Source organism: Brassica oleracea, chromosome C3 (genome assembly GCF_000695525.1).
Source record: "Brassica oleracea var. oleracea cultivar TO1000 chromosome C3, BOL, whole genome shotgun sequence".
Lineage (NCBI taxonomy): Eukaryota > Viridiplantae > Streptophyta > Magnoliopsida > Brassicales > Brassicaceae > Brassica > Brassica oleracea.
Genome location: NC_027750.1, coordinates 17,135,076 through 17,205,587, shown reverse-complemented (window position 1 = coordinate 17,205,587; position 70,512 = coordinate 17,135,076). Strand labels below are relative to the sequence as shown.

Genomic DNA, 70,512 nt, shown 5'->3' with positions numbered 1-70,512 from the left:
TCGGTACCGGAAAGATATATGGACTTGTTGGTGTTGCTAATAGGGACCAAGCTTGTAAAGCTGGCGGGCATTAGGAAATGAGTTATAAAGATGATTTTTTGTATTCAAATACTGTATTATCCCTAGTGAATAGAATTAGTTCGGTTACAATTATTTTGTTTTTTTTTTGTCTGGTTAATTATACTATTACAAATTATGAAAAACACAGCCGACAATTATATATCTCTTATAAGGATTCAAAGTCTGATTGCATCACTTTGAACAACCATATGAGATCCAACGGTGGAAGTTCTTTTGTAAGCTAAGTATTTTATTCATATTTTTTTTTTAAATGAATTTTCTTTGTGTATATGAAAAAATACACGAAGAAGAAAAACCCGGACGAGCTAACAATGGGCCTGAATTTAGAAGGCCCATTAATAATTTGGGAAGAGGAAGGTAAGATCCGTTGAAGTGATATCTGCCGTTCGTGGTGGCTCCGGCGAGCGAGGAAGTCGCTTTGACACACATTTTGATGAGATTAGGTTCGTCGGGATCAGTAACAGAAGATGGAAAAAAGCCATCGCTCTTCCAAATTCTCGTCTTCCATGGCTCAGAATCAACTTATCGATTCCCTCACATCTCACATCGCCCTCTACCACTCCAATTCTTCTTCCTCCTCCTCGATACCTAATAATCCTAGGTCAGCGATCCTCCGATGGTTCTCTTCTCTGAGCGTCCACCAGCGCCTCTCTCACCTCACCTTCGTGGATCCCAAGTTCGTCAAAATTCTGCTCCAGATGCTCGGCTATATCCGCACCAAGGGCCATGGCTCTTTCATCATCCTCCCAGACCTCCCTTCCCTCGATCTTCCCAGTCTCTGCTTCAAGAAGTCTCGTGGATTGATCTCCCGCGTTGCCCTATCCAACGCCTCCGAGCGTTCCCTTTTCGACTCCACCCGTCTCTTCGGTTCGAAACAAGGGGAAGATTGCTCTTGCTCCCTCGACTCCGTCGTCATGGCCGAGGAGCTTCTTACGAACGTGGATCACTTCGTGGAGACTATGGACGCTCTATCCAATGGCTCCTTCTTGAGAGGGGAAGATACTGATCTCGGCTCCTCGGATTGGGTTGAGCTGGAGTGGCTCAAAGCCAAAGGCTATTATACCATGGAAGCCTTCATCGCTAATAGGTTAGAGGTAAGCTTGAGATTAGCTTGGTTGAACACCTCCAATGGGAAGAAAAGAGGAATGAAACTCAAAGAGAAATTGAACGCTGCTGCTGCGGCTGCTAATGCATACTGGAGGACCAAAGCATGTGCTGACTGGTGGCAGAATCTGGAGGCCGCCACACACAAGAAAATCTGGACCTGCTTGCTCGGCAAGTCGGCAAAATCTGTGGTATCCTTCTATGTTCTATATTTGCTCTGTGTGTGTGTTGTTGGTTTTATCTAAATTTCTCTCTTCACTGCGAAACTCAGATGTATGAGATTCTTAGAGAAGCAAATCAAGCATCCCAGGAAGAAATGTGGCTCTTCAGTTTTGGTGCAAGGGAATGCCCTTCTGACATACTTTTGGAACATACCTCTCTATCAAGGAGACCTAATGCCATTGCCACTAATCTAAGTGCCTTATACGTGCTTCAAGAATTTGCTTCATTACTCGTCTTATGTCAAAATGGCTTACTTTCAGTACAAAGTGTATTCTTCAGCTCATTGGCTTCTCTCCCAACCTTGGTTGATTGTATATTAAGAAAACTGCGGGGTTTTCTTATGGTAATCTCGGTTGATTCTGTTAAACGTGAGCTTCTTGAAGAATATACTCCAAAGTGTTCCAAAAGTTCGTCTTCCAAGCAGAGTTCTGGTTCAACCAAACGTAAACACAAAGGAAAGTCCGGGAATATGAAAAAGCCAACCCCTGAGGCTAAATCGGATAGAAACATAAATTTGTCCGCCAAGGTACATATTTTCTGTTCCATCCACAGATTATTTTATTTTCATAGCAGTCGTGTGGGAACTTGAATTTGATCTTTGAAGTTATCGCCAGAAAGATCAAGCTAAGTTGGAATCTCACAAAAACAAAGATGCGGTAGAATGCAAGAAAGCTCCTACATCATCAACAATGATCAATTGTTCTAAGGCCTCTGCAGCAAATATGGTGAATTGTTTTTATTTCCTCATATTTTGGCTAACTAGATCTCGGTTTTGAAACTGATTATATATATTATCAGGAAGCTGTCCCAGGATTGGTTGCCGACAAAGGAAGAGCTAAAAAGAAAAGGAGAGACAAGAATAAGAATAAGAATAAAAAGTGTACAAGTTTGGAAAACACCAGGGAAGTGAATGAGTCCGTATTGAATAGTTCAGCCATCGAAAAAGCTCCCGAATGTGAATCAAATTGTACTTCTGCCAATCAGCTTCCTCAGGAGCATATAGATGCTAAGAGTATTGGAGTTAGCTGTGATAGGAATGGTTCAAGGGAAGGTGCATCTGGGAATGATGCAGTTAAATGTGAGAATTCTGGAGAGGAAGAATTGAACGGAAAAGCTGGAACGTGTGTGATTTCATCAGTTTTGACTTCTACAGATTCTGCCGGTACTTCAAGCTGTGATAACGTGAACTCTCAAAAGTCTTGCTGTGCAGGTGAACGTAAAGACATATTGTCATCGTCTAATGGACGATCCAGAACTCTGGAGGAAGGGGAATCCCAGCGGATCCACCATCAGAGAAGAGAAGCAGCAGGCTATGGTATTGCCTCCAGCAGTTCAGAATTTGTTTCTTATGAGTGGCCTGCTATAGCACCCATGTACTTTCCACATCTTAATTCTCACCTTCCAACTGCCACTGATAGACTGCACCTTGATGTTGGTCACAATTTGCATGCATATGTACGCCAACCTTTCGTGTCAACTGTTCATCATGCTAGGAATCTTTCTATTGAAGGTACCCACAAACAAGTTCTTCCTCGACCCATGCCCATGAGTCTAGATTGGCCTCCCATGGTTCATAGCAATTGCGGCTTGACAACAGCATTCGCTTGCAATTATGATTCTGGAATTCTTGTGGACATTCCTGAACAGAAAAATAAGCCCGAGCCAGGGAATGAATGCGAGAATAATTGGATGTTGGAGGAAGATTTTGAGATGCACACTGTTTCTGGAGTAGACTATAATCAATATTTCGGTGGTGGAGTGATGTATTGGAATCCTTCTGAACATCTAGGGACTGGCTTTTCTCGCCCTCCGTCCCTTAGTTCTGATGATAGCTCTTGGGCTTGGCATGAAGCTGAGATGAAGAGGTCGGTTGATGACATGGTTGCGTTTTCGTCTTCTTACAGCGCAAATGGACTAGCTTCTCCAAATTCGGCATCCTTCTGTTCCCCTTTTGATCCCTTAGGCCCGGCAAACCAGCCTCTTGGTTATGTTGTGCCAGGTAATGAGATATCTACTAAAGTACTGCAAGCTCCCCCAACAACAAGTGAAGCTCCTGCAGGTGAAGAGGAGGTCTCTGGAACTTTGACTAGTTTATCTGGGGATGTTGAAGGAAATTCTGGAGACTCTTTTCCTTATCCGATTTTGCGGCCTATCATCATCCCAAATATGTCGAAATCTGAATACAAGCGTAGTTATGATACCAAAAGCCCAAATGTTCCACCTACAAGGCGCGAGCATCCTCGTATAAAGCGACCACCATCACCTGTAGTACTATGTGTTCCACGTGCTCCTCGTCCACCACCACCTTCACCTGTGAGCAACTCCAGAGCACGGCGAGGTTTCCCAACTGTGAGGTCTGGAAGTTCAAGCCCAAGACATTGGGGAATGAGAGGCTGGTTTCATGACGGTGTAAACTGGGAAGAACCTTGTGGAGCGGAGGTTGTTTTACCCTGGAGGAACAAAAGCCTTGCAGTCAGGCCAATCATTCAACCTCTACCTGGGGCCCTCCTTCAAGATCACTTAATTGCAATGTCGCAACTAGGCCGAGACCAAGAGCATGTAAGTAACATCGTCGACCTCTATGTGTACTCTTTCTAAGATGCGTCCATCCTCTAAAATGCTATTTTACAGCCTGATGTGGCCTTCCCTTTGCAACCACCCGAGTTATTGAACTGTCCAACGCAAGGGGAATCTCAATCATTGATACACGGTCTTCTGAATGACGAGATAGATTCTTTCTGCAAGCAGGTAATCACAATACCTTTTCCCCCTCATATACTTCAGTCTTTGAAGTTTATATTTATATTACCTGGGTTGGCAATTATTCGAATCCGTTGAGTCATATACGGCTCATAAAGGTTGCTGCAGAGAATATGTCCCGCAAACCTTATATCAATTGGGCAATCAAGCGGGTTACCAGATCTCTCCAAGTTCTGTGGCCCAGGTCTAGGACGAACATATTTGGCTCATCTGCAACTGGTTTGGCCCTCCCTTCGAGTGATGTGGACCTTGTGGTTTGTCTTCCTCCAGTGAGAAACTTAGTGAGCAAACTTAATATTATTCATCTTATGCATTACTTATTGAACTGGAAGTATCTTATACATAATACCCGTCTCAGGAACCTATCAAAGAGGCAGGAATTTTGGAGGGTCGCAATGGTATAAAGGAGACATGCCTTCAGGTATGCTTACTGTGGAAGTCATGTTGCAACAGTTAACAATCATGATTATGTTTTTAAATTTAACTTTTAAATTTGCTTTATTTTTGTGATCACATTTGTGCTTTTACGTTTGTTTTAGGGGCTAGTCTAATTATTTTCATATATGGACCCATCTTTCTTAAGTATGCTCGTTGCTCATGTCGTGTTGCATATTAGGGAACTGGGATTGCTTTAGTACAGCGGAAGCCTTGTAAAATACTTGATTTGTGAATCATGCTTGAGCCTACTCTCTTCTGTATATTTAATTTTTTTATTTGAAGTTGCTCTGTTTGTTAAATTGAAGTTACTCTGTTTGTTAAATAAGAGTACCTATATCTGACAGTTCACTGGTTACATTTTTCTGTTCAATTATCTTTGATATCATGTTTTGCTATTCAGCATGCAGCCAGAGCCAGGTATCTCGCTAATCAAGAGTGGGTAAAAACTGACTCCCTGAAGGCGGTTGAAAATACAGCTGTAATGTCTCATTTATTAGTGTTTTTATTTTTCACAGTCGTTAGGTACTCTCATCATGCTTTCTCTTATATAATTCGTTAATGCATGCGCAGATACCAATTATCATGCTTGTTGTGGAAGTCCCTTGTGATCTGGTATGCAGTATACAGTCACCAAAAGATGGCCCAGACTGTATCACCGTTGACCAAGACAGCAATAGTAACACTGATATGGTTGGATTTGAAGACTCTGCAGCAGCAAACTCTTTACCGACAAAGGCTGGAAACTTGGCAAATGTAAAATGTGTCCGTCTTGACATCAGTTTCAAAACGCCATCGCATACGGGTCTTCAAACCACACAATTGGTGTTTGTTTTATTCTTCTTTCACAGCAAGATATTTGTTTTTCTTACATTATACCTCTTCTTGTGTATGTATCTCTGTAACCTTTTTTTCTTTCTTTGGGCTTATGTTTCCTAAAATGTTCATTTCTGCAGGTGAAAGATCTGACAGAGCAATTTCCAGCTGCCACACCACTTGCTTTGGTGTTAAAGCAGTTTTTGGCTGATCGTACCCTGGATCAATCATACTCCGGTGGATTAAGCTCTTATTGCCTGGTGAGCCGTATTTCTTTACATTAAGTAAAACTCTTCTTTCTTTTGGGTTTCATTCTGACAGAGCAATTTCCAGCTGCCACACCACTTGCTTTGGTGTTAAAGCAGTTTTTGGCTGATCGTACCCTGGATCAATCATACTCCGGTGGATTGAGCTCTTATTGCCTGGTGAGCCGTGTTCCTTTACATTAAGTAAAACTCTCCTTTCTTTTAGTTTTCAGGTGGTCAGTCTCTGTATATGTAATGCGGATCCTGGTAGTTGGTGTTTGTCAAATTTGATTAGTACCAACCAATGCACCAGCCACCTTATTAATCCATGCTCTAAACATGTTTTCAGATATCTGTTTATGAATCGTAGACTATATGATTACTGCAGGTCTTACTGATTACACGTTTTCTTCAGCATGAGCATCATCTGGGGCGCTCTATCAACCAAGTACTTGGTTTTATTGTTTGCCTATTCTGTAACACTAGTATCTATATTTGTTCAGGTTTCCTTGTTACACTCATGCAATTATTACTAACTGAAAATAAGTATTTTTGCAGAACATTGGGCGGCTTCTAATGGATTTTCTTTACTTTTTTGGGTCAGTCAAAATTACTGCTTCTCCTTATAAATCTGTTAATTACAATTATAGATATAGCTCAAGAAGGAATGTGACGATAACGGGTCTAGTGTTTCTTTTGTAAAAATTTGTTTTGCAGTAATGTTTTTGATCCTCGGCAGATGCGTGTCTCAGTGCAAGGAAGTGGTATCTATAGGAATCGGGAGAGGGGTCATAGGTAAACATCGCGGCTCTGTGAAATACCAACTTGTACACGTTCTGTTATTCACACGTTGGTTGGTTATCTGCTCATAGTATTGATCCGATACACATCGATGACCCTCTTTTTCCAACAAATAATGTCGGGAGAAATTGCTTCCGTATACATCAATGTATTAAGGTAAATTGGATCATATTTACATTTTATCAATGCTTTTTTTTTTAATCTAAAACATATACGACTATGGAAAAATTTTGTGATGATTTATTTTGCAGGCATTTTCTGAAGCGTACTCTGTTTTGGAGAATGAGCTCACATGCATTACTAGTTCTAGTGATTCGTGCGAAAAACAGCTATATAAGTTACTTCCAAAAATCATCCCAAGTATCATTTCAGCATAGGAATCGACACGGTGTTTTATGTACGTTTTGCTTCACAGAACTTATCTTGTCGCATTTCATCTAAGTAGTTCGCTACTCTGCTGATTGAACCTCAGTTTCTTTTTGTTCAAAATAAAGGTGGTGTACAATGTCTGGAAGTTGCAAAATGCTGATTGATAATGGCGATGATTGCAACTGCCTTGGTTAATTGCGGATTCGAGGCTGGGAAGCTTACTTACACGAGTCCAAATTGTTATTGAAGATAGGCCTCCTCCAGATTTGCTTACATTGTGTTGTTGATGTAAGAAAACTACGTGGTAAGTGGATAGTAGTCGAATTCTCTCATGGTGTTTGTAATCTTTATTGTACGAGTGTAGTTTGATGGCTCAACTTGTCTGTGGTTGGTCGTTTGAAGCATAGGCTTGGTCAGCAGCCTAACCAACCAAGTAAGAAAATGCACTGGTTGAAGCGAAAGAGCCGTATAAATGTTTCAAGACTGGGACAGACTGACAACACGCCTGAGCGGGAGGGGGGAAGCTTTGGGAGAATGGTTGAATCACGGTTCTGATCTGAGGGATGATGTCGCAATTTTAGAAAACTAGTGATATCGAGGTATGGTCAAGCCTATGAAATTGTTAATTGTTGCGACCGTTTCTTCATTTGATACCCACTGATACTATTGGGGTGAATCGAAGCCTGTCTATATGTATGATGGCCACGTTCCTTTTGTTCCTTCTTTTGCCAAAAAAATAAGGAGATAATTGAATACACTTTGTTGTGCTTCTCATTTGAGAGAAATCGTCGCAATCATGACAAACGGGAACTCCACTGGGAACCGGAAGGAGGTCTTGGGTTTAGGGCTGTGGAAGCCTCTGCTCTTTGATTGTCTTCTTCTGATTTACATTATGCAGAATGAGCAAGAGATGGGAGGAGCCAATCAACCTAGCCTAGAGCCACTGTTCAAACTGAATCTGTATCTAGTCATGCAGCATTACAGCAACCAAACAATACTTAGATTTGAAGCCCAAGATAATCGGCACCATGTTATATTACGCAGCTTATCTGATGTGGGCCTTATATAGAACTGATAATTAGGCAGCCTATTTCGGCCCGTCAAGAAGATTCCCCCTAACGTAAGGTAGGGCAATGAGCTGCTACTCTGACCAATTCTGTTTCAATAGTGCTCTCTCTCATCAGTTGTCGGAGTGAAAGGAATCGTCTTTTGAATTTATCTTCCTGTGATTCATTGTTTTATAGCTATCACACATGTGACATATCTAATCTTCTCGAATCAGGACGTCTAAATTTATTTATTTGTTTGTGGCAAAGATTCAAATCGACGACATTGCATACTGATTAAAAAAATATACAATACACTGGTTATTAAAACGTTATAGTTGTCTAGATTTTAATAACAGGTGATAATGGATCAAGTATATAGTAAATGTTTTATCTCACCCATTACATATTTCATATTAACCATTTCAGATTTATTTGTAAATGGATTCAAATGCCTGTTACCCTTCACTCCTTTTGATTAACATCGCGTCGCAAGTCACAACCACCGTTTAGTTGGGGCGATTCGTATATTTTGGGAGTATATAATAACATACATAACTATCAAACCAACTGGTGTCGACCTTTGATTTGATTTAACTCTTTTTGGAATAAATAAAATAAAATTTCAGAGCAGCTGTTCAGTAGTAAAATGACAGGTGGGATCTAGGGTTTGTGGTCATTACGATCGATTGATTACTACCCATGTTAAAAACGCGGCCGAGTATCCGGCGAAAATATGTGAGGCTGAGGACCACCGTCCCGATGTGGTTTTACTCGGCCATAAAATCGGGATTTCTAATAAAACTTCATTTTTGTTTCAGTTTATGTTAAAAACTGGTTTGTTTTAGTCGGATTTGTAAAAAATAACTAATAAAATCCAGTATAAATTTGTTGAAAAAGTGAAATAGCCTAAGAGGAAGGAGGCAGCTGGTTTGGAAAACCAGAAGACTCGTTAGGTTAAACGAGAGAAATGATATAAGAATTACAATTTTGTGTTTTATTAAAGGAAAACAAGAAGAAAAATGAAAATATCACTGATGGGACTTTGAACTTAGACTATTATATAGTTACATCAGTTATAAACTGCTTGAGCCAGCAAATTTGTTGTCTATTCTTAACAAATTATATATATATATATACAGAAAAGTTTTAAAATTAATCCCCTTCGATTAATCTCCGAGTTATTATCAATTCGTTAGGTTCATACCGACCGTCCGACTCACGCCTAGCGCAATTTCGAACATCGATTACTGCTACTTAACTTGACATTATTTGGAGTCACTTTTCCTTATTAATAATTAGTTTTTGTTTACAAACGTGTGGTGATAGTCTAGGACAAGTTGACCTGTTGACACCCAAACATTTACAACACCTTTTACAAATATAAATATTCGCACACTGCTACAAACATTATCATCAAATTATTGTGGAATTTTGCAGACAAAGCATATGCCCTTTGTTTCCTTCGATTTGGCATTTATGGTGTCATAATTAATTCGTAAAACCGAAGGATTTTACAAACTGTAAGTAGGGCCGGGAACTGATCGAATAGTACCATATTTTCTAATATTCGTGATTTGTTTTGTATTTCAAAAATATCTGATTTTTCAATTTGTTTTGCTTCATAAAATTACAGATATCTAGTTTTCCAGATATGCATAATTTTTTTTGATATTTACGAATATTCACGGATGCTTCATCCATTTTGTTCAATAAAAGTCTAAAAAGATATATCAAATTGTTTTTTTTAGAAATATCTTTTACATGATAAAATATTAAGTAAAAAATTAATGAAACTATATGTTTTATTAAATTTTTAAATTAATAATTTTTTCTTATAAATTTTTTTTAGAAAATGCAGTTTTGTATAAAGATTTATATTTTTTAATTTAATATTTTATAAGTAATTTTTAAAATAAAATTTAATAAATTATATGTTAAATAATTATATAAGATTATACATTTAAAACTCTATATTTAATCGTAGATATAAATCTATTTGTACAAAAGTCGGAACGGATCGGATATCCATTTCTAAATTTTTAGTATTTGTGATTTGCTTCCCTTTTAACGGATATTGATTTTTAATATTTGGTTTGCTTCAGAGAATTACGGATATCCGAATTTTTTGGATCAAATCGAAACAAATAATGAATGAGATCAAATTTAACGGATAAAATGCTCGGTCCTAACGGTAAGGATACTGAAACCGCCACTTATCAAAATTAAAGTAGCGGTTCGTTTCTGGGTCTAGAGTGGGTTACAAATTCACCCAAACATAATAATTACTTTCTCAGACGATATTCAGATACAACCAGACCTTTTTAGGGGTTTTAAAAGGTAAACTAGATTTTGATCCGTCCTTTAAAGAGTGGGTATATTTTTTGTTTCAATTTTTCTCTATTATTTCAAGAAATTTAATTTTAGATACAACCGGAAAACTATAATCATAATTTAAAATAAGTTTGTGGCTACAAAGTTTTGTACAAAAACCTATTAACGGTAATCCAAAATGGTTAAAATACTGGAGATATTTGAAATATTTATTGGGGTTTTAACCAAAGATTTAAACATAAGTAATTTTATATTAAATTTAAGTATTTGTTCATGTATTGTAAAATTTATATGTCATTTGTTGTTTTTATTTTTGAATCCGGTTTGTGTTTCAAAAAATATCCATCAATTAAAAACTTCATAACCCGCAAAAACTTCATAACCCGCAAAAACTGCTAAAACTAGAGTCTGCATGTTGAACTTATGGGTGATCGATATATAATCCAATTTTGTTTAAATTATTGTTTTTAAAATTTAAAATTTAATTTCAACGTTTGAATTAGATATTTAAATAATTATTAATTTTGATATTATTGTACAGTTTATTATATGTCGTAACACTAACTTGTTATAAAAATTGTTTAAATTATATTTTTATGTGAAATGAAAAATAAATAATTTGAATTTTAAAATTTTACTACGTTTTTAAACATGGGGTTTTCTTTTATTTTTAATATTGATATATTTATAATTATATGTTAAAATAAATTAAAAACTGACATAGTTATCCACAATCAGGGTATGACTGGTTTCCCAGTTACCACCCGCAAATGCAGCTTTTGCAGTTGGTAGCAGTTGTTAGCGTTTTGCAACAATCACTCAAACCGCTTTAAACCGCTTCGAACCGTTCCAATCCTCATAAATTCAAAAGGTGGTTCCAGCTAGCGTTTGCGGTTGCGGGAGGATAATTTTTTTTCTTTTTTCTTAAAACAATATAAATACAAAAATAAAATTATTCAATAAAAAATTTAAATCGGAATTATAAAAATACTAAAATATATTTATTATATTTTAATTAATATTATAAAATTTTAAGATAAAAATATTTTCTATTATTTAAAAAAAATTAAACTATAACTTTCTAAATATAATTTTTATATTTATTATAATATTATGATTTTTGATATTTTTATAATTGTATAAAATATAAATATTGTTAATTTATTAGTTAACGATTGTTGCATTTGGTAGTTAACCAGTCATAAGTATCCCGTAAACGCACCAATTTCTAACCGCAGAACCAGCCGTACAAATCTCTTAAACCCGCTAGTAACTGCAACCACCCGCATCCGCAAACTCCCGCAACCGCAACCGCAACCGTTGCGTTTGAACCAGTCAGGCCCTCAATCTAATAACTCAGTGACCGGAAGATAATTAGATTCAACATCTAGACCGTGTTTAAAACATTAATTAAACCTTAGTTCATTTCCATTAATTTGTGTGGTGAAAATAATATTTATTAAAGTATAGTATCAATATTACTGTTTCCAAATGACATAATATTTATTTATTGGACTTCATAAGGTAGTCGACAGTTTGTAATATTGAAAGTAGTGGATCACTGATATTTTGGAATTCAAAATGGTGAACTTTACAAAATATGCATATATCTTAGAAGTAGTTACAAAATTATTTTATCAGTAACATATGTATATGACAGAATTGGATCCGAAAATTTTGGATTTTATCAAGGTGGTTATATGATATATTTAGATAATCAATTAGATGCAATTATATTTTAAGTTAGACTCAACTATTATCAACTGGATATGTTCCTAATTTAATAGTATTGATCATAGTCATGTGTAGCCTATACATACAAATTAAAATACAATGGAATATGCATTTATTGTCAATATGTACAACACATATGTAGACGTAAGGTCGAAATAATATATCATTTTGGATTTGAAGGAGGAAGCTGTTGCTGCATTTGCTGATATAACGCAGCCATCCTACTATATGCTTCCATCGTCGTTGGCTGCATGTCAATGCTTCATTAGATTTAAACAAAAATGAAGGATAAAAGTTTTATATAAAACAAAAGTTGTATAACCTGCAAGGAGCATGCAAGAAAGGCTGACATAGGATCGGGGATAAGAGGAGACTGAAATCGAGGGTCGGTGGAAGAGGAGGCATCCCATGAGGTAGAAGTCATGGGCACAAATGGGTTCTGTATCATGTTGGCATGGATATTAGGAGCCGTTGCAGTAGCAGCTCGGTTCATAGAACTAAGGTCGACAAGACCTAGACCGGGCATCCCCATGCGAAGCCCTAAGCCCATGGAACTGGACATGAGATTTAGTTGAAGTTGTTGTTGTTGCTGCTGCATGGCCATGGGAAGCATCATGGAGGGCATGTTCATTCTGCTCATCATGCACACATGTGCTTGGAGTTGCTTCAAGTACTCTATCACTTCATCCAACATGGACGCTTTATCCGTCTAGTTCCAAATTGTAACTTATCAAACCATTCACTCTTTTTGATGTATTATTTAACCAAACCAACTCAAGGAATGATCGATGAACACATGTCTACAATAATAATAGTACACTATACATATGTAATTTAGATCGTGTTAATTGATTGTATTGGTTGAATTTCGATTGACAGCCAAAAGGTGGCATATAGTAATTAAGGGCATATGAATGAACCAATTGGCAGGAGAAAGTCGTAAAGAGATGTAAAATCAGTTTTTCGGGGCCAAACAAATAAGAGAGATCGAGCATAAGTGTGTGGAGTAAAATCATCGTATGAGGTCAATTTCTTCATATACATTCATTTTCCTTTGGTCCACCACCCTTCTTATCCCCTCTAGCTATTTTCGTACCTACTTTATTTATAGTACTTTATTATTATTATATATTATTACGCACGTATACTCATATAAATTTGATTTAGCAGTTGACCTAAAGAAGAGAAAATAATAATTTAACGACAGTTTATGATGCATGTAAAATGAGGTACCTTGCTGGAATTGGGAACCAGTTTCTGCAACGTCTTCATCCTTTGATTGATCTTATCTCTCCTCTTCTGCAATAAAACCAATCAAGAGACAATCACCAATGTTTAATTAATGAATATTAACTCTGAAATTTCATTCCTATACAAAGAAAACATTAACTATGAAACACTAGTCGACGAATAACAATATAATTTTTCCTCTCAAAATGAATAAATAAGAGTAATAAAGGGTTGAAGGAGTGAATGAATTACACGTTCGGATTGGTTGTGAATAGCAGCGGCTCTGCTTCTCTTGGTTGAAGCTGATGATTTTCCTCCCGTTTGCTTCTCTTCTTCTTCTTCCTCCACCTATATATAGCGTTGTAATTCAATTTTTTTTTTTAAAAGTGATATATAACAAATTAATTAGAAGGAATAAGTTATAATAATAAAAGAGAAACTAATTGCCTGTGGGCGGCTGTGGCAGACGGAGTCATGATCGTCAATGTTGGTGGTTTTGGTGAAAGGCTTCCCGTCGGAGCTGGAGTTAACATCCAGCGATGTTGAGGTGAAGCCGTAGGTGTCAATGGTCAGGCGCTGGCTCCCGCTCGCGCTCCACTCGGGCGCCACTCTAGCTCGTTTCCCACCATCCATGGGATGACCATCGCTACACGAGCCCACGCCGGTCGCGGGCTGGCTCTGCTGCTCGGGGACAAGCGCGTCCATGCCGACTGGAATAGCGGTGATGGAACGATGGGACGAGCTCATCGGCGGGCTTAGGGTTAGGGAAGCGAGTAGCTTGGTCCACTATTGACTCCAACATTCCACCGGCGCCAGTGGAGTATTTTGACGGAGCAGGCACCCGCGGTGGACATAAGCCGTGCAACCCTAGTTGCCCGTTCTCCCACGTCAGCTCGGCTACCTCATAGTCTAGCCTGCACAAGCCATAGATAGACTATATTAATTATTACATATTGAGGCCAATAATATACTGATAAAATGGTGCATACATGGGGATATCTGCAGCTTTAGTGGAGCGGACGGTGGCCGCCGGAGTATCATCGATGTGGTAGTTTGGACCACGCTGGCTCATCCTGAAGCTGACTTGTGTATATATTGCTATTATCAAATTTAGGGGCTATTATGTTGTTCAGATGTTCTCTTTCTTATAATGTTTCTTTTTTGTTATGTAACTTTTTGTAGCAACGGAGGAGTGGGGAGATATACTTGACTAGTTAACCATATAGATATACTTTTTGAATTTTTTTTTGGGTTTACTCCATGAGGTGAAGGTTACAAACCAATAGTATTTTATTTTTTCAATTCCATATTTTTAAAAAAAGAACCAAAATAATAAGAATGTGCCAAATTATATTATTTTTTAAAATAAGAAAGTAAAAATAAATAAAAAATAGTAATAGTTGCCAAATTACTTTTTTAATATTTTTAACATCATCAACAAAACACTAAACTCTAAACCTTAAATACTAAACCCTAAACCCTTGAATAAATCCTAAACTTTGGGTATACTATAAGCCAAAAGTTCACCTAGGAGATGAACCAAAAAAAAACTCTGTATATAGCTTAGGCCCCTTCAGTTAAAGCGCTGCTTAGTAGCTGTTGAGTGTTCTCTTGACAACTTTATTAAACGTGAGAACTGATAACACATGTGCATACAAAGTTTGTTTTGATAGTTTTTTTATGGGAGGAGTTTGAACTAGGTCGTCCTAATCTCTCTCTCTAGGTGCGGAATCAACCATTGGTAATATAATATCTCATGACACGACGTAGAGGAATTTTAAGCATACTGTATGGGATCAATCCATTATATATTAATTATAGTTTAGTTTCACAATTTTTAATAAAAATTGATCTGGTCAATCAGAAAAAAATTATATAATAACAACAAAAAATATTGTATATGTATAAATAAAACGATCAAATATATAAAAAATTATCAGTAATATATACAAATAAACTCGCCATGCGCAAGACACAGATCTTATCTTAGTTTTGGATTATTTTGGAAAATTCTTCTAAAATAGTTGCTATTTTTTGTTGTTATTATATAATTTCTTTCCGATGGACCGGATCAATTTTTATTAAAAATTGTGGAACTAAACTATAATTAATATATCATGGATTGATCGGATTGGACATTAAGAAATTATGACAAAAAAACTTATTTTTCCACCGAACACATTCTTAAAAAAAGTGAACAGTACTGTTTCCACAATTGAATTATTTTAAATTTTATCTTCCATATGGTTTTGAAATGTTTCAGATCAACCATCGAATTGATACATGTCATTTTAATGCTTTTCGTCGTATGCTTAAGGAAAATTTACATTTTTGTAATTTAAAGCCGTTTAAAAAAAATTCAAAATATAACATATAAGAAAAATATAACATATGAGGTTTTCTCATATTTACAATTTAAAGTCGTTTTAAAAAATTTATAACATATAAGGTTTCCTCATTTTTGTAATTAAAGTCATTTTAAAAAATTCAAAATATAACATATAAGAAAAAATCTAATTTTTTATTATATGGTTACTGTGATTGTTTAATTCTTTTAATAATATAAAATTAAACAAAAATGAAGAAAGATACAAAAATTGTTATCAAATCTTTATTATTCATAGATATTAATTGCCATATATATGTTAATCATATTAGGTAATTCCGTAGTTTTTATTTAAGGAAATAATACATGTTTCTTATATTTTGGGTTAATATAATGTTCCCTAGTAATTGAATTTGGACCAACATTTTTTTCAATTGATTCTTAAGCTGCCACATAAGATAAATTGACATCCTAATTGAGTGACATCTAAGCAAGGTCTCTTTTTAATTAGTACAAAATTTAGGTTACAACTTTTTAAATGATCCTCAATTAATATATAGGGGATATGAAATAAAATTAAAATATATACCACATATTCAAATTGAAAAGTAACATAAATGTGTAATGAAATTATAACTATCTTTTTATGACCAAAAAAAATTAAACATATTTTGACAATTATACCCTTAAAAATCTACACGAAACAATGAATCTTGTGAGAAGATTTCTTGAGGAAATGTCTGAGAAGAAATATATTTATGACCTTAATTTTATAGTCAAATTATAAAAGTTCGAAAATTATTTAGTGGAAAATAAATTAAATATTGCCAATAAAAAAATATAAATCATGTAATAAAAAGTTAATATTGTATTTTCAGGATTAGATTTGGTTTATTAAATATCTTTTGAAATGTTAATTTAATGTATAAGTGTTTAATTGTGTATACATTAAACACTTTAAAAGGTGATTTTATGTTGTCGTGAAGGGTTTACTGATACTTAGTTCTATTATTTGATTTTAGAGTTTAGGTTTAGGTGACTTTCCGAAGAAGCCTGTGAAATAGTCACATTAAGTTGAATTTATAATTTTGCTCAAATCTAACACACACAAAAATACTCATGTAAAATCTATATATCTAGGATGAGGATATGAAAACCGCATAATTAAAAACTTGTAAAAACAAGATAAATTGTAAGAAAAACATGAGACAAAAATATCATAAGCAATTGATACAAGGTTTGGTGTCTTCAAATTCAAATATATTAGAGATTTTTAAAGAAAATAATATTAGATTGTTGTTGCAGCCATTTTAGAGAGAGAAAATGCGTAAATTTGTTTATATAAAATTATAAATCTTAATTATGTTAAAAAATTTTGGTGTAGAAGACTTCATGGATCATGAAGTCTACTTACTCATGGAAATATACACAAGTAGACTTCACATGAAGTAATCTACACCATGAATTTTAAGTAAATTATTGTTTGGTTATAGTTTATTGATTATTTTCGGTTATATTTAAATTGAAGATAAAATTTACGGCTACGTAAATACTTTTTGACTAGGTGATTTTCCCGTGCTCATGCACGGGGATAAATATTATAAAATAAATCTATTATAATAATTTAGTAATATTTTAGTTTTAATTATTCTATTGTTATATTATAATTAATATGGGTAGTTTTAAATAACATTATGTTATTTTAGTTAGACGTATAATTTTGAATATATAATACTGTTTGGTTATTATTTGGATATATTAGATAAAATTTACTTTTCGATTCAACTATAATATTTTTGTTGTACAGCTTAATTTTGTTATTTTGATGTAGTTTGATTCTTATCTTAGATTTGTAAACTTATTTTAGTAAGAATATATATAATTCAATATAAGTTGTTTTGAGAATCAAATAGTAAAAGTAAACTAAAGTGTTGACGATTCAAAGTTACATAAATAAATATAACAATAATAGTCCTTTGAAACCTTATGCATATATATACATACACGTTTTATATATATATATATAAGTTATACAAAATACTTAATTGTAATAGTTGGTTAATGTATATATTTATAATATTATTTGAAAATTTCATATTTATTTGTAATATGTTGAGTCGTTCTATAATTTATACGTATAAAAATATTACTATAAATAAAATATATTATTTTAATTTAATGATCGACTTTGTATAAGAAAATTTAAAATTGGTCTAGTTACTCATTTTGTGGGTATATTATGTTACATATATTCCGTCAAATTAAAGTATAACTATTTCTATTCATTGTATTAGTTGGGTTGTTCATCTTAGATGTGTAAATATATTTTGATTTTTTTAGTAATTTAGTATATTTTAATTTAGAAAAAGAAAATTATAAAAATAAAATGATGATAGGTACAAAGTTACATAAAAACATAACCCATAAATTTTAAAAGGGAAGATTATTTCTTTACGTTGATAAAGATTATTTTTTAAAACTTTCCTTTTTATGAAATCACATTATATATGTAAAAATATATTCTTCCTAAATTTTATTAATATTTTATTGGGGAATTTACCAAATATGACTCAAAACTTGATTTTCATTGCAAAAGTATACCCAAACTTGAATCAAATGCAAAAGTAACCTAAAAGCCTTATGAAATTACAGTCAGCCCCTTGTGACCAAACAAAAAAACAGAACTCATTTTTACGAATATAGCCCCGCTAAGTCTTCTGAGATTCTGTTAAGTCTTCTGGACGACATCCACAGAAGTCGTCTGGTATTGTTGATCTTAAAAATAATTTATAAATTTTATAAAAAATATTTTGATAAGCGAAAAATCAAAATCATGTAAGTATAAATAATTTTAAGTGATATAAATTAAGATATAATAAAATTGAATTGTTTTCAACATAGATGAGTGAAAATAGTGAATCATGATATTCTTTGGTCTAGGGTTTGGCAACATATGTTGTAGTATTGTATGTATTCTTAGGTTAGATTTTGGAAAGCTTTCATGTTTTTTTGAAAAATTAAATGTTTACCTACATGTGATTATTTCTGTGTAAAGTAACACTTTTTAAGTTTAATTTGATTTTATAAAGTGTTTAGTTAGTTAATTTAGTTTAGGGGTTATGTTTAGGGTCTAGACGACTAACATGTAAGTCGTCTGGCGATTAGAAGACTTCTCTGAAATTCTTCTAATTTCCGCTAAAAATATTTTAGTTTCCCGCTAAAAATATTGAAGTCTTCTGGGCGACTTACAAGTAAGTCGTCTAACAAGTCTTCTGATCGAAAATATTTAACCTTATTGGAATTGAAAAATTTACACATTATCTCTTCTCCTCTCAAATGGCTGTAACAAAAATGGTATGTTCCTCATTCTAAAACTTTTCAACCTCTCTCTAATCTTTTGAACTTATAAACACCAAACTTTATTGTTTTTGTTTCTTGTCTTTCTCACTAGTTTATCTTGTTTTGCATGTTTTTCATCACATGGTTCTCATTTTCCACTCATTTAAAATTAGATTATTAATTTTAGATATGTATTTTTGTGTGTTCTACAAAGGTAGATTTATCTAATTTCTCACTCATTTTCTCTGTTTTTAAGCCATTTGATCGTTTTTGGAGATGCATGTTTTTCAGATCTGGATTTGGATATATATGTTTTTCAGATCTGGAAGACTTCTGGGCTAGAATACTTCCATACGACTTCTAGGAAGTCTTCTAACAGAGTCTTTTCTCCCATGTCTCCCTTTCATAATAGATCTGAGTGTTTTGGTAAGTTCTTATGTCTGATTTTTCTTCATTTAGTAACCTCCTGTTGCATAAAGTTCATACATTTTTTCCAAACTAAAACTCTCCAAACCCACTCTAATCCCTTTGGCTTGAAAACACTAAACTTTATATGAATTTTTCATTTTTGTTTCATGTCTTTCTCACTAATCTATCTTTTTGTTGCAGGTTTTTAATCAGAAGGTTCTCATCTTCCACTTGGATATGTACTTTGTGTGTTCTATAAAAGTATGTCTATCTAATTTTCCATTTATTTTCTATGTTTTTAAGCCATTTGAGCGTTTTTTGATATGATATGCAGGTTTTTCAGATATGGGTTTGATATACATGTTTTTAGATCTGGATCAGACTTTGGAACACCTATGGGAAGTCTTCTCGGAAGTCTTCTAAAATATAATGCGCTAGAAGACTTCCTGGAAGTCTTCTGACGGGGTCTTCTTCCATATCAAGTGGAGTCTAAGCTTGTCTTTATAGATAGAGGAATGATCTATAATAGTTTTGTTTGTGGTATGTTTTGTGATTTGCATGTGTACTTCTTTAGCTGTGACTTTTTTGTAAACTTGAAAAGATATTAATGAAAAAGTCTGGTAAATATGTTCATTTTCCACAATATTATCTTGCAAAAATTACTTGACATAATTGAAGTTATTGATACAACTTCCATAGCATAACACAATAACACAAAAAATTAATCAAATTTGTTACAACTAAGGGAGAAGAATTCTCAAGAAAACTTAGTCAAATTCACAAAAGATAAAACATTACATAAGTTCAAAGCTAGAACACTTTCATTAGATACATAAGTAAAAAGTATATTTTATGATCTGAGAAGACACATTAAACCATGTTACTTGATATTGTTGAAGTTACTTAACACTTTTGAAAATTAAATAAAGATATCTTAAAGTTACTTAAAAAATTTACAAAAACTAATGTTGAAGACTTCCACAGAAGTCTTCTCAATTAGCTAGAAACTTTACTAAGCATGAATGTTGGTAACCTCATAAATATCACCAATTAAGTTATAAATTTCATTCAGTAGTCCCAATATTGACTAATATACATGAATTAACAAAAAAAATTAAAAAGTCTTTATAGTTTTACAGAAAATAAAAGTTTATTAAACATTGACGCAGATGACTTCCACGGAGGTCGTCTGGTAGACTTCTAGGAAGTCATCCATTTAGGTTAGTTTTGCAATTGATTTTTAACCTAGACGATTTACACGGAAGTCGTCCGTCCGACGACTTACATGGAAGTCGTCCAAGATAAGCAAGGTTTGACCAGAATCTCGGAATAAAATCATGGACAACTTCAATGTAAGTCGTCTAGAAAAAAATAATTTTTTTTTGCTTTATTTTTCAATTGCAAAACTAACCTGAGACGACTTCCATGTAAGTTGTCTAGGTATAAAAAAATATTGATTTTTTAATTTTCTACTCGACGACTTACGTGTAAGTCGTCCAAGAAAAGTCAAATTTCTGACATAATCCGGTCAAAGCAAAACTAACCCGTTTACCCTAAACGACTTACATGGAAGTCGTCTCGATTTTTTTTTAAACAAACAAAGATGGACGACTTCCATGTAAGTCGTCTATAAAAACACATTTAAAAGTCAATTGCAAAACTAACTTCTGCATTGACCAAAAGACTTCCATGTAAGTCGTCTACAACCAGACGACTTACAGGTAAGTCGTATGGACGAACAGATCTGGGAAAAAAGCTGATTTCATAGTTTCAACCGGTGAAATAACTTATTTAGCACACATAAGTCTTCTCCAAGCACCCATAATCTCGAAAAAAGTGATCCACCAAGAATCGTAAGCTTCAATGGCTTTATGAACCATAAAAAAATTTAGAATCAAAATCTTGGGTTTTTTGGATGAATATGGAGAGAAAGTGAAAGATATGTTGTTTTAATTCATACGAATTGAGAAAAGAAAGAGTGTAAATTGATTTTTAGGTGCATTAAGAGCTTCAAATTGGTTGTTCATGGTGGTTGGTGTATTGATGGCAATAGCAATATTGTGAATAGTGAATACTTGAGGAAGATGAATGTGATAGAGTAAAATATGCATTTAAAAAAAAAAAAGTGATGGCATTTTCGTGAATAATCTAAACTTTGGGGATGAAAGAGGCAAGTCAAAGTTTCAAAAAAAACATAGGTTAGTTTTGTGTTTGACTTCAAGTTTTGAGTCATATTTGCAAAAACCCCTATTTTATTTATCATATATGTTAATTTGAAAAATATAAAAGGGAAACTAAATAAAAAAGAAAGATTAAATTAAATTTTATTCATTAAATATATCTTAATTTATGTTGTTAAATTATTTTGTAATAATTTGAGAAATATATTGATTTAAATAAAATGCTTAATACTTTTAAAATATATATTATGTTTTTAAAGATTATCTTTTAAAAGGGAAGATTATTTTTTACTTTAAGATCAAGATTATTTTGTGAACTTTCGTTATTATGAATTACTTTATATATATAAAAGATATTTTCGTTTTAAAATTTATAAAAAAAATTATTATATTGGGTTTTTGAAAAAATAAAGAAAAAGAAAACTTAAATAAAAATGAAAAATAGAATAAATATTTAATAATGATAAATAGATATATTTGATTCATTAAGAATATCATCGTAATCAACCACCGTAAGTGTTAACGTGAGCGCGCCACGTAGAAAACTGACTTCTCAAATAATATTATAGAGATTTGGCAGATTTTCTTCACGAAATCCACTAACCCTAAACTTACTATATTTCCATTCATTCACAACAAGATATCATAAATGTTTAGAATCCATATTATATAAGGAGACATTGATTTTACTAATTTGAACCTGTTGGAAGATTTCTTTAACAAATTTTCTATCTCCATACTTTAAAATTAAATATTTGAACTATCTAGATAACAATAACATGTACACTAAACAAAAAATCAACCTTTAAAGTGCTTACTGTAAACACAATTTACACTTATATGTCAAAGTAATCTTTTTTTCGAAATTATGTCAAAGTAATATATTTAAAATTTTAGAACCAACCCTAAAATACAAACATTACTTGAACATGTGTTAACTAACTCTAAAAAATAGACAAATATGATATACCATCTATATTTTTCTACCTACTTCATTTCATCTACTTCAAATATTCAATTTATTAAATAATTTAAATGATTTACAATTATTTATACTACATACTTTTAACTATTATCAAAATAAATTTTTACAATTTTATAAATTAGTTATAAGATTAAATTCATAAGCATACTTTTTCAGGAGACTTCATTGTTTCACGTAGACTTCTCAATGTTATAATGATAAATGTACTTTCAAATATATATTTTGGTCAAAACAATTAAAGTCACTCATAATAAATTGATTTGTTAAATAATATTACAAAGATATACTAGATTTTGACCCACGCTTTTGAAGCGCGGGTTTTTTTCCAAGTAATAATAATGTTTGATATGAATTATTATTTTAGTTTTGATGTTTCGAAGTATATTATTAAGTTACAAAATTATATAATTTATAAAATATTTTATTTTAGAATTTCTACGTACATTCTTATGTTACAACGTCATCATTGTATTTTGTGTGTTTTTTGTAAGAGTTATATTTGTTGAGTTGATGAGACAAAAATTTTACTTGGCAGATTTTGAGCTAATCTAATAGTATATAATTGTAGAATTTTTAATAGTTTTAGCAGTGTTTTCATACGTGACCCAAACCTACAGTCTCAGAAGTAAATCATGTGATTCATATATAATCTGGTATGAATTTTGTTAAAACCTTATATATAAAAATCTGATAAAACTCGGTGAAAACTTAAAAATCTATCATTGACCCACTATCCAATATTGGTTGATCCGATAAAATCCCATATAAATTGACTCGTATTATGAGTCTCTTTGTTTAACCTATTTTAGCTAACTGTTAACAATTTATTTTTATCAAACAAAATACATTAATTTTATTTATAAATATTCTGACTTACAATATTTTTAAACTATAAATCAAAATTTATTATTTCATCTTTAATATTTTGAAATTTTATATTTTAAAAGTAAAGTATATTATAAATATATGAATATGTGTTATGATGTATGTATAATTATTTTAAAATAGATTACAAAATATATATATATATATATATATCATGTACAACCGTTTACACACGTTGAAAACCAGAATATAGAACTTACATTAATTCTTACAAAACTGTAATAAATTATATTCATATTTTAGATTATAAGATATTGTATAACAATATAAGTATGTGTTGTCAAGAAAAAAACTTATATAATCAGCGATATGGGCAACAGTTCAACCATGTATATAATTTTAAGGGAATATATATATATAATTTTAGCAAATTTAATTACGTAAGAAATGAATGTATGAGTACCAATAAGGTGATACAATTCAGAATATTTTTCTTTGCTAAAATTTCTTCAAAATCTATTCTAATATATAGCATTTATGGTCGATATAAATTTGAATATTTATATTCTTAATGTTGGTAGGATATATTTATTAACAGTAAATAGGTATATTTGTTAAGTTGCTAGTCAGAAGAATAAATGTGTACATTTCGTCTAAATTTTAAAATGTTTTACGTGAACCATATCAACATGATACAAAATCAATTTGGTAGATTAATTGTATAAAAGCTAATAGTCACGAAAATATATGTATTTATATTTTTTTTTTAAATTAAAATTCATTTGGAAGAATTTAATAATTTGTGAGAACCATTAATTATATCATATAATATTTCATGAATCTGACAATATATAGATTTATTAAGTTTAAAAAATTATAGTTTTGAGATTACATATAATCTATATAGGGTTTAGGTGTTTTTGGTATTGGGTTTAGTTTTTATTTAAAACTTAAGAAGATGTTGAAATAAAAATAATAATGAAAACAGTGTTCAGTTATCTATTCATGTAGCCTACAAAAATACTAAGTGGACCAAAATATTGATTTAATTCTTATAGTCCAAAATGAATCTTGAGTTAGTTGTGGACCTTGTGGCATGTATCAAAAGTAATAATAGTCTATGTGCTCTATAACACTAGTGGTTTTTATGTGAATAAGTCAAATTTGAATAAGAGTATTGACATCATACATGTTGCATTCTCCATTGTCTATAGTTAAAGAGAAGCATTAAAAACACGTTAGGCAAACATTTGACATTGCAGGAGCATTTTCATATTTTCGTGTATTATAAGGTCTACCAAATAAAATATAGATGTGGTTAGGATCTGATATCAACGTGTATTAAAAATGTGAGCTTAATAAATAATAAGTTGTGATTAAATTATTGTTAGAAAAATATATGGTAACATATTATTAGCATAAATTTAAGGTAAGACAAAAATATTAGTAATCTAATGAAAGAGTCCAAACAACTTGTATAAGTAGATTTTTTCAAAGTGATTTTCTTTTAATAGAATAGATTCGAAAGCAAAGGAGACTGTTTTATTTAATCACATATATCGGGTCCATAGCCAGTAGCCACATTTAGAGGCTCCTCATGAGAAATCCCTCGAATGTAATTCCCGGTCCGAAGGCTAAACCCAGACCCCACTCTTCTCCACCTCTGCCTTTCTTCTCAAGCTCACCTCTTACTTTGTCCATTATGTAGAAGATGGTGTTGCTGCTTGCGTTCCCATAATCCACCAACGCCTGTCTGCTGCATTCCAACTTCTCTGGTTTCAGCTTCAGTTTCGTCTCTAGCCCGTTCAGGATGGCCGGTCCACCGGGATGAACGGCCCAGAACAGGTCATTCAACTCCAATGAACCAGAGCCAGCCTTTGCCACCAGCTTCTTGCAGAACTCCTCTATGTTGTCTTCGATCTTCTGAGGTAGTTCTCTTCCTAGCTTGAAGCTTATGCCCTCCTCTGACAACCGCCCATCAATCACCCCCTGCGTTCCTGGTAGGAACTGCTGCAGCGCATAGTGAAGTTCCATGAAGGGATTTTCTGACTCTGTAGGGTCTGCTCCGATGATCAGGGCAGCTGCTCCGTCTCCAAAGAGAGCAGCCCCGACTAAGTCGTAAGGGCGAGCTTTGTTGGGGGGACGGAACCCCAGAACCATAGTCTCGGAGGTGGTGAGCAGCACCCGGCTCCCTGGGTTGTTCTCAGCAATGTCCTTGGCTACGCGCATCCCACTCACACCTCCGTAGCATCCCAGAAAATAAAACATCACCCTCTGCACCTCGTTGCTAAGTCCCAGTTGTGCCGAGAGGTAAAGGTCACCCCCGGGCAAACGGAACTCACTGGAGGAAACATAGACAAGATGAGTGATATCTTCCACTCCTCTTCCCCATTCCTTGATGCAAGCCAAGCTCGCTTCATATGCCATCTGCACAACCGCCTCGTTTGCGATCTCAAGCCTCTGTTTGATGGTTGGGGAACCTTCGGTTGCTAGCTCAGGGTATTTTTGCATCGTCTCGCTAGACATGACGGTGTAGCGTGTCTTCACAGTTGTGGTTTTACCTAACACCACCAAGCCATATCACATAGTATGCTTATTATATATACATACAAGGGCGGACGTAAAAGGTTGTAAAAGAAAGTAGAGGGAAATTAAAAATGATGAATGTTACACAAGTGTTGCAGCTTCTCTTTGATAGAGGGGTCATCGCATTTTATTTCACGGAGATACTCCTCCACGAGATTCTCTTGAGAGACTACATTGCTGGGGAAGGCCTTACCGAGAGCAAGCACAGTTGCCTTTCCTTGATTGGCAACACGTCTTGTACTCTGCGCTATTTCCTTTTGTTTTGCTACCCTTCCGGTGGCCAACATGATTTTTGTCAGGTTTCACAACACAAAGAATTAGTGAACTTTTAATTTATGGACTGTGGAAAGTTAAATAGAAGAAGAAAAACGGGTTAGTAGAAAATGTGGATGGTGTGTTTGTAACAAACACAGACAAAAACCCTAAATAAAATCAAGAATACACTTTGAATGATCCTTCAAATTTCACAAACGAAACTCCTCTAGGACGCACTTTTTGTAGAGCTGAGATTGAGTGACTTCGTGCTAGTCATGTCCTGATTGAGGCAACTGAAACCCGCTCGGTAAAGCTTGCTGGAAGGAACATCCATCGACAAACACTTATATCGATCGACGTTCTGAACGGTATATGGATCGACTATCCATTGATAGCATCGATCTACACTTTTTCCAGATTGACAAACTGTTCATCTGAGATCCAGACAATAGATAATCTAAATAAACAAAAGTTGATAGTTTATTACTTTGTTTGAGTTCTAGAATATCCAATAAATACTTTAACTTCTATATTATTATTATTATAATCTTGATTAGCTGAATATAAACCTTAAGTCTAATGCTTTCTCATAATTATTTACAAAACATCAATTCAATCAACCGAACAACTGCCTTGTTCACCACTGCAATTTACTATTTCTATAATTAACATAGCTTAATTATAAACTGTTTAAGATCTTTTATGTACCCCAGCTTCTTGTGGATTCGATCCCTAAGTACTACGACTTGACCTCTTATTCGAGAGAGTACAAATCACTTTGGATAATTTGATTCATGTCATGTGGAGACATGTGTGTCCCTAACCCCGTGCTTGGAAACCCTGGTTGGAAATGGGTGACGCGGGTGTTACAGTTTTTATGATCTTAAACTCTTGAGTTGAACACAATTGAGAGAACAATTAATTTTGACTTAAAAGGTTTAATTTGTTGTTACTAGGCAAGAAGAGCGTTGAGGGCGTTAAAAGGGATAGTGAGGCTACAAGCTTTAGTGAGAGGGAGGCAAGTGAGGAAACATGCATCAGTAACACTAAGGTGCATGCAAGCTCTCGCTCGAGTGCAGGCTCGTGTGAGAGCTCGTCGTGTTAGGATGACTGACAAGCTGTGCAAAAGCTTTTAGATGAACACAGAAGCAAATCTGATCTCTTGAAAGAATTGAAAGAAGTCGAGGTTATTGTCTCTGCACACCGGTTTGATTTATATCATAAAAATGTTGACTTCTTGTTGTTTAATAATACTCTCAGGAAGGTTGGTGCGATAGGAAAGGCACTGTAGATGATATCAAGACCAAGTTGCAGCAAAGACAAGAAGGTGCTTTCAAGAGGGAACGCATGCATTGGCTTATGCTTTAGCTCAAAAGGTTTAGCTGTGGCCACCTTTTAAGCGTTTTGCTTAACTCCTTTTGCTGAATCCAAGTTTCGTTTTTTCTGCAGCAATGGAGGTCAATTCCTAGCTCAAAACAATTCAATCTCATATCTCAAAAGCCAAGAGTTTGATAAGAATAGTTGGGGGTGGAGGTGGTTGGAGCGTTGGATGGTTGCTCGGCCATGGGAGACTAGACTTATGGACGCTACAGATTCCGACACACCTCCTCCTCATACGCTATCTTCAAGTCCCGGTTCATCATCTATTTGCACTTCAAACACGGCTGCTTCTGGAACCACTGGCCTTGTTTCAGACAACTCTAGCAGTCAAGCAAACAAGTACAAGCCAAGTCACATAAGCATGACCGAATCAACAAAGGCTAAGCGTAGAACTAACCGTGCTCTTAGGCAATCCATGGATGAGTTTCAGTTCAGGAGGAGTAGTCCTGTCTTGGATCCTTCCTACATTAGCTCCTACGAAGCAGAGAGGATGAAGTGACAGACATTCTGAGATTCATATCAATTGCCTTAGAAAAGTTTCAACGGCTTGTTGTTGTCTGTGTATGTTATATATATTTTTTTTTTCCTCTGAAACTACATTAGAGTTTTTGATGAATTTTAAATATAAAAATTCGGTTTTCACATTTATTTCATCATGCTGCTCTCAGTTTTATAGAATTAGAATCTTTTGATGGCTCTGAGCTTAACACCATTCTTGAAGCTGAGGATTACACCATAATCAAGCTGCAGTGGTTTCTCTATATCTGGAGAATGTCTAAAAATGTAATTACGGTAGAGATGCAACAAGGTGAGTTTGATCTCTTGCAGGGCAAATCTTTGTCCAACACAGGCTCGTGGACCAATGCCAAACGGGATGAAAGCATATGGATGTCTAAGTTTCTCCTCTTCTCCGTTAGGATAAAATCTCTCCGGCTTGAACTTTTCTGGATCTGGAAAGTTTTTGGGGTCCTTTGCTAGAACTCCTAGTGCCAACCAAACCCATGTCCCCTAAAACAACAATAACAATTCAAAGTTTTTGTGAATGGAGGAAACTAAAAAAAAAAAAAAGGGGGTTTTGAGTTGATACCTTGGGAAGTAGGTAACCTCCTATCTCCACTTCTTTTGCTGTTTCCCTTGCAACCAATGGGGAAACCATGTAGAATCTCATAGCCTCTTTGATGACCTACAAAGAAGGAAAAGAAAAAGAAAAAAAAACATCCATTCAAAATTTCTAATAAAATAAACTTTCCAGGGTTTTGTAGAAAAAAACACCTGATCAAGGTATGGAAACTTGTATGTTAAATCATGGGAAGTTGGGATCAGATCACGTCCTCCAAACTCGTCAATCTCTTGAAGCAGACGTTTCTCAACTTCAAGATGACCAGATACTAAGTAGAGAACAGAGGATAACGTGAAAGCAGTGGTAGCAGAGCCAGCAAGAAGATGCTCATAAGTCACAGCGCTAATATAATCAGGGGTAAAGATGCGCTTGGCAAAAGAGTCCAACTCTCTAGCTTTCAAAATCAATGACAAGAAATCTTTTGAGTCAGTATCTCTCTCCTTGGCTCGCTTTGACACAATCTCATTGAGTTGTCCACTAAGTCTCGTGTTAGCCTTCTCGACTCTCCAGTCCATAGTTCCTGGTATTCTCTTCAAAATCTGCCTGAACGGCTCTTGTAAGAAGGGAATCAGTAAGCCTAAGATGATGGAGACTGAGCCAGACAAATCCATCTTGAGCTGTGTTGTGGAGTACACATGCTGGTTTATGAAATCAGTAACCTCTACATTGCTGCTATCTGCTGAATCTTCTTTAATTGTTTTTTTACCCGAGAGGCCGAAATCCACTCCAAAAGCAGCTTGTCCGATGATATCTGTGGTTAGCTTGAGGAAGAGATTGGAGATTACGACATCTTCTGGTTCAGAGTCAAGGTTATGAGTAGCACGAGTGATGAAATTTTGCATTGTTGGGATAAGACTTGTCAAATGTGAAGGCTGGTAGAGAGATAAGATGGTGTTTCTCATCTTAGACCATCTCTTGTCCCTGCCAAAGAATCATTAATAAGGTTGAAGAAGAGAGAGATATGTCTATAAGAGTTGGTTCTAATCAAGAAGCGTATACCTGGTGAAGAAGAGACCTTTCTGGTGAAGAGGAGAGGCTGAGATTGGAGAAGGAATACTTCTGTTCGGAATATCTTTGAACTTTTTTATCCCTACTTCTCTGCAAAGCTCTGCTTCTGCAACTACTATCAATGGTTGCCTCCCCATCTGAAATCTGTATTTTTGATAAATTTATTTTTTTAATAGATACCCTTTCATTAGACTTTTATTATCAGTTTCTGTCGTCTTTTCTTATAATCAATTGCGTTCATCCTTTCTTTTCCCCAAAACACTTTGTGTTCACTAATCAGGAAATGCCTAACAACAGCCATAGGAGATTGTAATACAAACCAAACCGAATTGACTCTAAACAAAAATGTTTAAACTGAACTCAAACTGAATTATATTTGTAATTTGTTTCGTTTTACAATTTTACAGCATAGAGATACTGAAAAAGGCGATTCTATTGCAGCTGAACCAAACTGAACTGAAGAAGCTAAAATTTACTAGAACTGTATATTGTTTGACTATACATGTTGTAAAATAAATGTTATCATATTAATACATATAACAGTAATTGTTTAATTATTTAAAATGATTAAGTTGTTTTTATTGTAAATCAAACTGAACCAAAATCCAAATATCCCAAAATTACATTAAATCACACAAAAGAATTACAAACCACTATGGTCTCAGTTTAGGGGGAAAACACCCATAACAACTATGAATCAAGAGAGAGGGAGAGAGAGAAGTGGACCTGAAGAGAGGGCCATAGTGCTTGGCAAGAACGGAGAAGAGGTCAGGGCCGTACTTAGCCAGCATGGGCAAGTGGCCAACAAGAGGCATAGCGGTTGGACCGGGGACATTGAGTACGGACCAGGAAGGTCGGTACAAGTAGAGGACAATAACCACAACCGCTATAAAACTCAAGAATGGAACAAGAGCTTTGTTTTGTAACAAGAATAGATCAAGAACTTCCCACCATAAATGTTGCGTCTTCATCTCTCTAACTTCTAAAGTTCTCTCTATATTTTTCTTTTTAATGTGTGCTGGTTCTGGTGGGTGGTTCATTAATTTATACTTTTATAGTATTTGATGTGCTTTTTGAAAAGTTGGTTCTACATTCATTCCACTATCCTTTTTTTTTTTGAACAACCCATTCATTCCACTATCCCACCATTAAAATTAGGCCTGAGACTTTTATCCGAGATCCGGATTCGATTCAAGATCCGATCCAAAAATCTGAATATCTGGAGAGGCCGAATCCGGATTCGGATAGTAAAATGTTAGATCCGTCAAAGCCGAATCCGGATCCGGATATTTTGATTTTTTAGTCCGGATATCCGGATCCGTAAATTTTATTAATAATTATTTCAAAAATAATAATATCTATATATAAAAACTAATTTTATTAAATAAATTTTCATTTTTATAATACTATATATAAATTTTATGTAAATTTTGTAATATTATACATAGAAATAATTAAAAACATTATATATATTTTTTATTTTTAAATTATTGTTAATATTTTATATATATTAATATTATTTTTATTTATTTTAACGATCCAAATCCGGATCCGGATATCCGCCGGATATTATAATTTTTAGAAGGATATCCGACACCCGGATATCCGCGAACCCCGAATCCGGATATGGATAGTAAAATTACGGATCCGCCGGATAAGGATCCGGATATCTTAAAATTGTCCGGCTACCCGATCCGTCTCAGGCCTAATTAGAATAGGTGGAAACTATTTTGCAAAAGATAAAATGTTTTGAAATTATTTGTCAAATTATCATCTCTACAACTGAGTGTTTGTAACGAAGGTATTTAATCCGGTAAAACCGAATCTAGCTGAAATAACAAATGTTATTTGGATTTGGTAATACCAATAAAACCGAATGATCGTTATTTAAAAAAAAATGCAGTATGTATGTGGATAATTTTTCTATATAAATTGAATAAACTGAAAAATTAATTATTTAAAATATAGAAGTATAGTTATATGTAAATTATATAATACAATTGATCATATATATACATATAAATTATTTTATTGGGATGATCTTCATATTTAAAATGGTAATTTTCATAATTTGTTATTATTAAGGTAAACTTTGTTTTAGTTTTTTCATCAAATTAAATAAAATTTATTTTTGTTGGCATATATGTTTGCTAAACTTTAGTTGTGTAATAATATTATTCCCTCCAAACCATCCAAATCTCACAAGTGAATAGAAAGTACGGATCTCTCTATATTGGATCGCCCATCTATCTTCCTACTAAATTTTTCTAATTTTTATTTTATGAAACTATCTTAATTATTAACTTTTTATTCACCAATTAGTTTTCTTCATTAATAAATAAAAAGAAATGTATTTTTTATGGTTGGATTGTAGCCCTAGTCTTTTAGCTTATTTAATGCTGGGTCTTTAAAATCTAGAGTACTGAAAATATTTTTAAGTTTTAATAAATCCAATTTCTAATCATATTTGTGAATGTGTTTAAGAAATCAATATAGCTATGATTTTGGTATAAAACTGAATAAACCAAAAGTATATAAAAGAACCAAATCAACATAAATGTGGTTTTAATATAGTAGCTAATTCTTTTAAATTGAAATACCAAAATACCGAAAAAGCGAATCAAAATCGAACCAAAACTTGAATTGAACATATTTCATATTGAATTTTAAAGTTCTCTTTGTCAATATCTTTATTTATCACTTTATAATATGAAAATAAGTCGAATGATTACGTCGCTACATGCGCCATAACGGAAGTTCTCAAATGCTCTCGGAAGAGAATTACGATGTTAAACATTGATTCTGGAAAAAAAATATTAGTTCTTTCTTTGTGGAACTATGATGTCATTCATTAAAATGTTGAGTTGGTTTCCAGATAATGATACATTGTCACAAATAGCTGTCGCATTCTCGGCTAAAAAGTATATGAAAATCAAGAGAAAGAAAAGTTTATATTTTTTAAAAAAAAGTTTACTTGAAATTTGTTGGAAATAAAATCTCACATTGAAAATATTAAAGGGATTTAAGTTATATATAAAAAAATTGAACCATTTCAGTTACCGTCAATTGATTTTAAGTTCATAGCTCAGGAAGTATAAAACGGAACTACCGAAACACTTAGATAATAGAAAGAAAACTTCTCTTTATCAATTGTTTTGACAATATTTATCAGTTGGTCATCTAAATTTCTATCCTATCGCTATCGGTAAAAATATTATACTTGAGTATGTCTTAGATTGGTTTATATGGGTTGCAAAACCACAAAAGAAAAATAAATGCCGAGTTTATAGAAAAGAATAACAATTGGTCAAAAACTTATTTAGAAATTGTAATTTTAATTAATTTATCAAATATTAAGTTAGAGGCTATACAGTAGTAGGTTCATTCAATCATTGCATCTAAACATTTTGAATGTTTAAAGTTGTATAAACTTTAACTTCATAAAAATCTTTTTAAAGTATCGGTCATTGTTTAGCATCTCCACCCATCGCTGTACAGCATGTACTCATTGTTGCACTTGCAAGTGCTTGTAGATGTCAAGGGGAGTTTACCGTCCATTGGAGTCAGCTAAGCTTCTATTATTTCTAGTTTTAGTTTGCTTTTTATTCCACTTTTCCCTCTTTCTTTTTGGGTCTCTCCTTTTTCAGTTGAAATAATAATTGATGATTATTTGAATATTTGTTAGTATTTTAATAGGGAAAAAGAAATGGCTATCTACGGAGGAAATGATCTCAAGTTTGGACTTTGGAATTTTAACTGTAAAGGTGTTATGAAATTGTGGGTCTTAAAGTTATTTGAGAGTGTATATTTATGTAAATTAGAAAAAAATAGGATACAAACTCCAAAGAACAACAACGATATATGTCATGACTGGTTGAAAATGCACGTATGCGAGTGCGATTGCAGAAGTTTATAGACGTGGATGGTTGCGGTTTCTAGTGTTATTAAGCAATTTTTACGACTATAGTACATCGGTTAGAAATTGTTGTGTTTGCAGAATATTTATGACTGGTTAATTATGAAATAATGTTGTTGTTTAATAATAAATTACCAATATTAACACATTATAAAAATATGAAAACATATTATTATGATAAAATAAAATAGTTATTAATATAATATAATTAAAAATAATATTACATTTATTTATTTAGTTCATATGAAAGTTATAATTTCAATAAAATTAGATTTATATTAGAACCTTTTAGAGACTATTTTGTTTCATTTATATATGTATATATTTTTATATATATGTATTATAACGAATATTCTGGGTTAAAAGTTTTTATAAAATAAAGCATGATACTGTTAGTGAATAAATTATAAAAAATTGATATATTTTTTTACTTATATTATTTCAATTTTAAAATTTTAACATTGCAGAGATATAAAATATTTTTTAGAATTTTAATTATAACATTTTAAAATTATAAAAAAATTATGTTTATTTATCTATCTGCAACTGATGTCTAAAATTGCAGAGTTTCTTTTATAGTAAATTTAAGCATATCAATCGACCTCTAAAATTGCAGAGTTGCTCTTATGGTAAATTTGAGCTTATCAACAAACATTTCAGACATATAACTAACCATACAAAGTTCCATACAATGCTTTTGCAGGCCAGAGGACAGAGATTTAGGATTTGTATTTGGCTCCAAGCTGATCAGCTACTCCAACACTTCATTTTGTGTTAAACTCTTTTGTTATGTTTCTGATCAGTGTTATTCTGAGATATGGGATACAGGTCTACGCGGTTGCACCGGTTCTAAATAAGTTAGCTATTGAAAAAAAAGTTCAAATAGAGGAGAGAAAAGAGAACACTCATGTTCTATCTCAGGTTCTTTTCTTACTTTAGATGACTCTGTTTTCAGCTCTTGGATAACATGTTCCTGCATGTTATGAGGAATGTCATGGGGTTGGCCTCTTCTTGTTTTTCTCAAACTTGAATCCCTGGTTCACTATCTTATTCAAATTATCATAAAATTGTTGGTTAATGATTTCTTCATGAATTCTTATGGAGTAATTGTGAAGTAATGCGAACTCCTTTGATCAGCACGACTATAGCAAGGCTTGTCTTCTTCTTTGGCTGGTCTAGATTGTCCTCTGCTCCCCCTAATAGGCATGTCCAGCAGCCTTTTTGGTCGTGACTTTTCCTGTAAAAATCAGATTTGTTAAAATTTGATTTTTATATTCTTAACAAGTTTTGTCTTTTTTTTTGTAGCAAGCTCTTTGTGGAATAACTGAATTGGTCACGCTGTGCTTTACTCTTAAGACGTATGATAACACTAGCTGCAGCCTTGCTCTCCTATTAGGCCTATCCAGTGGTCTTTCAGATCGTTTCCTTTCTTACACACAACCAACCTCATCAAAAGCAATATATAAATCTCTTTTTAATATATTTTTTCTTTTTCCAAGACTGATGTTTCGTTTGGTGATATCAGCCATTATAACTTCTAACTGCAAATGATTAATGTTAATAGGTGGAATCCCATCCTTGTCACAGTGTTCTCCAGCCATGGTTTCATGTGACAACTCAACAAGTAGAGTTAGAAATAGTCGAAGAATCACTTTCTCTATTTCTCGATTTAAATAGGAGCATTTGTGTGTATAGCAAAGAACACGGAGAAAAATAAATCAATCCCTCGTATTTTTTTTCCTCTTTGATAATTTTTTCTTTGAATTTGAGAGCATACAAAACTAGTTTCACTATCTTCTGATAGAATAACACTGATCAGAAATTTTTTTTAAGTTGTATCATAGACCTCATTAAACCGTCACACTACGAAACATATTTTGAATTAAAAAAAAATTTGAGTTAAAAAAAAAAAAATCTTAACTCTACAGTTGTAACATCTTTTTCTTAATCTTTTAGCATAATTTTATCAATTTTACTCTTTACAATATTCAGTTCTTCGTAGTTTATATAATATATTTGTATCATTCTCCATATATATAAAGTAAAAGGTAGCTACATATGCACACGCGAACACACCCACCAGGCATGAATCACCCGACTCCTTTCCCAAAAGGAGTGTAAACAAACAGGTCTTGGCTCTTTTACACCAGCTAGATTTTCAAACTGCAGCTCCAGGTTGAAAACATGTATGCTTCTAAGATCTGGAGACTGAAACATATCAAATGAGAGGTCTTTTATTAAACAGAACAGGAAACACACAATGTACAACGAAACCACGACACTGCACGCATTAACTAATACAAAACAAAAGAAACAATTCAACAAGTAAATAGAGGTGGTAGCAATTACCACAACTTAAACCGCGCAAGACAGCTCTGAGACCACAGTGAGATGTGCTCGAGCTGTATAATCAAGGTTCTGATCCAAGAAAACCCATTTGATCGACAATGTCGTGTAGGTCCTCACTGCCCCAATCCAACGGTGAAGCTACAAAATCTTCCACTTTGACATCTATCTCTGGCTCTAAAGAACCATCTTCCATCATCACATTCATAGCTTCCAAACATTGTTCATCCTTACTAGCGGCCACCAAATTACTCGCCTCATCATCTATGGCTGCAGCAAGTAACGTCTCCATATCATCCTTCATTCTATCGAACTCCTGATCATGCAACACTCTCTCCTCGATAGTCCCCAAGCTTGGACTAGAAGTAAGCCTCCGCTTCCTACCAACATCGGAACCGAACAAACCCTTCTTCTCTTTGCTCATTAGCGCGAACTGTTGAACAAAGTTTGGATTGTTCAAGGCCTTGGCGAGGAACGTCATCATTTGCTGCTGTCTTTTCTCTGTAACTAGCAAACGTTGCTCCATTTCTGCAACTTGACTCTTGGATTTATGTTGCTGCTGTCTCAGCCTAACTACCTCAGCTACGAGTAGGCTATGGTCCCTTTTCAGTCTCTCTACCTCCCCTTCGAAACCGTATTGCCCGACTTCCACACAAGACATACCTGATCCTGATCCTTGCTGATTCACTACAGTCTGCAAACCCATGTTTCTCCTTCGTTTTATGCTCTTCAGGAGATGCTTCTGCCCCGCCAAAAACCCTTCGTTCGCGAACTCCCATCTGTCCGGATCGATCTTTCTGAATCCCTGCAATACAAGGACAAGTTTCTTCAGAACGGGGACAGAAGAATCCTTCCTTACCGTCTAAGATTCTATTTCTAAGTTTCAAAACAGCAGAACCGGAACTAGATCAAAAGACAAGGCGGCAAAACTAAAAAAGAAACATGCACTTAACTGATTCGTTTACATGCCATATTCTATAGATTCTTGTCACATTTAAAGCAGAAGATAGGTCTGATGTAACCAAGGAGCAAACTTTGAGAAACCCATTTGATATTTTAGTTGTCAGAAAGCACAAAGAGCTAACCTTTTAAGCTGAGGACTAACCACCGATCTAAAGAAATCCAAAGTCGAGATTAGAAAACAACAAAAGAACAAGAAGCAGAGGAGGTAGTGAAGAGGGAAGACTTACATAAGTGTTGAGCTGACGAATGAAGCTGGAGAAATTGCTATGCTTGAAGTAGCGAGGAAGGAGAGTGGTGGAGAATTTGTGAGAATCCCAAACGATGAAACTGTTACGACCACTGCTCCAAGACACCACCGTGTCCGTTGCCGGATCCTCCACCATGTCGTAAGTCTTTGTCAGAAACGGCGGTGGCCCTGTCTCGTTAAGCCCTTCCATTGGTCTCGGTGACGATGACGAACCAACAGACGAAGAAGCAGCCGCTGAGCCACCGTAGGTCACCGTCTCTTCCTCCAATTCCACTTTCAGTTGTTCCATTTCTAATCCATAGGCCAAAAGACTGACTCTGTTTCGTTGCAAGAACTTTTGGTTTGGGAAAGTTTTGTGCAAGTGTTAGACAGAGTTTGATCTTGACATTTGTATATAAGTAGAGGAGAAGAAGGTTCTAGACATTTGTATTCAAAGTTCTTTGCCATTTGTCTAACCACGTGGACACATGGTTTCCAGAAACTTCGGTCACCACTCTAGACCTTATATCGCATGGGCCTTTTTGTTTTGTTTATGATAACTTACAAAACACACTTTAGCCCATTTCTGACGTTTACAAGGCCTAGCCACGGTAGTTTACCAAATTTGCAAAAGTCGTGGTTTTCCTTTTTGTGTTATAGCCTTATAGCAATGTTTTTAAACCCGACCCGGACACGGAACCGGATGAGTTACCAGGTCGCTAGATTATTGAATCGACCGCGAGTGAACCACGGGTTAATAAATGAATTAATTTTTTATATAATAATATATTAGCTATGAAAATAAAAATATAGAAACTAAATTTTAATATTTTTAACACATAAAATAATAGTTTGGATATGTATATATTTTATGTTAAAAAACATTTAGAACATACTTAACTTTAGTTTTTATATTTTTATGTTCATTTGACATACAAAATATCAAAAAATAGTTTAGACTATTTAAAATTTTCTGTAACAAGATAAGAGTTATGACATCTAAAATAAATCAAGACATAAAATTCATAAATATTTAAATATGTAATGTGAATAATAAATTAAACTTCAAATCCAAAATAAACCAAAAGTAAAAGATCATTGTAATAAATTGTCAATAACGAAAATAAATTAACACCAAATCACATCAAGTAATTTTGGTTGTCTCTATCGTTCACTTCATTTTTTTTCAGGTGGCAGAGTGAAATATTCATCAAAATCTAAAAATCACAAATATAAAACTGAAAAGGAAAAATTCAAAATTTTTTTTCTCAGCACCTAACTTCTTAATTGCAAACTTAGAAGTTAGAATAGAAAACATAATTAAAAAAACTAAAAGAAAAGTAAAAATTATTTATTGGTTCAACCGGTAGTTCAACCGGTATTGGATTCCGGGTTTTAGTGGGTTTTCGCGGGTTTTTGCGGGTTTCTAAATATTGGGTTTTTCACAAAATCCAAACCGGATTTTTTCTGGGTGGGTTTACCGGTTCAACCGCGAGTCCGGGTCAGGTTTCAAAACACTGTCTTATAGGAATATGTCCTCTTTTTGTCGACTATCAAACAAGTAATAAAATGAAAATATGAGTCTCAGGGAGAACGTCCACGTCAGCTTGGAAAATCGTCCAATAGGGAGGTTGCTTTTTGCCACGTCACCATGGTTGAAATAGAGAAGGCTTTCGTATTGGATCTCTTAAAAAGTTTATTGGCCCACCCAGCCCATCTAGACAAACATGCTTTCTTCAAGCTTGGAGAGCCTCTCCCAACTCTTCCACTTCATCTTCTCCGATCTCTGTCTTTTGTTTTTGCGTTTCCTTCTTCTTCCTCGCTTCTCTCCCATGAGAAGCCTTTGTCTTTCCGCAGGATGAACCAATGTGAATGAGTGTAAGCTTCGTTGCCCGCTGGCGTTTTCATGATAGCAAGGTGCTCCCCTTTATTTGAAAAGCTGCTGCTCCTCCTCCTTCGGCTTCAGCTATTCCTTTGCCTTTTCTATCTTCCCTCGGAGATTTGATCCGCCGCTTCCGTCGACAGCGGAAGATAAGAACTGTCAGGAGAACCAAGCATGACTTTCAAACCTTTTTTAGCAATGTTAGCTTTCAATATGTTTCATATCCTCAAGCTGTGATTAATAACTTAGTTTTTTTGTTTCTAACTTTGTATATATATATATATATATATATATATATATATATATATATCCAACTTTGTAATGTTTCTCTAAAGATGACCAAAAGATGATCTTAACGTATTAGTCAAGCTAGCTTTAGCATATATACGATCTCTGGCTGAGAATATAAAGTGAGTTTAACAGACAAATTAGTTACAGGTTTTTAAGGATATAGTTTTGTTCAGCAGATGAGAAGATTTTGGAGCTTTATTCGGCATTGAGGAAGATGATGTTAGAAAGACGTATACATTGAACTTTATGCAGATTTGGTTAAAGCATTCTTAGAGAATGGTTCTATAAAGTCACAATCATCTATGCCTGTTCTTTTTTTTTTCTTAGTTTTTTTTTTGTGACAAATGTTCTTAGCCTTAAATTCTTTGTACATGCGTCACTGAATATTTACATATTTATAAAAAAAGAAAACCACACATAAAAACAAAAACAGAGAAACACACTACATATAAAGGGTACCCTAAAATACCATGCTTTTTGAAAAAAAAAATTCGGGAAAATACATGAAATATACATTAACAACCAAACCAAATGTTTATATTATCATGTTAAAATAATTTTAATTACGCGCCGGCAAACCCCTAGTTGTATTAATTTTAGGCTTAGTGAGACCAATAATAGATGGTTCGAGGCAATCTTTAGCACACGTGCTAAATGCAGCTAACTGACAGAGTAACCACCAGGTTTATGAATGGCAATTGGATCGGTCGCGGCAAGGAGTGATAATTAAGTTATGAACCAAAGATAACCGGTCATCTCGGTTTTTAAAGGACTAAAAACCAGTTAATAATGAAATAGTAAAAAAATGAACACGAGCAAGATATTTTCATACTGGTTAGCGTATTCGGTAATGTTCGGTAGTAGAGATTATGTTAAAATACCAATAAAAGAGACTGGATATGCGTATCAGACGAGATGCTCATGATAGTATCCTACGTGTAGTACCAACTCTGTGTTTATTGGTAGAACTCTGCAGGTGGAAGCAGGCCCGCTCCGGAGAAATTAAGGACTGAAAGCAAAAAACAATTGTGGGCTTCTAACTTAATAATTTAAGAAAAAAAGAGGAATTTTTTTTTTTTAAAACACACCCAAGATGATTTGAACTCATCACATCAACGCGTATCAGTTTCTAGCTAAACCACCAAAACTATTGGAGATTTTGTTAAATTTAAGGACGAAATTTTACTTATTTTATTCGGGGCCGGAAGCTGGTGCTTGTCCAGCTTGTACCCAGGGCCGGCCGGTATTGGGTGGAAGAGAATATAAAGGTGAAGTTTTGTTTATTATATAAAGTTATAGAATATTATGTCGGGACCACTTGAGTGATAAGTAAATAAGGTCGCATTTTCAGATCTAGACGACCGAGGATATAACAGAAGCTTTAAAAGAATTATCTGATGTCCATAAGGTAAAAGAGTTGTTCCGGAAACCAAAAATGTCTTGTTCTATGGTTAAGAGAAAGAGATAGAAATACAAAGTTCATTCATGCTTTAACAAAGCAAATGAGAGTAAGGAATATAATCACACAACTTGTAGATGAAACCGAAAATGTGGTAGACGCTGAAGAAGGACCGGTAGCCATTGCTACTAGTTATTTTAGACAAATCTTTGAGTCTTCTAATCCGGAAGATATTGTAGATGCATTATCAAAGGTTTCAACAACTATCACTTAGATAATTAACGAGGATCTAGCTCCGATCACTGAGTGGGAGATTAAACCAACACTATTTGCTATGCATCCAGAAAAGACTCTATGGCCAGATGGGATGACGGCTCTATTCTATCAGAAATTTTGGAATATTGTAAAGAAAAATTTAACCCGTATGGTTAATCAATTCTTTTTTGAGGGGACAGTGACGAATGGTATTATCGTTATTTTGGGATATTGCAAAAGAATGATTTTTGAGAATTAATAAAAATGAGATTTGCAGAGATTATTATTTATTATCTTATTTTGGAAAATACAAGTATTAGATTTAACCTTTTAATTTACTTTTTCCACATGTATTTCGTTGATTCCACTTTTAAATGTTTTTTAGTTTTTGTATATTTATTTATCTCAATTCTTATTTTTCTCATTTCGTCATATTTTTCTCCATTTTTAATAATTACCATTTCAATTATTTGTTGAATAGTATTTGTTCTTTTATATAAAAAGCTATTCTATTATATCAAAAGAGATGTTATGATGGTTAAATGCATGTGAAGTGGAAAGTGGGAAGGAAGGATATCTCCGGCAGAAAAGAGAGGTCACGAGCTGAGTTTGAAGGTATAGCTACAGCTTCAGGCTTCACCCATTACATGTTCGTTTGCCAAGCTTATCACTGCTGGTTTATTGAGTTTTGTAAAGAAAATGTTCAAGTTAAAAAAATTAAATGATGATCATTTCTTGTTGATTTAATACACATCTTCCTTTTGTCTTCCAGCAATTTGAAATAATTGTAATTAGTCACATGAAATCCATTGGTTGCATTTCACAGAGCTCATTAGCAATTGCTTGGTTTCTTTCATTATATTATAAAACTAAATGAGGACATAGTCTTATATGATGGGAAGAATGAACTTTATTATAAAATATCACAGAATATGACAAATCGTATAGAGTTTCACTTCTTTTGCTATGATATTATGTTGTTACAGAGATATCTCAGGAAAAATAAACATCAAAGGAGTTTTCAAAAAAACTAACCGAAACAAAACCAGTCAGGGTTTAGTTGCAAGCTGCCAAATCTTGACCATCCCATCATCACTGACCGAGGCTAGTAACCGGTTCTCCTCCTGTTTCAGAAAAACAACGGTGTTTGGACCCAATTTCGGTCAATACATTAATGGGCCGCGATCAAAGATATGGACCATAAGGAACTGAAGTCCATTGCAAGCAATCGAGCTCGAAAATGAAGACTTCGAGATCCCGGAGATCGCGGAGCAGTCACGAAGATCACGGAGAAGTTACGAAGATTACGAGGTCGACTCGCTATAAAGGAAGGAGAACGGACACGAAGAAGGGGACGTAGAAAACCCTAGAGAGAGCTACACATATACATCGACCTTATTTTCATCCCAATCTTAGATCCTTTCTTTGCCGATCTCATTTGTATCATTCGATCTAGTTCAACTAATTGTACTCGATCTTATTCATCAATAAAGTCTATTTTTATCTACTGGAAACTGTTTATATCGTTGTGTTCTAAATATATCGTTGCCTACATCATTTGTCTTCACTAGATCAAATTTCTTATTACTATCAAATACTTAGTGTAGATTTAGGTTCTACAAACGGCATGGTCAAAATCATAAATACTATGCAACAACATTTTCTGGTAAAATACTTGGCCATAGACAAATGTCTCTATCATGTCCTCGAACAATGTCTAAATCTCTCATCAGATCATATAACAAATCTTTGGTATAATGTTTTGACTTGTAATTTCTAAGATACATTTAAATGATGCCTTTGAACATAACTTCATCATTGCAATCATATGAGGTTGTATGCATTCGTGTCTATTACTTCATTTGAAACATGAACTTACACAGGGTGACCATTGGACAGAGTTTACATCCATGTCATGTGTTTTTTCCTTCTTCAGTAACAGATTATATGAAGGTCCAGCAGCCTGGTTACACAAACAAAAAAAAACGATTGACTGGACATACTAGAAATAATAGAGCATATGAGCTTCATTTGGTTTCTTGTATTGTGCTATGAAAGTTTGAGATTTCGGTTTTTGAAGTAAATTTTAAGGTGAAGTTTTCTTACAGTCATTGTTGCTGTCCACAAACAATCGTATAGCATCATCACCTGCTCCACTCGCAATAATGTCATCCCTGTCATTAGGTGCTAATACCTTCATGGTAAACCATGCTTTAAGGAAACCAAGAGAAATGTTAATACCTAGACCAGTGAGCTGAGTATATGGTACGGTCATGATAACCAGAGTGTGTACAAAGATGAGTCCTGCAAATTCCAACCATTCCGTTAGCACAAGTTGGACGGAGATATAACTGGAGAAGTTACAGAATTTTATAAGAAAAAAAAGAATATAAACTCGACCATGTAAGCCATTATAGTCTCACCAGAGTGCATCATGGAAATATCTGGCTCCCATATCTTCAAGGTTAGATCGTCACTGCAAGTACACATTCAAACAAAGCTTGATATTGTCAAAACAGTAAAACAGTATGGTAGACGAGAGGAGAAGATTCACCAACCTACAAGTGACCATCTTGTCCCCTGCAGCATTAAACAAAATGGCCCGAACAGTAGACGAGTGACCGCTGTGTGAAGAATAAACGCACATATTAATGTGTCTATTAAGAATAAAAACTGGAAGACATATAAAGAAGAAGATGAAGAGAGTATATATACTTGTTGGATTCATCTAAGGTTTGGACACATCGATAATCACCATCATCATCTTCAGGCCACCAAACCTGTGAGTAGCACGCAACTAACGTTAAGAAATTATGATTTATATTTTGTATCTGTAACAAGTTTCAAGCTCTGCATCCCTATAAACCCAATCAGCAGCATATTCTCGTTACCTTGATGGTGTTATCATAACTACAAGAAAATAAAACATCCATGGTGGGATGCCACTGAACCATCTTCACATCTTGTGTATGTCCATTTAACACGGCAGCACTATCATATTCATTCCCTCCTCCTAGCACTTCTCAAATCCACACGGACTTGTCTCTACTACATGTTGCAAGGTATGAACCAGCTGCATTCCATGATACACTCTTGACTTCGTTTTCATGTCCCTAAAAGTAGTTTGCACTTGTTATCTTGTTTATAAAATTCCAGTTGTCAAAAATAAAATAGTTATTTAGTTACTTAACCATATTTGTATTCCTCATTTACGGTTCAAATAAAATTCATTGTTGATAAAAGAAAACATTTACTCTTTTTTACTTATTTTCAACGAAGTAAGGCCAAGAAAATAGAATATTTCAAAAGCAAAGATAATCTTGCAGTTCTTCAAACATTACAAACCAAACCAAACAAGGAAGACAAGACTCGAATCAGAAGTGTCTTGACTGTGAGCAAGAAGAGTTAAAAAGCAAAAGAGAAGAAGTAAAAGAGAACTTAGAAGCTTTTACATCAAACTCCACAAAATTATCTTCCATCTGATAACCTCCTATTATCATGCCCATCGTCAGATTCACACCTCCGTCCATAAATCCTAAGCAAACCACATCTTCACTCACCTTCACAAGCGAATTGGATCCGTAAATCTTCCACTTAGCCCCGCCACGCAGCAATAACTCAATCACAGGAACACGACTTCCCATCATCCACCTCCCGAGTCTTTTGGAGCTGAAACACGAAGCAAAAGGCTTCACTGCCGGAACTTTAGTCATCTTGGCTTTTTCGGCGAAGGCTAGGACCAAAGCTTTGTATATAGAACTATGCAAGACGGTGTAAGGAGCCAAAGTGCAGATCTTTGTGCTTTTCTTGAAAAAAGGAACAATCTTTCCGCTTATTTGGATGTAGTTGACATCGATGAAGTACTCACCACGAGACTGGTCACTAGGAAGCAGAGGTGTTGAGGCAAAGATCTTTGAGATATCTTCAGGGTATAGTGCCATGAAATAAGGACCACCGCCGATGAAAAGAGAACCAGATCCAGAAGATTCTCCGGAGTTTGGTGATGGCAAACAAAGAGCCACCTTAAAGGGTAGTTTGTATAAAGAAACGATCTGCGAAGGGAGCGCCATATGGGTCTTAGCGAGACCCAATGTCCCAACAACAATCGACGGGAAGGGTTTAACGTCGGTGCAAGCTATAGTCATAGTCATATCGATTCCACCGCCCATATAGGTGAACCCGTTGTCCGTGTATAGCAAAGATACGGTGTCTCGGAGGAGACGAGCTTTGACGGGTTGCTCAGTGAAGGAAGTGGAGAAGGATTTGTGACATGTGGCTTTCTTGGAGGTATTGGTCGGACAGGAGACAGGGTCCGGTTTGGCTTGTATGCATCTAGAGGAGCCGCATTTGATAGGGTGGTAAGAGCGGGATTTGGCGGCAGCAGCGCAGGTTAGCAATAATGGCGCGGAGCCACCGAGGTCAATGGCGAGATTGATGTTATGAACGTTGGCGCCTATGGATAAGGGAGAGTAGTAGAGATTTGTGGTGATGTCTTTGCGAATAGGTTGTAGAAAAGCTTGAGGCTTTTCGTGTAGAGAGTGTGAAGTGTTTGTGATGGCGAAAATGATTACGCAGAGAACATGTATCATATTCATACCAAGACGAGCCATTTTTTTTTATCTTTCTTGTTGTACTGAGTGTAGTAGAGTTATATAGAGATAGGTTCTTCGTTTCTTCTTCCTTTTGAAACATATATTACAAATTTTCGATTAAATTCAGTCGCTCTATCGATGCAGTCTAGACAGGAAGGAAAAAAAGTAATGATCGTCAGAAGAAGTGTTATTTCGCCAAGCTGCTCAACTTTCAAATATAGTAATATACAAATTCACATCGGTGATTAAAATTTTTATCTTATCAACATGGTTCAATTTTCGAAACATAAATTTACGTCTTCGAGTAATATTAATTATTCACTTAATATTTTATGGGCACAGTTTTTTTTTTTGTCAGCATACGCACAGTTAAGTTTTCAAAATATGACTTTAGGAAACTATTATCTCCCGTTCAAAAACGCGGTTTCTTAAACGCTGTTCGAAGGTTAATGGCAGCGAATATACATAAAATCAGTGTAGTCAGACGTTGATCCATGTAAAATTGTCTAATTTCCACGTTGACCTCCTAATTTCCGCGTTGACCTAACTTTTTCTTTTTTCTTTATCCGTGTAAAGTTGAAACACATTTAGTTATTTTTACTCATTATTGTCAGATTTTCTATAATTATTCATTACTAAATAATTACAATTAGTTATCAAACCCAAAACAAACACATATATACTGCATTTAGAGATTTTTTCATATCAAACACACCATAAATGTTCGACGAATCAAAAAGAGGCTGTTTAAAATTATATATAAAAATTTATATAATTACGTCTATGAACTTGTGTCATCATGTTTAAAATTAGCTAAATATATTAAATTATATTAAAAACTAGGCCCTGCGTAATCCCCGAATACTCTCTAATTTGTGATATTCATCATTAGGATTGTCATTAATGCATGTTTCTAGATTAACTACTTAGAACTTGCAATAGGAATTGTACACACAAGTGATAACTTGCATCTCATCCTGAATCCGTCCTAAGTGAGCTAGAATTGTTAGAGTAAGGCGAAAGCTGACCTAAGAAGCCTAGTGAACATAATTCAACCTGTGCGTAAAGCTTGACTTAACGCTCGTCGATCGATATTCCTATAAAATAATCGATCGACAGCGAGACACTTGTATCGATCGATATTCCTCTAGGATCATCGATCGACACTAAAGTCGTGTCAATAGACAAACCTAAAAAGCGAACGCCGATAGGTTTGTTGTTTAAGAGCTTGAGCTATATAATATCATGCATACAAATAATAAACACCTATAAGATTATAATCATGATTACTTGAATAGAAACACTAAGTCCAGCATTGTCTTGTTAGGGTGGTTTCATATGATTGTTTTTTTTACCACCTGTTGAAACGACATCGTTTCTTCCACGTCAGCATCTAACTGATAAATACTACTGGTTACCTGACACGCTGTCGGTAGTGGATATTTAAAAGCTTTTTATTGTAAGTTCAGGTACTACATTCAATTTTTTTGTTAGTTTAGATATCATAGCGCACAAGGAAATAGTTTAGGTATCGATTAGACAATATGATCCTAGTTCAGGTACTAAGAGCATGATTAATGAGAGTTCTTAAAGTGGAGTTCTTAACGGAATATAAGAAACCATCTCTTAATTTTAACTAAAAAAGCTAAAAACCGGCTCATGAATAAGATATTTAAGAGTCGGTTCTTAGTTTCTTTAGTTAAAAATTAAGAGACAGATTCTTATATTCCGTTAAAAACCTCACCCTAAAAACCTCACCCTAAGAACCTCTGTTAATCATGATCTAATCATGGCCGTTTTTCCGCAAACAATGCGAAGAATGTGAAGATGTTCAAACCATAATCTCTGTTTGCAAACAATGTATGTTTAAACTATTCTTCACCGTGTGTGTATATATATATATATACACACTCGCTTACATACATCAGTAGACCTTTTTGTAACTTATACATCAGTATACTTTGGACCAACAAAAGACATACATCAGCAAACAGTCAAGATAACATAAACAAAACCATCTTGATGACATAAACAAAACCATCTTGATGATACATTCATGTTGGGTTATTACACCCAACAAACCCAACAAAATTAACGAGCAAAATTTGAAACAAAACAACCAAAAAAAACCTAATAAAATTACTTGGAAGATGAATCAAAGCCAAAATATGTCAGGTCAATGATAGTATCTTGGGAAAATAAGTAGTGCAAGAAGAACTTGTAAGCTCTAATGCTTTTAACAAGTTCTTGGTGCAAGGCCTCTCTTGCGGATCCACCACGGTACAATGCAAAGCTAAGTTCATGACATGGAGAATCTCATGATGCTCATATACCGACATATCTATGGATGAGTCGATCCAAGTGTCGATATGGCAATCGGAATATGAATCTTTAGCCCAGTTGAGCAAATTTCCTCTGAGTCCAGATTCTATGTCCTCATCACTATAGGGACGTCTACCGGTGAGGAGATGAAGAAGGAGAATTCCAAAACCATATATGTCACTTTTATTTGACACCTCCTTGTGCTCCCTCGTTTCTAAGTTTTATAAACGAACACGACATTGATATTTAAGCTTTGAAAATACATATAAAACACTCTTAACAAAACAAAAAATCAAATTTTATATACATATAAAATGTGTGTCTCACTGTACATGTATATAGTCTAAACCCAGTTGCAGAGTTTCACAGATATTTCATATTTCACTTTATTCTAGATAACAGTTTTTGTTTTCTTTCTTAACTTAATTTTTTATGTAATTTAAGAATACTTCTCTTAGAAATTTGGAAGTGGGTTTAAGTTGCATAACTAAAGGAGGGATATTTGCTAAATAAAAGATGTTTTTAGCAAATTTGGCAAAAGGAAAAAAAAATCATTATTATTATTCTAAAGCGCACTAGATTCTAGCACGCCTTCGATATTTGTATTTTTCTATGTTTTATTTCTTCTTTTATGGAAAAAATGTTTTTATAGACGTAAAATATGAAGATATCTTAACCGATTTCCTTCTTTGTATAGATCTATTATATATTTGAAAAAAAAAAAAATCCGAGGAGAAATATTTTAATTTGTTATATGTATACAAATATATTCAGGAAACAATATCTTGTAATTATTACCTGGAGCCATGTAGGCAGCATCCATGCAAACTAGACCCGGAAGGCCGAGTAAGAGTCTTGGTTCATCTTTGACGTCGACGACAATATTGTCCAGAGATAAATCACAGCCAACAACTGGTGGAGAGCACCGGCAATGTAAGAACCAAAGAGCTTCTGCGATTCCGGTCATTATGTTTTTCCGTCTCTCCCAACTCAAACAATTCAAAATGTCGCTCAGTCGTTTACCTTCGACGTCCTCATGAATCAAGTACGCCACTTCTTCCGACCGGCACGTCGCCACTAGCTTAATAATGTTCCTGTGCTCCGGAAGTTTCACAATTTCAGATATGTCGGGAAGAGTATCATACTTGTTGACCTTCTTAATAACGAACTTCACGCCGTTTTTATCCACAAAAACGTTTTGCTCGTTGAGAGACGATAGAATCGCGTTTACTGTAAGCGATTTGATGAATCTTGAATCGAAGAACTGAATTTCCCACCTTGTACCGTCTTCTTGTTCAACTCTCTCTCCTTTTAAAACGTTGTGCTTCCTTTGAACGACAAGAGAGATAAAGAAACCGGAGACAAGGACGGCCAAGAAAGCTACAAAGGTCAACATGACGACAAACCACCAACTCTTTGTACTTGTCTTTCTTACCACGTGGCAAGGAGGTAAACCGCTAACGTTATTTGCACCGCAGAGATTGTAATTACCTGCGACCGCTGTTGCGTTTATGGCAAGAAAAGCTCCGGTTGAAGGTAAGCTTCCGTGAAGAAGATTATGAGAGATGTTGACTTGAACAAGAGACTCGATGTTTCCTAGATTCTTGGGAATCTTGCCGGATAATTGGTTGCAAGACAAGTCAAGATCGCTGAGAACTGGAAAATCTGAGAAACTAGAAGGAATGTCCCCGGTAAGATTGTTGTGGCTCATGTCAAGATTGACTAGGTTCTTGCAAGAAGACAATTCACTTGGGATCACTCCAGGGATCTCGTTATCGCTTATATCCAAATCCATAAGTTCCGTGCACGTCGTGAGCTCAACCGGAACTACTCCAGATATTCCGTTACCTGATAAATCAAGCTTCTTGAGTCTCTTGCTTCTAGAAACATCCGGAAATTCACCAGTGAATTTGTTCTTCCCGAGATTTAACATCTCAAGCTGTGGCATGTCCCATGTGCCGAGGTTACCTCGGAGGTTGTTGTTTGATAAGTCCAAGAAGTTAACGAGCTGCAACTCATTGAACCCTCTAGGTAACTCGCCTGAAATTTTATTGTTTTGAAGCCTCACTCGCTCTAAGCTCTGGCACTCGCTTAAACTCAGCGGGATAACGTCGTGGAGGGAGTTAGAGAAGAGGATGAGCTTGGTGAGGTTGCCAGAGTCACAGAGAGTGTCGGGGAGTTTTCCAGTGAGATTGTTGGTAGAAAGATCAAGAACAGTGAGGTTGTTATGTTTCCCAAGACTCGCCGGAATTTCGCCAGAAAACTTGTTGGACCAGAGCTGGAGAACTTGTAGACGTGGCAAGGAAGTTAGTCCTTCCGGAATCTTTCCTGATAAGTTATTAGAGAAAAGATGGAGAATCTCCAGGCTTTGCAACTGAGACACGAGCTCGGGGATCTCTCCAGAGAGCGAGTTATCGCTAAAGTCAAGAGATCTGAGATTCTTGAGGGAGAAGATGGACGGTGGAATCTGACCGGATAGCTGGTTTTGGTAGAGAAACATGTACGCAAGCTCCTTTAAGTCTCCCAGTGAAGGAGGTATGGGTCCAGAGAGATTGTTGTAGACAAGATCAAGATGCTTGAGAGAGGATAACTCACCGAGTTGGTAAGGAATTTCGCCAGAAAGATTGTTGTATCCCAAGTATATCCACTTCAAGTTTTTCATCATCCCTAGTTCAGTTGGTATACCCCCGGTTAACTGGTTTGAAGCCAGTGTTAGGAACTCTATCCTTGAGAGGTTTCCAAAACAGGCCGGTACATGGCCGGTTAAGACGTTTCCGCCGACATCTAGGACTTTAAGGTTAGAGAAAAGTCCGATGTCCTCGTAGATTTCACCTGAAAACATATTGTTTGAAAGATCTAACGAGTAGAGATTTGGAAGAAAGCCTCGAGGGATGGAACCAGACAAGTTGTTGTTGCTTAGGTTGAGGTAACGAAGAGAAGGAGACGAAATGGTGAAGATGTCATGAGGGATTGGACCGGAAAAATTGTTATTGGAGAGATTAATGGTTTGTAGAAAAGGTAGCCGGAATATAGTGGAAGTGAGGATTTGGCTAGATATGTTCTTGCCGGAGAGGTCGAGAGAAACAACACGCGAGAAGTTGTTGCAAACGACGCCGTTCCAGAGGCACACTTCATTGGTTGAAGAGTAAGACCAAGAAGAGAGTTGCCTTGAAGGGTCTTGAATTGAGGACTTGAATGATAAGAGAAGCTCGAGTTCATTTGCATGGAGGCAATAGAAGTTGAGAAACAAGAATAAGAGTTTGGTGATGAGATGTGGATGATGATGCTGATGAGAAGTAGACATGTTTGCTTTTGTTTCTTTGGCTTATCTCTATTATAACATGAGGCTGTTGGATATGTATATATGCTCTTCTGGATGAGTGTGTTGCCCGCCCCTACGGATAGTGATTTGCTCACCTTAGCTGTAAACCAGAAAAGCTATATATTAAAGGACTTCAATGATGTCCTGTGATTAGAAAGATTAAAAGTCTTGTTTGTCTTTCTTTTTTTTTTTTTTGCTTATTATTTTACTTATAAAAATAGTTCTAAGAGAGGGTTTCATAAGAAAGGCAATGTGCATTATTCGTTGTACTAGATGAAAAAGAGATTAAAAAGTGCTAGGATGGGCTACATAAAGGGGAATATACATCAAACTTTAAATTTAAAATAGAAAGTAACAAAAAAGGTGTCGACCACATTCGCACTTCAAATTATGACTAATTTTCAATGTTAATGTTTTTTTCATTTAGAATAAACTAAAAGTAAAATTAAGTTAACTAAAATCTCTTCGACAGTTTAACTATTTTATTTTTGAGATGTGAGCTAGAACAAGTTAAGCTGATTGTTTTATACGTCCTCATGACGCAATTCTGAAGTGTTATCATATTGTTCGTAACAGTTAATTTACCAGGAAGAACAGTCATTATTGCAGTGAACCTAATTAGTTTTTTTTTGGCTAAAACTTTGGTAGTGGACCTAATTAGTTATAAAAAGCTACTGGAAAACATTCATTTTGCTATTTTATACATAAATAATATTTATTAGAAAGTAATCATTAAACTATATTTGAAAACCAGATAAAGTTGCATCTATTTTATTTTTGTTATCTTCGTAAGTTTTGACTTTTTAAACTATATTAAGAAATTTATTTTTCCAAAAAAGTTTATTGAAAATATAATTTAAAACTAATTGTTTAATTATAAATAAACATAGTAAAAACACAATTGGCTACACAGTTTTTGATAAAGTTAAAATTACCTAGATATGTGAAAACATCATCTATTATGAAATAACAATAATCACCTAAAACATCAACTATATTGAAACATAGAGAGTATATTTCAATTCATCTAAAATATATAACACTAATTGTAAAAAAACAAATTAAATATCAGTGTATAATAAGGTAAGAACCAATAACCATGCGGATGCGCGGATCAATCTGTAGTTTAAATTATATTTGAAAATAAAAATTTGAATGAAAATAATAATTGCAGCATGAAGTAGTAACTGTTTCTAACTTGAGAAGAGGATGTAAATGTTTGCAATACAGACTCCAATACTATAAAATAGTTGATAATTCTGCATTGAAAAAGTATAACAAAACCATATGTAATCAAAATATTTTTCTTTATTAGCTATTATTGGGGAAAGATGTTTAAAATATGAACGTAATGTATAGCGTAAATTTCTTGTGCCATTTAAGAAAAGATGTTACTATACTTGTTTTGTTCTTTTTCGCTAAAATTTGGATCGTACTTGTTTGTTTTGGATAAACTGATAATATGATATATGTAGTGCAATTAGTTATGATAATATTACTTTAAAATAGAAAGAAACAAAAAAGGTGTCGACCACATTCTCACTTCAAATTATGGCTAATTTTCAATGTTAGTGTTTTTATTTTAAATAAAATAAAAGTAAAATTAAGTTAACCAGAATTTCTTAGACATTTGAACTTTTTTATTTTTATGTTTATTTTGAGATATGAGCTAGACAAGTTACATTGATTATTTTATACGTTCTCATAACGCAATTTTGGAGTGTTATCATATTGTTTTAATAGTTTTTTTTAACAATTAATTTACCAGCAAGAACATTAGTTATTCTAGTGAACCAAATTAGTTATAAAAAGCTACTGGAAAACATTCATTTTGCTATTTTATAGATAAATAATATTCGAAAGTAATCATTAAACTATTTTGAAAACCAAATAAATTTGAATTTAAATTATATTTAAAAATAAATATTTGAATGACAGCATGAAATAGTATTAATACTATAAAATAGTTGCTAATACTGCATTGAAAAAATATAATAATTTTTTAACTGTAATCAAAATATTTTTCTTTATTAGTATTGGGGAAAGATGTTTAAAATATGAACGTAATGTATAGCGTAAATTCTTGTGCCATTTAAAAAAGTGTTGTTACCATACTTGTTTGTTTTGGTTAAACTTGATAATATGATATGTAGTGCAATTAGTCATGATAATATTACTTTTACTTTTTCCCTTTCTCTCGTCACTTTTGGAATCGGTGAACACGAGCAGATGAAGATGGGACGGATGTCGTCAAAAAGCCTCTGAGATTTTTGTCGGCTTACAATCGAAATGTTCTTTTGACTGAAGAAAAATTAAAACTTTTTGTTGGAGTTGTGACAAAACATTTCCTGTGAAGGTTGAACAGCTTTTTCTGATTCCAACTGTGTTTTTTTTAGGTTTCTTGAATAAATATTTTTAAACGATTTAATTTACACTACTTCATATATAGTGAAATATATTGTTTTTTATCATGCAGATTCCTATTATCTCATATATATATATATATATATATATATATATATTGTTATGAACTATTATGTGGATGTTCATATATGCTCATAAGCTCATCTTCTAGAGGTTCTAAACCTAGTCTTGTATTCCTATATATATGTATCGTGGTCTATGGAATAATAAGAAGAATAACTGATTTCCTCTTTCTCTCTATTCACAACACGTTATGACGCTCTAATCCTAGCTACAAAAAAAAACCCTATCCTAGCTACCAAAAGTATGGTCAGATAATTGGCTACTGGATCCTGCCTCTAGACCTCCTCGTTACAGACAAGATTCAGTTGTTGATCTCACCCTGACGGTTCATGATCTCATGGATGTTCATTCTAATACATGGAATGCAGACCGTGTTCGTCAAGTGATTGCAGAAGAAGATGTCAACTTAGTTCTTAATACAAAGTTTGTGGCCTCTAGAACTGACTCGATCTGCTGGGGTTTAGCGCCGAATGGGAAATATGATTCTAGAAGTGGCTACAAACTCCTAGATTCTCTCAGCGCAATCAGATCAGATGCTCCTAACACGCTCCCTCCGCTGGAAAAACAACTTTGGAGAAAGCTCTGGAAATCTAAAACGTCTCCCAAATTGCGTCACTTCATGTGGCCGGTACTGTCGGGGGCTCTTGCAGTAAAATCTCAGCTCCGCTCCAGAGGACTTCCCCTAGATACTACGTGCCCTGTGTGTCATCAAGACTCCGAAACAAGTTGTCACATGCTGTTCCATTGTCCTATTGCCAAAGAGGTGTGGCAAGCTTCGAACGTTCCTTTACCTCCTGCAGGTTGGTCTCCCAACTCGGTGTTCCTCAACATCCATTATCTGATATCTTGCAGTCAAAAACAGAGCATAGGCGAATCTGTTCGTTTAGCCTTTCCTTGGATACTCTGGCAAATTTGGAAAGCAAGGAACAAGTTCTGTTTCGAACGTGTTATACCTGTCTCCTCAGTAATTGTGTCAACAGCTATGGATGAGGCAGTGCTATGGTTAAAGCTTCATGCATGGTCACCTTGGAGAGAGCTCGATAACCCCACAAACAGATCATGGTGTGGCGGTTATCTGGGAGAAACCTCCACCTTCGTACCTGAAATGTAATATTGGTTCGTCATGGTGTCTCTCTTCACTAAGAGGTGGAGCAAGCTGGATTGTGAGAGACTCTTTTGGTAAGGTCATGTTTCATAGTAGACGATCTTTTAATGACATTACCTCAGCTGTTCAGGCCGATCTTATGGCTGTATCCTGGTCAGCAGCTGCTATGGCTGACTTGAAACTAAGAAACATTATGTTTGAATTCTCTTCGGCGGGGGCTGCAGAAGCTCTGGAGTCTCCCAGTTTGTTCTCATCATCATACTATCTTTGTTATGAGGTGTTTCGGTTTATTCATATGATACCGAGAAGCAGCTTACAATTGGTACCTGTGTCGTGTAACTCCACAGCTTTTGCAATTGCTCTAAGCGTCACCAGAGACAATCGGTTTCATTCTTATGTGGCTAGTGATGGACCTCGCTGGTTATCTACTTTGTTAATTCAAGAGGCAGCCTCACACCGCTGATGCCGTTAGTTCATCTGGACAGTGCTATGCTTTTAATTTGTTCAGAGAGTGAGTTTACTATTGATCCTTCTCCCACATGTTTCGGGAGTTTTCTTTTCTGAGGCCTACTGGTTCTCATTTGTTTTTGTCTTATTTCCATAAGCTTCGTCTTGTGATACAATTCTTGTTTCAGTTTTTAAACTTTCAGTGAAAAAAAAAAAAGCTACCAAAAAAAAACCTTCGCCGCAGAGCAAAGAAATTTCTAACCCTACCTACCTAAAAAAAAAACCTAGCCGCCGAGCAAAAATCCCAACTTTTGCCGTTTTTATTCTTTCGCGAGGTTTATGTAACCAATCGAAGAAAACATGTGACTACGAGTGATCCTCTATTCTCCGTTGATTCCCAATCTCTATTATTATTGCCGTTCGAGCTAAGTATCTCTTTACCGTTTGTTTGATCGAAACGTAGTTATGGAATTATGTTCCAATATTGTATGATTCCAATTTCTGGCTTATTATTTTATTAGTTACAACTGTCTAGACATGCAAGCATATAGATTTGTGCTTTATTATTTGATATGCTTGTTTAATATTCTTGTCATTTATTGCTTCGTTTGATGAACCATTGGTTTGAGTAAGCATAGTTAATGGGCCTAATAATTGACTCACCCATAAATTCTTATTGGATTGTTTTTGATATGTTCGTTTAGTTGTTGTTGCATGATATATATGTTTACGATCAGGCTTATTTGTTTGGTTTATCATACATACATCTATGTACGTTAATAGGAAACAGATGTACATAATTTAATAAACCTTTTGACTTATAGATTCATCCAACAAATTTAGATCTCATATGAAGAAAGAATTGTTTAAAGTCGGTCTAACCTAGTATTGATTTGGTATTGTTTTAATTCGGCTTAGTCGATCACTGATTTTTAACGTTCATTGTGTTTTAGATGTAAACAATAAATATGTTAGACGTAGCACGCATGGTTTATAGTCTGATAGTTGGTGCATATACTTTATGTCTTGTTTCTTTTAAGTCTGAAGAGAATCAATGTGTAAAAATCGGGTTGATATATATATATATATATATATATATGTTTACTAACAAATATAGCCATGTTTTCATGAGCTAAAGTCTTCATATTCCAGGATTATACTTATACATCTAATTTATTAAAAATGAAGTAGAAATAAATCTTCACCCTAAGTTTTCCTCAATAATTACAATCATATGCCACTGATCAAAACACCGTAGTTTTATACTTTCCTTAATTCATTCATTTCCTGTAAAAAAAACGCAAAAGCATCATGTTTGGTAGACTAACTAATTTATTAAATTAGACCAGCACGTACCTAAACAAATACTCCATTTAACCTACGACAAACCAGCACATACCACACCTTATTTCAAATACACGTGTAGTTATAACAAACAATATTGTTTTTTACTTATAACCACCTTCTTAATATTAAACATACTTAATGATTTTTCTATACACAAAATCTTAAAAATTGATTTCCAAAATTAGGGATGGAAAAAACATGAATATAAAAAACGTAACTGAATCCGATCCGAAAAAATAGTACTAAACCCGAATTGGTTAAATATCGGAACGAGTATAAAAAATAGGTATCTAAAGAATCAGAACCGAACCAGACTTGAACCAAAATATTTCGAGTATTCGAATATATCTGAATAAGATTTATATATTGAAATATATTAATTAGTTTTAGATTTAATATCCATAAATATCCAAAATATATAATATATTTTGATGTTTTCTAAACTACTTGAAAATATATGTAAATAATCAAAATTAAATATTTAAAATTGCTAAACAATACTCAAAACACCAAAAATAATTAACATATCTATTGATTTTGCATTCGAATATTCAAGTCAAACCAATTTTTCTGTTAAGTTAGGTATTTTTAATTTTTAATTTATATGTTATATATTATTTTTATTTTTACATTTTGAAGTTTAAAGTATATATGAATTTTAATTTTTTTAAATAATTTAAACGAGATATTCGAATCTAAATCAAATCCGCAAAGATCCAAACTGAACCCGAACAAAAAGTTTATAAATACTCGAATGGTGGTGAAATATTTAATTCCGAAAACCCAAAACCCAAATAAACCCTAACCAAACCTGAATGCCTATTACTATCCGAAATATTCTTATAATAACACACTTTTTGAAAATTGATTACAATTTACGTAAATTAGAAATGGTTTGACATATACATTATGCATATTAATTACGATTTTGGATGCACTCTATCTTAATTAGATTTTTAAAATATTCATAATATCAATAATGAAAGAGAAATTTTCATCACAAAAATAGCCTTCAATATAGAAATGACCAAAATAAGTTTTATTAAAACGTAAAAATGTATTTTACCTAGGTTTAACTAATCTAGACTTAGGGTTTAGAGTTAAGGGATTGGGTTTGGGGATAAGGTTTCAAATTTTAAAAACTAAAAAATAAATATTAAAATTTTCAAAATAAAAAGGGCTATTTTGATCATTTTTTTGGGGGCTATTTTCTGACAAAAATTTAAAAAGGGTTATTTGAGAGAATTGCCCATAATGAAATTCAAACTTACTTAACTTAATGTATCCCTAATTTATTGCTATCATATTAACTAAAAAAATATCAAATCTTTTGAATACAATCTATATTTTTGACTCTTGAGTCCATATATTAGATTAAAAAATTAAATATTCGGAAAATGAATATAGAAAATGAGCAACCAGAATATGATTTTCATATATACTATCACATAAACGGAAAATATGTCAATCTTTCAATTAATAAAATATTTAAAACATGAATATTCCTTTTATTTAAAAAAACTTCATACTAGAAAAACAAATGTTATATTACAAAATAGTAAAAGTTTAACTAATCAAATATGATATACTTTTAAATATTTTAAAATAATGTGAAACATTTTATCATAAAAAAATTATGTGAATTAAAAATGTTTTTAATTTATGGGATTTATCGTAAAATAGCATCCAATACCTAATTATTTGTTACCAAGAACTAAAAATGTTTAAAATACAAAATACATGTAAATAATAAATTAATATCACCAACTGTCACATTATAATGTAAAATAAAAAATATTTATAAATGTGTAATTTCATGCATATTTACACTATTGCTTCTATACGAAAAATATAAATATATGTGTATATATATATATATTATCAGTTAGCACTACTGACTGTTGAAGACATGATAAATTACTATGGATCTCTCCTATTAAATTGTTGTGTTTAAAAATACATATAAACAAATATATAAGTGTTTTACGTTCAATCAAATAAAAAAAATTAGACAAATATCAAAGCTAAAGAAAACATCCGCACGGGCGTGCGGGTAAAAATCTAGTATATTCTTAAGATGGGAATTTGCATGAGATTCTAATCAACGCCTTGTCTCCGACTGTAATTCTTCTAACAGAGATAAGTACCATTTGTCTTCTATATTTTAAGTTGATACATAATCACTTACTTGAGAAGATAAAATAATTTATATAAAAGATTGGTATATGTGACTAAGATATTGTGCGGAGAATTGATTGACTCGTAAAAAGAATCTTGTTTTAGTAGCATGATAGTAAATAACTAATAAATTGGATGATGTTTATAGGAATATTATTTAATATATTTAATAAAATGGTTGTGACAATGTATAGTTTTTAATACATTTATTGATTGATAAGTAGGTAGCAGAAAGATATTAATGGTATGCTAATAAAGTTAGTGAATGAAATAATTGTTATATGAGTATTGTTTATTTCTTGATATAATAAAATGTTTTCGATAATACATATCTATTGATAGTGTTAATTATTATATTTTATTACCATTATATATACACGAAAGTTTTAAGTTCAAAGCTTGATCTTATAAGATCCATAAATTTTGGAAAACAATCCGATCTTCACCTTAATGTGATTATCTAAAGCTCATTATATTTTACATCTAAATAATACAAGACCTAAAGTCTGTAATTAAAGTCAACTATGTTGGATGTTAAGTTTAACAGTAAAATTTCTCGGAGAAATTTGTAATGATGCATGTATATTGAAATTTTTTAATTTTCACATGAGTAATGTTGTCCATAAGACACAAGAAAAAAGAGAGTAAAAAAAAGTTTATAACTATTCCTTGTCTTCTTGAGACTAAGAAAAATAATGAGTTATTGATGTAAGATGATAAATCACGATTATGATCTTTCTCTTGAAGAGAATATAACATTTATACTAAGAAAGAAAATCCACACAAATAGTATTGTTCAAGAAAATGAACATAAAAGTCGTTGTATACGTGAATGTGGATATAAATAAGGTTAAGATCTAAAGTGTTTCTTTTAGAGCACATACTCTCACTTGGAGTTGAGAAAATAAAGATGGTAATTAAGAAAAGATATTCAATCATCTAAAGATGAAAGAAAACTAATGTGAGTACAATACAAGGTAATATAGAACTTATAAAATGTTTAAGAAGATGATATATATGAATGTTCCAGAAGAGTGCATAAATATCACTACACATAAAAAAAGTGATTTGAAATCTTTAATGATTTACATTCTCCTAAGTCTAAAAGTAAGAAGGATCTATGAAAGAATACATAACCCGAATAGGGTATATTGTTGATTCAAAAATGAGATGCATTCGAGATTGATAAACATGTAGTAGTATCATCTCGAGGGGAAGAGTTAAAGAATCTCACATTTTATATCAAGTGAAACATCTAGAAGATTATGTTTTACTAAGCTGAGATTGATGAATCCTTCATAAACTAAATCCATATAAATCTGAGACATTAAGCGAAAGAAATGTTAAATTCATTTTTAATCAGAAATATTTCTTAAAAAGTATAATCAAGAAAGTGCCTACATCTTCTTAATGTATTGTACTACACAATGATTTGAAAATGAAGATAAATGAAATAGTAAACCAAAAGTTTACCGAAAGTGTAATGTTTGGCAAACCGGTTATGCCATCCCGGTTTAGTAATAATGTGAAAGATAATCATATGGATATTCGTTGAAGAACGAGAAGGTTCTTACATATGATCTGCGATATGCTGCTTGCTTACAAGGCAATATAAGAATACAGTTTTCACCAGTCAAAAAGATTTGGATTCTATTTATACAAAGAGCTATTTGTGGGCTTGATCCCCCACTGGTGGACTGATCATCCACCATATTCATCGACAAGAAGGCCGTATGTATCCTTGTCATAGATCCGCAACCTGATGTTTGAGAGACTAATTGGTAATACTGGTGAAATAACAAGCCTTTGATGATTATTTTATGCATGTGTGGAAACATGATGAACATCTTGTAGCTAATGTTCATATTTAAGATGCAGCAGTATTGATTTGCATAATGCCAAACAATAATTAAAAACTCTCACCAATAATTGGTTTTGGGTCAGGAACCAAAGATTCCCATCTAGAAAATTTAGAAAAGTTGTAGTTGCTCCACCACACTATAAAAGATGGGACATGAAAAGAGGTTATGAATATGTTGGATATAATCTCCGTTGATATAATATTTATTTAAAGACTCAAAAGTTAGTCTATCCAACATTAAGGAGAGAAAATAAACAGCTGGAGAATGAATGAGTTGAAATGAATTATCATTGATCCTCAGACTAAATAGCGTGAATAAAAGTCCAAAATGAATGTATGAAGATAATTTTATTATAAAGATTAACATATGAGTTGCCAGACTCATTTACTGACCATAAGAAAGTGATTAAGTCACAAGTACCAGCTATAGATGCTCCAGTTAAAATGGATGTCCCAGAAGGACAATATCAAACTGCTAATGAGTCTAAAGAGCGCCTGAAGCGTGAAGGACCTATCGGTTCCAAATGAAATAATCCTCGGAAAATAAAAAGAGCATGAATGAGAATGGCAGAATCGAGGAATGAATATTAAGGATCTCGAAAAGAGATAGAAAACATGACAAGAAGGAATTCAGGTACCTAAGAAAAAATAAAGCTCAAATAGTTATGTCATGTCTGGAACAATATGAACCGATATCAAATCGACGTCGTGAATACTTATGCATGGAATGTAGCAGTTGATGAGAATGAGGATCATGAACCATCTATTGGAAAGTGTACACAAAGAAAATGATAGGCCAAAATGGAAATAAGCAATAGATGAAGGATTAAATCTCTTGCAAAGAGAAGAGAATTCAGACCGATAGTCCATACACCTAATAGTGCAAAACCAGTGGCACATAAATGGGTATTTATGTGAAAGAATGAATGAGATGATGAAAAGTTGTGAGATGCAAAATAGTAGTTGCACAAGAGTTCTCACAAAGACCCGAAATAGTTATAAGAAACACATCATCATGTGGTGCAAGCATCAACTTTCTAGTTTCTTTAATCTGGCAAGAATTGAAAGCCACTGGAAATGACAATTATATCAATGATCCAAAAGGTATAAAATGCAAGAAGCAGTAAACCCCATAAGGATTTGGACTGCTAGAAGCAGTAAATGCTACTTCTCGAAAACATTACTGCGCGAGTATATTGAACATATAAAAGAAAGAAATAATTCTTGGTCACGAAGTACCATGATATTGAAAATTTACTGATCTTTTTCATGATGGAAAGATGTGATTTCATATGACAAGAAGGATAGTCATACTTGTAAACTTCACAAGAAGCAAAATAACAGCTCGTATGTATAATTATGCATAATATGAATGTTTAGAAAATTGTCTATAAAAGGAAATTTGTGCATGAGTTCCAAATAGAACAAGATATGACATTTTGTATGAAAGAGAGGCTATGGACTACAAGCCTAATGGTCTAAGAGATTATTTGAAAATCGAACAAGTTTATTCAATGAGAATATGTTTATATCCATTCCTAAAAGGATGATATATATATATATATATATATATATATGATGAGAATACATCTCCCGAATATGATGCTTCCAAGGGGAGAATATGATGATGTTCGTAGTTGTACTCTTTTTCCTTATCATGGTTTTTGTCCCATTGGGTTTTCCATGTTAAGGTTAACGAGACAACAAATAACACGCTAATGATAGACACCTAAAGAAGAATGTCATCAATATTCCAAATTATTTTTCGAGATTTAAGAAGCAGGAGAAAATGATATAGATCAATCATACTTGAAGAAGAATCAATGTATGAACACATTACATTCTTGAGACAGAATCGAAGGTCAAAAGTTTTCCAATCAAATGAGACCCTCTAGATGGAATTAAAATACGAAATTGGTGTCCAGGGAAATATCTTTGAGTCTATTTTCATCTCCAATTTGAATCAAGTCATTCTCCATTATAAATAATTCTTTTATTTCAAAATAAAATTATTCAATATACGAAACTTTTTTCTTAATAATGTTTTTTTCAAACATTTTCTTCAATTTTTTTTTTATAAATTTGAAATCCAAAATTTGTTTTAAAAATATTATTAAAATTAGTATTTTAAATTTTACATCTTAATTTTTTTTTAAATAAAATCAAAGCCCTCCAAATCTAATCTAGATTATTTAAGCCTATGGCAAAAATGTATTTATCTTTTTAATGAAATTATTTTGGTTATTTTGACTTTTGAAACCTATTTTTGTGATTAAAACTTTTTAATGGTATCGTAGAGTATTTCTCTATAATCTATTTTTATGAAATGACATATTCAAATATGATATATTAATTTCTTAGAGCGTCTCCAAAAAATACTATATATTTTGAAGTTTGCAAAATTCTATATTTAAAGTTTCAAGGTGTTACATTCCAAAAACAAAACTTTAAACGTAACTTCAAAATTATTTATATTTCACAATATGGTTCTTATATTTATCATAATTAATGTAAATCCATTAAAAACTTATAAATAACTAGAGCATATATAAAAATACTACAAAATATTAATTAATAAAATCCTACACTAAAATATAAAATTATAAATCAAAATACATAATCAAAATACATAATCAAAATACTACATTATTCCATAAATTATTTCCGTAATGATCTATCTTCGGTTACACAAAATTTGTTTGGAAAATATTTTGGAGATTCCGAAATAATTCACTAGACTATTAATGTTGTTGTAATATTTAAATAATTATGTATAATTTTAGTTTATAAATATTTTAAATCTTATTTTAGTTTTTATTTTATTTTATGTGTAAAACTTGAATTTATAAAAACAAATTTGAAATATTTATGAAATTTAAAAAATTTATGGATTAAAATGATAAACGAGAAAATACTTAAGAATCATGAATCAAATTTGTAGTTAATTGTAGAACCAAAATGCTTAACCCAATTGCTAACCTTATCTCATTTGTCCTCAAATCAGCTGACTACTATGAAGGCAATGCAGGTGTGATGGCATTCGTTCTATCCAGGTGTAAGGGAATCCCCCAAATTACGCACATGCCAGACCGATGCATTAGTCACGACTGTGCTATTGATTGAAGCTCACACATCAGCCAGTGTCGATGGTTGTAAGGCCTTTACTACTCGTGTTCTCCCGGAAGCCGCTAAGCAGTTGGCTCTGAAATTCTACGCAGACCTTACCGACTAACTGTCTTGTTAAAGTTATGCCCATGAACTTACGCTAGTTGTTGCACTTATCTATCACACACAATGTTGGGTGTTTATTTATCGTTTTATACCGCATTTACTAGTATATCAAAATCATCAGCCTCATTGACTTCTTTCTTGTTGTCCATTGCCCCCATCAATGTTTGCATTCCCAGAACCTGAACCAATCTGAAAGTCCAAGAATTGACCCCGCTGAATTGCTGGCTCAGACACTTTTCATTTTATTTTGTTAGAGGATCCCCTACCTCCGCCAAGAACATGATCAGTAGCAACTACGAAATAAGTTAACGATGACACCTTTATTTTATCAGTTAAGTTAAAGTGGTTTTCCCAGAGACAGAGACGCATTGAATAAAGACAATTCATCTACTAAATATCTATGGCCAAGGTCAGGTTTGCGCCATCCGGTTGTTTTGTTGCCACTTTCTACAGCCTTATAATACCATCAGCATTTGGTGTGAAAACATCCATTTCATCTGAATAATCGCTCTCTGAAGTGATAACATCAATGTCTTTTAGTGGTTGGGTAATCTCACTCCTTGTCAGATGCACAACATTCCTTCGGATTTCATCAGTCTGCTCCCTGCTGCAGATGGTCATCAACTTTTCTTCACTAACTTGCAGATACCCTCCCGCAGGGAAACCTGTGCGGAGTATCAATCAAGTTAACCTATAAATATAACTGTTAACGGTCAACATCATCTATTGAGGTGCAACATACCTCTCCAAGGGATTGGCTTAAGCGGAACTACATCTGTCCGGTCTTCTGTCAGTCTGAACTCCTCTCCACGCATTGTCCGCTAGCGACCAACATCCTCGTTACCGAAAGACACGCACATCGTCAAATTAACAAAGTCCATCCTCACTGCCATGAAGAGCTCCACATCCCCGTCTTCAAGTATGTCCACAGGCGGTGTGGTGTAGTCTCATGGGATCTTCATCCTCTTCGGGAAGTCATAGGTCAAGGCGACATGCTCAGAAGGGAATAACGACATTTGCCCCTAACCATCTCCACCAAGGCGTCGTATGTCTCATTCTCCTTCAGCAACACATCATATTTCACTTCTGTGCGATCAATGTTGAATTTCCATGTCCCATGAGCAAGTCTGCTCCAGTCACCAACGACAAATCTGACAAGATACTCCATTGCTTGAAATTTGAACAAGCTAGTCATTCCCTGCACCAAAAAACAATATCCAAAAACTTAATACATAAATCGTATCACCTTCACATATCAAGTTTCAGCCTAACCTAGTTATTTTTCGTCTACAAAATAAAAAACGAAAAATATATTTGATGAAACTTTATCAGAAATTCTTATACCTTTCTTCTAAGAGATAATGAACACTGTCAAACGAGTTGCTAACCACCAAACTTTCAGTCACAGTTTTCTCTTTACCTTTCTCACCAATCCCTCACATCCCGCTAAGGATATATATTATACTCTATAAACCCTAGTACCAATTCCAGTATCCAATACGCAACCAAGCTTACCGAAGCAATTGTCATCATAATGAGGACGATTCCCTTTTTTACCCAGCAAATCATAGCTTCTCGCACCTCCTTGTGTCAGACCTAGTCTGCAGAACTCCTCTGCAGACGCCTCAACCAAATCTCTCTTTCTCTGAGCTCTGACACACGCGCGTCGTACAAACGCTGATTCTTCTTTCGTAAAGGAGAAGCAAATCAGTTAATCCCTTTTCACCATTTCCAAACCATGAACAATAGCTAATTTGAACCTTCTTTGGATATATCACACATTCTCTCTATAATAAAAATACAAAAATTAGACCCCAGTGGTCCCTGATTAATTTCCGACTTTTTTTCTTAACTCGTCCAACTAATGGCTAGCTTAATTCCAAACAAACAGGGGATTTTACCCTTTGGTATCTCAATTTCCACTTTTTACTTAGAACAAAGATTATTAACCCTCGATGTTTCTGGAAGCTCATTTCTTTTCTTTCTCACTGACTTGGACGACAACACGTAGTACGATGCCTGAGCGGGGCAACGAAAAGCCAATTGCTTTGAGGAGAACACAGAGTTGCGTAAGTGAAAGGACGCCGTTGGTGGAGGGAGACAGAAGGAAAAGAGGGAAGAGAACAAGTTAGGGGTTTTGAGAGAAGAGATGGATGAATTCGAGAGTGGTGGTCAAGCACCTTTGCCTGACGATGAAGGAGGAAACACCCCTCCTCTTCCTGAAAAGGTCTCAGCTTTGCCTTTTTTTCTTCTTTCTACAAAAGTTGGTTCCTTTCCTTCTGTTATCTCTTGCATTGTCATTGATCAGAAGAAAGCTGTTAACTTTGGGGATTCAATTCCACTCCTGTTTTTGCAGGTGCAAGTTGGTGGTTCCCCAATGTACAAACTAGATAGAAAACTAGGCAAAGGAGGTTTTGGTCAAGTTTATGTTGGTAGAAAGATGGGCTCGGCCACTGTTAACTCTAGATTTGGCCCCGGTGCTATGGAGGTTTGTTGATTTGTGTTTCCAAATATACCATCTTCGTTTGTTTGCCTTCATATTGCTCTGTCTTCTTCTTTTGCAGGTGGCTTTGAAGTTTGAGCATACAAGCAGCAAAGGATGTAACCATGGGCCACCGTATGAGTGGCAAGTTTACAAGTGCGGTTTCTTCTGCCTCTGTTTGAATTCTTGGTTTATAAAAAAAAATATGATTTCTAATATCATCTGTTTTGTTGTTCAGTGCACTTGGTGGCAGTCACGGTGTGCCCCGAGTTCATTTTAAAGGTCGGCAAGGTGAATTTTACGTGATGGTATGTTGACTTTTAGCTAGTTTTGAATAAACTCACATTTGGTTCGTATCTACTTGCGGTTTAACTAATTTCAGATTTTTTTAAAATCTTTCATACAGGTTATGGATATTCTAGGGCCTAGCTTATGGGATGTTTGGAATAGTACCTCTCAAGCGTTAGTATTCTATTTTATATTGTACCATCTGAAGATTTTGTTGACCCCTTTTTATATTGGTACTCAGGATGTCAACAGAGATGGTTGCATGCATTGCCATTGAGGCAATATCCATTTTAGAAAAGATGCATTCTAAGGGGTAATTTTCTTTTTTTAACTGTTGCTTAATTTGGTGGCAACTCTGTTTCTTTAACCAGTTACTCCTGTTTCTGGCAGATATGTGCATGGTGATGTAAAACCAGAGAATTTTCTGCTTGGGCCTCCTGGAACTCCTGAAGAGAAAAAACTTTTCCTTGTAGACCTCGGCTTAGGTACATTTTTGTGTAATAAGAGTTGGTGTACTTTGTTTGTCGTCATTGTGTTTCTTATCCAATACTTTAATAATCTTGCAGCAATCAAATGGCGTGATAATGCCACTGGACAACATGTTGAATATGACCAGCGTCCTGATGTTTTTAGGTAAGTTAGATTGAATCTTATTAGGACTTCAGTTATACCTCTTATTAATGTGTTGGCTTTTTGCATTCTCAGAGGAACAGTACGTTATGCTAGCGTACATGCTCACCTTGGGAGAACTTGTAGTCGGAGGGATGACCTGGAATCTCTTGCTTACACTCTAGTTTTCCTTCTTCGAGGCCGGCTTCCATGGCAAGGTTACCAGGTTGGGGACTCTAAAAGGTTATTGATTTTATTTCTTTGCATCTTTCTTTCCTTTTATATTTATTTTCTTGTTTTAGGGAGAGAACAAAGGCTTCCTTGTTTGCAAAAAGAAGATGGCTACTTCCCCAGAAACTCTTTGTTGCTTCTGCCCCCAACCTTTTCGTCAGTTTGTTGAGTATGTGGTCAATTTGAAGTTTGACGAGGAGCCTGACTACGCTAAGTATATTTCCCTTTTCGATGGAGTAGTCGGCCCAAACCCAGATATTAGGCCAATAAGTACTGATGGCGCACAGAAGGTGGTTTAGTGTGATCTACTCTATGACATGCTTATCCCAGATTCTGCTGCCTAAAGCTTGTTTGTTTTTGCTTCTGGTGTGAAGCTCATTCATCAAGTGGGTCAAAAGAGAGGGAGGTTGACAATGGATGAGGAGGAGGACGAACAACCAACAAAGAAGGTCAGGTTGGGAATGCCAGCTACACAATGGATCAGCATTTACAGTGCTCACAGACCAATGAAGCAAAGGTACCATCTTGGATTATATTACTTGATAGTTCTTGAACTGTTGCAGCTGACTTGTCTTTTATCTTTGTGCAGATATCATTATAACGTTGCTGATATAAGGCTTCCACAGCACATTGAGAAAGGAAACGACGATGGGCTATTAATTAGCAGTGTGGCTTCTTGCTCGAATCTCTGGGCTGTAATCATGGATGCAGGAACTGGCTGTACGGCTCAAGTCTATCAGCTTTCACCGAGCTTTCTCCACAAGGTAGAATCATTCATTCTTCTCATTCCAATTTTTTCATGTCACTTCCATTTGCGACATTCTCCAACTTGTGCATTTTGTTGTAGGAATGGATTATGGAACAATGGGAAAAGAATTATTATATTACGGCAGTAGCAGGAGCAGACAATGGGAGCTCATTTGTGGTTATGTCCAAGGGTAATGTTCTGTTTTTTTGAATGCTGGCATAACAGCTGTTTCCGTTTCGTGTCAGTTCTCACACCTTTCATCCTTTGTATTCAGGGACCCCGTATTTACAGCAGTCCTACAAAGTCAGCGATTCATTTCCCTTCAAGTGGATAAACAAAAAGTGGAGGGAAGGATTTTACGTTACATCAATGGCAACTGCTGGAAGCAAATGGGGGATTGTAATGTCCCGTGGAGCTGCTTTTTCAGACCAGGTCTTGTAAAAGTTTCTTTTTTTTCGGAATATAATCATGCAGCACTTGGAATTGTTACATCATATGATAATATGTGTTTTTCGTTTGTTTGTTGTGATGCAGGTAGTAGAACTAGATTTTCTATACCCTAGTGAAGGTATACATCGTCGATGGGATAATGGCTACCGAATTACATCAATTGCTGCAACTTGGGATCAGGCTGCCTTTGTTCTCAGTGTGCCTAGGAGGAAGCCTACCGACGAGACACAGGAGACTCTTAGAACCTCTGCTTTTCCTAGTAATCATGTCAAGGTCTGTGTGCCGGCTTGCCCTCTTATTGTCTTTCCTGTTGTTATTTGTCTTTCCACCTTCCTGGTGGTTTAACTTTGTAGTCCTTTATATTTTCTCTGCAGGAAAAGTGGAGCAAGAATCTTTACATTTCATCTATTTGTTATGGTCGAACTGTTTCATGAAGTTGTAGTTTCTGTTAGGAATGAAACTCAGTTTAGCTTTTGTCATATATCCGCTCAGTGTGAAAGAACAACCGTTGTGATCAGTGATGCTATATGGGGCTTAGGGGAATATTTTAGCAAAGGATGAATCACATATGTATTCATTACTGATGTTATGTAGTGTATCGACTGTTTTTCAACTTGGACGACTTGTTTGAAGAAAAGCTGGTTAAAACTTATTAAATAGAAAAGAGTAGCTTAGTCTTATATTATCATCAAGTAATGTTTTTATCTTGCTAGAAGGAAAAGAGTCACAGTTTGGTTGTATGGGGCAGTAATGGAGAGAGATAGGACTCTTCGAATTAAACAAGAGATGGCTGTTTATAGTATTTTACTATTCCCTGCCTTCGAAGCTTTGTATTGTGATTTTGTTGTCTTGTTTTAAGTTAATCATGTAGGAATCAAGGAATACAAAGATGAAGGGTTTTTTGGAACTTTTGATTATGAGGAATCCAGCAGACAGTAGTAGTAGCTGGTCTTGTGGCATTTGTGTTCTCAAGAACTTGATCGTCATCCTTAGCTTCTTTACTGCTTAGAATGGAGTATACCCCAGAAATGTAATGGTTTATGGTAAGCTTAAAAATTACTGCTTGTATCCAAGATAAGTGGACAATCTTTTTGGCCGTACTATATTGTCAAAAGAATGAAGATGAAAGATAAATATTAAAAGACAATCTGAATGGTAATATCAATATTCTCTTACAAGAGAATCTAGTATTTCAAATGCTGTCTGCAAGATTAATCCGTCCGGAAATACTTTCGGTGTTGGCATAATCATCTTATCACATATTTACAAGTCTGTCCACAACCCTTAGGCCATCAGCAGTGATGGTTTCTTTAAAGATTTCTCACACTTAAATAATAACAAAAAAATCTAAAGCAAAAAAAGAGAAGGTAGAAAAGCAAAGAGAGTACCTGTTTTGAGAGATGTTGAGAGACTTTCTACCACATGTTCAGTTTTAATTAGTTCATCTCATTTTTATTGATTAAAATTAATTGCATAATAAAACTAACTTTAAAGTAGTCATTAAATATTGTTTAGAGATTCTATGCAAGAAACTTATTGCTAATGATGCTCTTACTTTCTCAAAAAAAAAAAAAAACAACAGTAACACTTTTTGTTGATATGTCAAATATTCAAGAGATTTTCTAAAACTAGAAACTCCCTTGTTAAGCAACGCAATGCTTAAGAGTTAAGAGCATTAACCGAATTTATTAGAACTTTGTACCGTCTTGCTTTCATGTGTATACATATAGATATATTGTATTTATGCCTATTGATGAAAACATCAAATCCTCGCGCTGTTTGTTACGACATAGGATCTGTACTATAGTCCGCTTACTGCGTTCACAAGCTATTCTGTAATGTTAATCAGGATACTAGGAGTCTAGGATGCAGAGTACCAGTTTGGGGAAGTTTAAGGTGGAGAAACCTTTTTATATGGTAATTTGGTATAAAGGCGTGATGTAAT

General features: G+C 34.2%; 8 protein-coding genes and 3 pseudogenes across 14 annotated transcripts in view; 3 read left to right on the top strand and 8 right to left on the bottom strand.

Moving 5' to 3' along the window:
- Positions 1-457: 457 nt before the first annotated feature.
- LOC106334793 lies at positions 458-7,603 on the top strand. Of its 5 annotated transcripts, XM_013773157.1 has the most exons (18): positions 459-1,376; positions 1,457-1,933; positions 2,022-2,132; positions 2,206-3,966; positions 4,039-4,155; positions 4,266-4,448; positions 4,526-4,588; positions 5,006-5,083; positions 5,176-5,427; positions 5,559-5,606; positions 5,772-5,843; positions 6,052-6,111; positions 6,222-6,262; positions 6,381-6,458; positions 6,536-6,620; positions 6,716-6,861; positions 6,959-7,137; positions 7,241-7,603. In XM_013773157.1, the coding sequence occupies exons 1-16, from the start codon at positions 549-551 to the stop codon at positions 6,839-6,841; spliced, it is 4,380 nt and encodes a 1,459-aa protein (XP_013628611.1). In that variant the 5' UTR covers positions 459-548; the 3' UTR covers positions 6,842-6,861; positions 6,959-7,137; positions 7,241-7,603. The 5 variants fall into 5 exon arrangements, with proteins under 5 accessions (XP_013628613.1, XP_013628611.1, XP_013628609.1 ...); XM_013773155.1 differs by lacking the exon at positions 5,772-5,843 and having other exon boundaries at positions 5,559-5,678; XM_013773156.1 differs by lacking the exon at positions 5,772-5,843 and having other exon boundaries at positions 5,559-5,678; positions 7,236-7,603.
- A 4,380-nt stretch (positions 7,604-11,983) lies between these two features.
- Positions 11,984-14,341, bottom strand: LOC106331642 (annotated as a pseudogene).
- A 10,354-nt stretch (positions 14,342-24,695) lies between these two features.
- LOC106332867 (type III polyketide synthase C) lies at positions 24,696-26,151 on the bottom strand. Its single transcript, XM_013771363.1, has 2 exons — positions 25,912-26,151; positions 24,696-25,801 (listed from the first exon to the last, which is right to left on the bottom strand). The coding sequence occupies exons 1-2, from the start codon at positions 26,111-26,113 to the stop codon at positions 24,825-24,827; spliced, it is 1,179 nt and encodes a 392-aa protein (XP_013626817.1). The 5' UTR covers positions 26,114-26,151; the 3' UTR covers positions 24,696-24,824.
- Positions 26,152-26,890: 739 nt separating this feature from the next.
- LOC106330002 lies at positions 26,891-27,975 on the top strand (annotated as a pseudogene).
- An 81-nt stretch (positions 27,976-28,056) lies between these two features.
- On the bottom strand, positions 28,057-30,605 carry LOC106336115 (cytochrome P450 711A1). The gene is made up of 5 exons (XM_013774841.1): positions 30,316-30,605; positions 29,581-29,733; positions 28,734-29,502; positions 28,549-28,644; positions 28,057-28,469 (listed from the first exon to the last, which is right to left on the bottom strand). The coding sequence occupies exons 1-5, from the start codon at positions 30,558-30,560 to the stop codon at positions 28,140-28,142; spliced, it is 1,593 nt and encodes a 530-aa protein (XP_013630295.1). The 5' UTR covers positions 30,561-30,605; the 3' UTR covers positions 28,057-28,139.
- A 4,881-nt stretch (positions 30,606-35,486) lies between these two features.
- Positions 35,487-37,435, bottom strand: LOC106328697 (heat stress transcription factor A-2). 3 transcript variants are annotated; one of them, XR_001267617.1, is made up of 3 exons: positions 37,042-37,435; positions 35,855-36,656; positions 35,487-35,713 (listed from the first exon to the last, which is right to left on the bottom strand). XR_001267617.1 is itself a non-coding variant. In XM_013767186.1 (2 exons), exons 1-2 carry the CDS (start codon positions 37,348-37,350, stop codon positions 35,916-35,918), a joined length of 1,050 nt encoding a protein of 349 aa, XP_013622640.1. In that variant the 5' UTR covers positions 37,351-37,435; the 3' UTR covers positions 35,720-35,915. The 3 variants fall into 3 exon arrangements, 1 of the variants encoding a protein (XP_013622640.1); XR_001267618.1 differs by having other exon boundaries at positions 35,487-35,706; XM_013767186.1 differs by lacking the exon at positions 35,487-35,713 and having other exon boundaries at positions 35,720-36,656.
- A 4,481-nt stretch (positions 37,436-41,916) lies between these two features.
- LOC106330001 lies at positions 41,917-44,076 on the bottom strand (annotated as a pseudogene).
- A 147-nt stretch (positions 44,077-44,223) lies between these two features.
- Positions 44,224-45,477, bottom strand: LOC106333374 (basic 7S globulin-like). The gene has a single exon (XM_013771828.1). It carries the CDS (start codon positions 45,475-45,477, stop codon positions 44,242-44,244), a length of 1,236 nt encoding a protein of 411 aa, XP_013627282.1. The 3' UTR covers positions 44,224-44,241.
- Positions 45,478-47,307: 1,830 nt separating this feature from the next.
- On the bottom strand, positions 47,308-51,162 carry LOC106328051 (probably inactive leucine-rich repeat receptor-like protein kinase At2g25790). Its single transcript, XM_013766406.1, has 2 exons — positions 48,580-51,162; positions 47,308-47,995 (listed from the first exon to the last, which is right to left on the bottom strand). The coding sequence occupies exons 1-2, from the start codon at positions 51,083-51,085 to the stop codon at positions 47,631-47,633; spliced, it is 2,871 nt and encodes a 956-aa protein (XP_013621860.1). The 5' UTR covers positions 51,086-51,162; the 3' UTR covers positions 47,308-47,630.
- A 14,540-nt stretch (positions 51,163-65,702) lies between these two features.
- Positions 65,703-69,180, top strand: LOC106328034 (casein kinase I-like). The gene is made up of 16 exons (XM_013766391.1): positions 65,703-65,986; positions 66,116-66,247; positions 66,324-66,397; positions 66,480-66,549; positions 66,648-66,703; positions 66,771-66,842; positions 66,920-67,014; positions 67,096-67,162; positions 67,235-67,364; positions 67,441-67,659; positions 67,744-67,886; positions 67,959-68,133; positions 68,217-68,307; positions 68,392-68,549; positions 68,652-68,840; positions 68,942-69,180. Exons 1-16 carry the CDS (start codon positions 65,909-65,911, stop codon positions 68,999-69,001), a joined length of 1,809 nt encoding a protein of 602 aa, XP_013621845.1. The 5' UTR covers positions 65,703-65,908; the 3' UTR covers positions 69,002-69,180.
- A 1,046-nt stretch (positions 69,181-70,226) lies between these two features.
- LOC106328515 overlaps positions 70,227-70,512 on the bottom strand; it is a 3,388-nt gene continuing 3,102 nt past the window's right edge. Inside the window, exon 10 of the mRNA XM_013766968.1 lies at positions 70,227-70,512. This exon is cut by the window's right edge and continues 142 nt beyond it. The gene's annotated coding sequence lies outside the window, so the exon portion shown is untranslated.

Coding starts and splice junctions, on each gene's coding strand:
- LOC106328697 (XM_013767186.1), bottom strand. CDS start 37,350: ATGGAACAACTGAAAGTGGAATTGGAGGAAGAGACGGTGACCTACGGT. Junction 36,657..37,041: donor TTCGTCAGCTCAACACTTAT/GTAAGTCTTCCC, acceptor CTTGTATTGCAG/GGATTCAGAAAGATCGATCC.
- LOC106332867 (XM_013771363.1), bottom strand. CDS start 26,113: ATGTTGGCCACCGGAAGGGTAGCAAAACAAAAGGAAATAGCGCAGAGT. Junction 25,802..25,911: donor AGAGAAGCTGCAACACTTGT/GTAACATTCATC, acceptor TGGTGGTGTTAG/GTAAAACCACAACTGTGAAG.
- LOC106336115 (XM_013774841.1), bottom strand. CDS start 30,560: ATGAAGACGCAACATTTATGGTGGGAAGTTCTTGATCTATTCTTGTTA. Junction 29,503..29,580: donor AAAGGTCTCTTCTTCACCAG/GTATACGCTTCT, acceptor ATTCTTTGGCAG/GGACAAGAGATGGTCTAAGA. Junction 28,645..28,733: donor AGTTTCCATACCTTGATCAG/GTGTTTTTTTCT, acceptor CCTTCTTTGTAG/GTCATCAAAGAGGCTATGAG.
- LOC106334793 (XM_013773157.1), top strand. CDS start 549: ATGGAAAAAAGCCATCGCTCTTCCAAATTCTCGTCTTCCATGGCTCAG. Junction 5,607..5,771: donor CTGCCACACCACTTGCTTTG/GTGTTAAAGCAG, acceptor CCACTTGCTTTG/GTGTTAAAGCAGTTTTTGGC. Junction 6,621..6,715: donor GTATACATCAATGTATTAAG/GTAAATTGGATC, acceptor TTTATTTTGCAG/GCATTTTCTGAAGCGTACTC.
- LOC106333374 (XM_013771828.1), bottom strand. CDS start 45,477: ATGGCTCGTCTTGGTATGAATATGATACATGTTCTCTGCGTAATCATT.
- LOC106328034 (XM_013766391.1), top strand. CDS start 65,909: ATGGATGAATTCGAGAGTGGTGGTCAAGCACCTTTGCCTGACGATGAA. Junction 66,843..66,919: donor GAAAAGATGCATTCTAAGGG/GTAATTTTCTTT, acceptor TGTTTCTGGCAG/ATATGTGCATGGTGATGTAA. Junction 68,308..68,391: donor ATTTGTGGTTATGTCCAAGG/GTAATGTTCTGT, acceptor CTTTGTATTCAG/GGACCCCGTATTTACAGCAG.
- LOC106328051 (XM_013766406.1), bottom strand. CDS start 51,085: ATGTCTACTTCTCATCAGCATCATCATCCACATCTCATCACCAAACTC. Junction 47,996..48,579: donor TGCTGCCTACATGGCTCCAG/GTAATAATTACA, acceptor TATAAAACTTAG/AAACGAGGGAGCACAAGGAG.